Genomic DNA, 60936 nt, shown 5'->3' on the forward strand with positions numbered 1-60936 from the left:
ACACATATGCAATAGGCCACTATATGCAGCACACCAACGTCTCATTAGACTGTTGATCATTTGAGGGTCAGAGGATGACCAATAGCATGACTTCAAAGCATTGGCAATAGCTGAAACCTTTTTGTGATAGGCCACTCCCATTGCCACACCCCCTTTTAATTTAGACAATTGACATGAACACACACACACACACACACACACACACACACACACACACACACACACACACACACACACACACACACACACACTTGACCTCCATGCCAAATTTCAGCCTTTTGGGGGTGAAACCTGTGGCCGCTAGAGTGAACACATTTATGTACACCAACCAACCAACAGAGTGACCTATAGAGCAGCTAAAAAGTGCTGGAATTTTGAAAAGTAATACATTTTCACACATTAGACATACAGTACCGGTAGTTAACCTGGTCCTAGATCTATCTAATACTAAGCTCTTCAAAAACATTCTTAATACTTAAGTTCAAGTTTCAAGTTCAAGTTTCTTTATTAGTTGTCATACAAAAATACAGAATACTTTTATATGAAATGCTTTTTTCCGTTACTACACATTATAACACATAACACATTCCATATATAATTTGTCAACACAAAATGGCAGATATGGCTCATAAAATACGGTTTTGTAGTGTCACCGCCTGATGCCTTGAAAAACGACACGCGGACGCGACCGCCGTCTGATCCGGCAGATTGCAGAGGGGAAGCACAATCTGACATCAAGGTTACCCATCCGTGCCAATTTATCTATTAGCTGCCCCTTTCCTAACTCAGCGCCCCGCCCGGGCCATGTGGCAGGGTCACCAGCGCCGACACTCGTCCGGCCTCGGTGGTGATTGATCGCCGTAACAGCGGCTCAGAAGTCCTCCGCGGGGCGGCCGGTCGTTCCTCTTCTGCTCGTCACATAACAGGAGGAATGAAAAATGAAGCTGTACCGTGAACCTTTTTCACCGGCGTTCAATTCCGTGCCACAGCTTTCCTTCATCTCCACACGACAGCAAGAGAAAAGGCAGATTTCTCAAAGTGAAAGCTGGAAGTTATTCAAATAAGTGTGAAGCCAACTGTGTTGATGTTCAAAGAGATTATATACAGTGGCTTCATTCATATGTAGGCTGTATCAACAGTGACTCCTGATCTGGGTGTGCTGATATTAATAATGGACAGAATTCGGATCATGGAAATTATATTTATTTGGATATCAGACATCATTGCTTTGTTTGTACTGGATCCTCCATGGGGATCTGTCCAACAGATCCTTAGTAGCGAAGCATGGTCTGAGGAGACAAAGTCACATTTTCTTTTTGTTATTGTTACACACTCAACAGTTATATAGCATTACTGGCCTCGCGTCTCGCTCTTCGCCATAATGAGATATCTCTTATCTCCAGCACCTACTGTGCTCATTAACAAAACAATGCACCCATGCACCTGACCAGGCCCCGCCCCAGTGTCCTCCTATAAGACACCGGACATGGTCACACTCCCCCTTCCTCTTTTTTTGTTTCCATCATGGACGCTGCAGTGCACTCCATGAACTAGTTGTTATGAAATGCAGAGAGAAATTCTACAATGTTGGGTTTTCGCCGGAGATTCACCAGCCCCTGGAATCTTCTCGGCACATCCTAACAGCGCATCAGGCCTGTCCTCAAGTTCAAGTTCAAGTTCTTTAATAGTTGTCATACAGAAGTACAGAATACTTTCATACAAAATGCTTCTTACTGTTACGCTCCAGAGACTGTGCTAGACAAGATAGTATCAAATAACATAATAACATAATATAGCATGAATTTAGAAGAAGAAAATGAGGTCACAGTGTTCGGTATAGACATATGTACAATGTTCTGAGTTACCATATAATATACAATACACAATACTATGCAGTGTACTAATGTACAGTACTATCTAGTGCAAAGCAGAAATGGGATGAAGTACAATTTTAGGTACAATTTACAGTAAGGTGTACGAGTTGTAGTGCAATCCTTCATCCATAAATATAAAGTGTGGGGAGTGGGTGCTACAGTGTGTTTGTTTAAAGTGGGTGTGTGCTATAAGTGTGTGGAGTGGGTGCTACAGTGTGTTTGTTTAAAGTGAGTGTGTGCGTGTGGATGTGTGTGCTATGTGCGTTTGGTGGTTGTTGTTGTGTAGTGTTCATTCATTGTTCGTTTAGCAGCCTGATGGCCTGGGGATAGAAGCTTCTTCTGAGTCTTTCTGTGCTCGCCTTGAGACTCCTGTATCGCTTGCCTGACCGCAGCAGTTCAAAGAGGCAGTTGTTCGGGTGACTGGAGTCTTTAATGATTCTCTTAGCCTTGCCCTTGCAACGCTTGTAGTAAATGTTCTGGAGGGTGGGGAGCCCCCCTCCAATTGTGCGTTCGGCTGAACGTGTCACTCTTTGTAGTCTGCTTTGGTCTTGTGCAGTGCTATTCCCAAACCAGGAGGTGATGTTGCCGGTCAAGATGCTCTCTATTGTACATGAGTAGAAGTTCTTAAGGATCTTCTGGCTGACTTGGAACTTCCTTAGGCGCCTGAGGAAGTAGAGGCGTTGTCGTGCCTTCTTCACAACACTGTTAATGTGTGTGGTCCATGTCAAGTCCTCGGATATGTAGGCTCCGAGGTACTTAAAGCTGTTGACTCTCTCAACCGGTGCCCCGTCGATGCTGAGGGGGCTGTAGTCCTTGACCCCCGACCTCCTGAAGTCCACAATCATCTCCTTTGTTTTGCTGACGTTCAGGGAGAGGCTGTTTTCCTGGCACCATCCCGCCAGGACCTTGACCTCTTCCAGGTAGGCCCTCTCGTCGTTGGCAGAGATCAGGCCCACCACCACTGTGTCGTCAGCAAATTTGACGATTGTATTGCTACTCCGCTGAGCCACACAGTCGTGTGTGTACAGGGAGTAGAGGAGGGGACTCAGAACACAGCCCTGGGGGGCCCCTATGTTGAGGGTGATGGATGAGGAGGTGCAGTTGCCTGCTCTCACCACCTGGGGTCTGCCAGTCAGGAAGTCCAAGACCCACTGGCAGAGGTCATAGCCCAAGCCCAGGTCCCTGAGCTTGGCTATGAGTATGGAGGGGACTATGGTATTGAATGCCGAGCTGTAGTCGATGAATAGCATTCTCACATAGTTCCCCTGCCTCTTGTCCAGGTGTGATGCTGCTGTGTGCAGCACATGGGATATGGCGTCCTCCGTGGACCTGTTGGGGCGGTATGCAAATTGCAGGGGGTCCATGTTGATGGGGAGGGAGGAGCAGATGTAGCCCTTTACTAGCTTCTCAAAGCACTTCATGGCTATGGAGGTGAGAGCTACAGGGCGGTAGTCGTTGAGGCAAGCAGGCTTGGATTTTTTGGGTCCTGGGTTTCCTCGTCTCCTGACAGCGGACAGAAGGACGTCGCGCGGCGGCTAGCTGTCGGGCTAGGTCATGCACAGGTAGGGCCTGCGCTGCCAGGCATTAATGCTAGCATTTGTGATACTGCTCGTTGTCCCGTGAGACAGCAGAGTTGTGAGGAAATGGCGCTGCTCCGACCGGCCGCCTTTCTGTTAGCTCCGTCGAGACTGTGCTTACTTTTGTTAATTTTTATAGTTTTAAGAGTTTTATTTGCACCAACTGTTGGTGCATTATATGTGTATGACCGTCAGTCACTCATTGACATTGGATTAAGAAAAACTTACCGACTGGATTGCTCTCTGGATCGGATTGCTGAACAACAACAGTGGCCAGCGGAGATCCTTTGTTGCGGCCGAGGCAAGGAAAAGGCGCGACGGCGAGGAAGAAGAGCTGGGGTCCGAAACAGATTGAGATCCAAGCGACACAGAACCACATTGCCCAGCATATTGTTGGCCAATGTGCAATCGATAGGAAACAAACTGGACGACATCAGAGCACGGATCCAATTGCAGAGGGACATTCGGGACTGCAACGTCCTCTGTTTCACCGAGACTTGGTTGTCTCCGGACGTCACAAACCATGCAATAGAACCGGCAGATCACTTCTTCGTTCTCCGTAAGGACCGAACGGCAGAAGAATCACTAAAGACGAGAGGAGGCGGCATAGCTTTCATGGTAAACAAGGAGTGGTGCGATATAGGCAACGCAAAGGAATTGTCTAACCACTGCTCCCCAGACCTGGAGTTTATCACCATCAAATGCCGACCCTTCTTTCTCTTGAGGGAGTTAACGTCCATCATCATGATCGGAGTGTACATCCCACCACAAGCAAGCACTGGGGCCGCACTCTCGAAGCTACACGACGAGGTAAACAAACAACAGACAGCTAACGTAGACACTGCTATTTTGGTTCTGGGCGATTTCAACAGCGCGCGTCTTAAAAAGGTGTTGCCGAATTTCTATCAGCATATGACCTGTCCCACCAGAGGCGAGAACATATTAGACCATGTATACTCGCAATTTAAGAATGGGTACAAGTCACAGGCTCTTAGTCCATTCGGTAAGTCCGATCACGCCGCCATCTTTTTTTTGCCAAAGTATAAACAGAGTATCAAGCGCACGCCGGTAGTATCGCGAGAGGTTAAGCGTTGGACTGTGACGTCAGAGGAGACACTGCAGGCTGCGCTGGAATGCACAGACTGGAATGTGTTTCGTGATAACACAGACAACCTCAACGAATACACTGAAACAGTGCTTGACTTTGTCTGTACTCTGGTAGAAGAAACAATCCCCTCTACCACAATTAGAATTTACCCAAATCAAAAGCCTTGGGTTGATAAATCCGTCCGTGAGGCTCTGAAAGTGCGCACCTCAAGCTGAACAGTGACATCTCCTTAGCAAATTAACTCAATACCTTCTATGCGAGGTTTGAGGCGGTGAATAACAACACCAGCCTACAAACCACTGCAATGGAGGGGGGGGGCGCTGCTGATGGAGATTCAGTGTTCAGAATAACAGAACATGAGGTGAGGAGGACCTTTAAGAAAGTGAATATCAGGAAGGCAGCAGGACCGGACGGTATCCCCGGCCACGTCCTAAAAGTCTGTGCCGACCAACTGGCCCCGGTATTCACTGACATATTTAACCTGTCCTTAGAACAGGCTGTCATCCCCACCTGTTTGAAGAAGTCCACCATCATCCCTGTACCCAAAAAATCTACGCCCACTTGCCTCAACGACTACCGCCCTGTAGCTCTCACCTCCATAGCCATGAAGTGCTTTGAGAAGCTAGTGAAGGGCTACATCTGTTCCTCCCTCCCCATCAACCTGGACCCCCTGCAATTTGCATACCGCCCCAACAGGTCCACGGAGGACGCCATAGCCCATGTGCTGCACACAGCAGCATCACACCTGGACAAGAGGCAGGGGAACTATGTGAGAATGCTATTCATCAACTACAGCTCAGCATTCAATACCATAGTCCCCTCCAAACTCATAGCCAAGCTCAGGGACCTGGGCTTGAACTATGACCTCTGCCAGTGGGTCTTGGACTTCCTGACGGGCAGACCCCAGGTGGTGAGAGCAGGCAACTGCACCTCCTCATCCATCGCCCTCAACATAGGGGCCCCACACGGCTGTGTTCTGAGTCCCCTCCTCTACTCCCTGTACACACATGACTGTGTGGCTCAGCGGAGCAACAACACAATCATCAAATTTGCTGACGACACAGTAGTGGTGGGCCTGATCTCTGCAAACGATGAGAGGGCCTACCTGGAAGAGGTCAAGGTCCTGGCGGGATGGTGCCAGGAGAACAGACTCTCCCTGAACGTCAGCAAAACAAAGGAGATGATTGTGGACTTTAGGAGGTCGGGGGTCAAGGACTACAGCCCCCTCAGCATTGACGGGGCACCGGTTGAGAGAGTGAACAGTTTTAAGTACCTCGGAGCCCACATATCCGAGGACTTGACATGGACCACACACATTGACAGTGTTGTGAAGAAGGCACGACAACGCCTCTACTTCCTCAGGCGCCTAAGGAAGTTCCAAGTCAGTCAGAAGATCCTTAAGAACTTCTACCCATGTACAATAGAGAGCATCCTGACTGGCAACATCACCTCCTGGTTTGGGAATAGCACTGCACAAGACCGAAGCAGACTACAAAGAGTGACACGTTCAGCGGAACGCACAATTGGAGGGGGGCTTCCCACCCTCCAGAACATTTACAACAAGCGGTGCAGGGGTAAGGCTAAGAGAATCATCAAGGACTCCAGCCACCCGAACAACTGCCTCTTTGAACTGCTGCGGTCAGGCAAGCGATACCGGAGTCTCAAGGCGAGCACAGAAAGACTCAGAAGAAGCTTCTATCCCCAGGCCATCAGGCTGCTCAACGAACAATAAACACTATGCAACAACCATCAAATGCACACAGCACACACATCCACACGCACACACTCACTTTAAACAAACAACACACTGCAGCACCCACTCTCCACACTTTAGATCACCTAAACACACTTTATATTGATTGGTAAAGGATTTGCACTACAACTCGTACACCTTACTGTAAATTGTACCTAAATTGTACCTCATCCCATTTCTGCTTTGCACTATAGTATTGTATATTAGTATATTGCATAGTATATTGTATATTGTATGGTAACTCAGTTACTTCTAGTCTGCATCGAACATTGTACATATGTCTATACTGAACACTGGGACCTCTATTTTTACTTCTTTTTACATGCTACTTTATTTTATTTCATACGATGTACACACTTTTAGCTATTATGTTTGTTTTTTCTACTTTTTTATTTAAAGCAACACTGGCGGGTACGTCATACGACCGTCAGACACTTATGGACCTGAACCCCGGGCTCAAAGAGGAGTTCGGAGTCACTTTTGACCTAGAATGGCCAGCAGAAATCAGACGGGAGAATGGCGGCAAGGAAAATAACAAAGGCCACGGCAGGAAGAGACATAGAGGGAGACGTGGAGGTATCAGACTGAGACTAAAAAGAGCTGCTTACCGCCCAGCAATTCCATCCATCTTTCTGGCGAATGCCCGTTCGTTGGAGGGTAGGATGGATGACCTGAGGGCGAGGGTCCGGTTCCAACGGGAGATGAGAGACATAAACATCTTATGTCTCACGGAGACATGGCTCACGTCGGCGACCCCGGACAAAAGCGTATCTCCCTCGGATGCCTTTACAGTCCTACGTGCAGATCGTACCGCTGCCTCAGGAAAGACCATCGGCGGCGGGGTCTGCCTCATCACGAACAATTCCTGGGTTAATCCCGAGGGGGTGCATGTTCTCTCGAACTCGTGTTCCCCGGACATGGAGCACCTTTCTATTCTGTGCCGTCCGTTTCATCTCCCGAGGGAGTTCTCCGCGGTCGTCATGACCGCCGTATATATTCCCCCACACGCGAATACGGGCAAAGCGCTGGGAGAACTACACGATCATCTCAACAAACACCAGATCAAACATCCAGATGCAGCGATGGTAGTGGCCGGCGATTTCAACCAGGCCAACCTGAAGAAAGTGATGCCGTCCTTTTTTCAGCACATCGCTTGCTCCACCAGAGGGAAAAACACACTCGACCACTGTTATTCCCCGTTCAGAGCTGGATACAAGGCAGTAGCCGCTCCGCCATTAACGGGGTCCACAAGCTCGAGCGATCACGACTCCATCTTGCTATTTCCGGCATATCAACAAAGATCGCGTGACGCCGTCGTGTCATGTGAGACAAAGAAGTGGACCGACGAATCAGAGGCCACGCTCCAGGACGTGCTTGCAGACACGGATTGGGATGTATTCAAAGGAAGCGCCAGTGACGTCAGCGAGCTAGCAGACACAGTGGTGTGCTACATTACAACAATAGCCGATGGTATTGTCCCCAGGAAAACGGTGCGGATTTTCCCAAACCAGAAACCGTGGGTGGATAGCACTATCAGAGCAGCTCTGAACTCTCGTACCACCGCCTACAACCTGGGTAGAGAGTCAGGAAACATGGAGGAGTATAAGGCTTCAGTCTATACTCTACGCAAGGCTGTCAAACTTGCTAAGAGGACATATGCTGATAAACTGGAGACACAAATGGCACAAAACGACACAAGAGGATTATGGCAGGGACTGAAGACAATAACTGACTATAAAGTCAGCGCCCCCTCAATGGGGAGCGACGACGTCTCCCTCGCGGACAAGCTCAACATCTTCTACGCTCGGTTTGGTGTAGACAGTGGCGCTGCTGGCTCTCCGGCTAGTGACGTCACTGGCGCGCCGGCTGTTGTGGAGGGGGGGGGGCAACCGCGGGGGGGGCGGGGACGCTCTCTCGTTGTCGGAACACAGTGTGAGAAGAGCATTTATGCAGGTGAACACCAGGAAGGCTGCTGGCCCAGATGGCATAACAGGACGCATACTCAAGACCTGTGCCAACCAGCTGGCCCCTGTGTTCACCACCATATTTAATCAATCACTGGCGGAGTCAGTGGTCCCTGCCTGCTTCAAGATGTCTACCATCATCCCTGTGCCGAAGAAACCCTCCCCAACATGCCCAAATGACTACAGACCGGTGGCACTCACCTCTGTGGTCATGAAATGTTTCGAGAGGCTGGTCAAGGACCACATTTGTGCCTCCCTCCCCAGTGATATGGACCCTATGCAATTTGCATACAGGACAAACAGGTCCACCGACGACGCGGTCTCCCAGGTACTGCACAGCACCCTCTCGCACCTTGAGCGTCAGAAGGGGGGCTATGTGAGACTGTTGTTCATTGACTACAGCTCAGCGTTCAACACCATAGTCCCCACCAGACTGGTGGACAAGCTGATCGAGCTAGGTCTGAGCTCCGCCCTGAGCGCCTGGGTACTGGACTTTCTGAGCGAAAGACCCCAGGCGGTCAGGGTGGGGGGTCAGACCTCCAACACCATCACCCTGAGCATCGGGTCCCCCCAGGGCTGTGTTCTGAGCCCCCTGCTGTACTCACTCTACACACACGACTGTGTGGCCAAGTTCAGCTCCAACTCCATAGTGAAGTTCGCAGATGACACGGTGGTGGTGGGGCTGATCTCGGACAACGACGAGAAGGCCTACCGGGAGGAGGTTGAGGTACAGGAACGCTGGTGCCAGGACAACAGCCTGCTCCTGAACATTGGTAAAACCAAGGAGCTGATCGTGGATTATAGGAGAGGACAGCAGGAGACGCACACACCACTGATGATTAACGGGGCTACCGTGGACAGGGTGAGCAGCTTCAAGTACCTGGGGGTCCACATCTCAGAGGACCTGACATGGTCAACACACATAGACACAGTAGTAAAGAAGGCGAAACAGCGTCTCTACCACCTGAGACAGTTAAGGAAGTTCAGAGTATCGGGAAAGATACTCCAGTCCTTCTACTCAGGAGCTGTAGAGAGCATCCTGACCGGAAACATCACTGCCTGGTATGGAAACAGCACGGCACAGGACAAGAAGGCCCTACAGAGAGTGGTGCGCTCAGCCGAGCGTACCACGGGTATTGCACTACCCCCCCTGCAGGTTCTATACAACAAGAGGTGCAAATCCAGAGCCTGCAGGATAATGAAAGACCCTCACCACCCCAATAACAGCCTGTTTCAGCTGCTGAGGTCAGGCAGACGCCTGCGAACCCCAGCTACTAGGACAGAGCGGCTTAGGCTCAGCTTCTTCCCCCAGGCCATCAGAGCCATGAACAATGAACATTGAGTGCTCAGAACATTGAACTGTCCACACACAAGCACACATGAACACACACACGACACGCACACTGTGCACGCTCACACACGAGCAGCCACTTAACACTTTAACATGAGCGGGCACACACTCATGTCGCACACACGCACACTTATGGCCAAAGAAAAGGACACTTTAAATTAGAATAACAGGAACAGTGTATTGCACTACCAAAGCTAACTAGCATGCTCTGTAAATAACTATGTACAGATACCGAGATGTCACTCCATGTTACCTGTTACCTGTTACTGCACAATGTTGTTTTCTTCTTTGATTCTATTATATGTACCACTGTATTGCACATCGTTGCGGGCTAGACCACCCGCATTTCATTGTATACCTGTATGCCGTGACAATTAAAACTCTTGACTTGACTTGACTTGACTTGACTTATCTTGTCTAGCACAGTCTCTGGAGCGTAACAGTAAGAAGCATTTTGTATAAAAGTATTCTGTACTTCTGTATGACAACTATTAAAGAAACTTGAAACTTGAAACTTGTATTGGCACGAGGGGCAAGATATTTGGGAAAACATGGTCGTCATGACTCTGTTTTGGGTGTTTTCCCAGCTATCCTAGTGCGCGCGGCTAATGCTACAATGCTGGGTCTCCGTTTCTTGTTCCCCGCTGAGGGCTGTCTTTTTAAAAGGTCTTCCCTCCTCTTAACCATTCATGCTGATGGTCAATCGGTGTCTACTGTTGGGAGTTTGGACGGGGGCTTGTTTACCATTTCATGGGTGGATGGGCTGAGGCCTAGGGCTGGTGTGCTTTTTGTGAATCTATGAATTGTGTGCGGGACTGGTGTTTCTCTGGTCTGCATCCCCTTAACATTGTGTGTATGGGCTAGCCCATTCTGCAGTGTGTTAGTGGAGTTTTCGTTCATTTATTCATTTACCCCTTCATGGGTGCACACCACAGTGGAGGTTGCTGCATTCCTACTAGTGAGGCAGTGCTTTCACTAGTAGTAGTTTTTTGTTGCAGCCACCACTGGTGCTCCGTGCTTGTGAAGCAGGTGGCATCAGTCCTTTGCCTCTGACATGTTGGAACGGTGTCCCGCCCGGCCGACGCCATGAGGTGAGTCGGCCCGGCAGGTGGCTGGTGGGCTGTTAAGCCTATACCGCCACGGTATAGAATTAGCAGTGACTAGTAACATTGTTTGAATTGCTGTTTTTTCTGTCAAAAATGGTGTCGGGTGGCGGGGCCTTAGGGCCAGCCGACGTTGAAACATCGCGAGAGGTTAAGACGTTATTAGCTTTGACCTAGCCGCAACCTATAACCGCAGGGAGGGCTAGGATGCTGTCAACGCTTGTTTACAGATATCTTGGTTGGATCAGTCTCCCCTTGAGGGGGTGAGACGTTTTTTCCCCTCCTCAGGGCTCCCCTCTCTGCAGAGGGACTTTGGTCTTTCCGCAGGAGCGCGGGCGGTATTTGACCTAGGCCCCACACCGCGCAGCCAGAGGTGAGGGCGCGGCCTCGCCAGCGGCTGTGGCGAGGCCCTCAACCAGCGGCCATGTTTCCCCCGCCTGAGGTACCCTGGACGTGTCTATGCTTTTACCAACGCGTTCGTGTTTCCGGGTTCCCGTTTTGCACTCTGATTGGCCACTGACCTACGCTAGTACACCCCCCTCGCTATGAGCGTAGCAGGACGCTGAAATGCAAATACAAATGTGTATCACAGTACTGCCTCCAGGAACAGCTGTTTCCGTGTGACTTTATGTGCGGGCTCGCTCTGAGGGAAGGAGGCCGTTATACATAATATCCCAGCGTTTCAACCAGCTGCACATTATACTCACATTATGTGCTCATTAGAAGAAGAAATAATTACGCATATTGGTCAGCAAATGGCGAAACGCTAACGTTATAAATTTTGCGGGGTTAGGGTGACCTATTGACGGGTCTGGGAGAGAGATGCGGGGGGGGGGGGGGGGGGGGCTGCCTCACGCTGACACTGCCCGCCTCGAGATGCACACAAGCGGCCGAATTGCATTTCGCTGTATTTCGCTGTAGACCGCAGCAGCTGGTGATAGAAATATAGCCTATAGCCTATATTTCTATCACCAGCTGCTGCGGTCTACAGCGAAATGCAATTCATGACACGAAACTGCCTAAAATATATTATATACAATATATCGTTTTCTATATAATTGTATCAACAGATAGTAGGTAGTGCACACATGCACTGCATGGCACAATATAGGGCGAATGTCTCTAGCCGAGAGGGGCTGCCGATTTGGGGGGGATAGATTCGTTCAGGTGTGGCTGGTGATGTGAGACGCGCGGCCGCTTGTGTGCACCTCGAGGTGGGCAGCGTCAGCGCGAGGCAGCCCCCCCCCCCCGCATCTCTCTCCCAGACCCGTCAATAGGTCGGGCCACTTGTCGGGCCACGCGTCTGCTCTGCCCCATATCTCATTATGGTGAAGAGCGAGACGCGAGGCCAGTAATGCTATATAACGAAAAGTTATCCTATAACCTAGTTATATGAATACTGGCTGAACGTCTCGCTCTTAGCGCCCTGAGGTCCCTTGGATGGGTTTTCTATGATGGAAACTTTTTCCCGAAGAAGGGGGAGTGCAACCATGTCCGGTGTCTTATAGGAGGACACTGGGGCGGGGCCTGGTCAGGTGCATGGGTGCATTGTTTTGTTAATGAGCACAGTAGGTGCTGGAGATAAGAGATATCTCATTATGGCGAAGAGCGAGACGCTCAGCCAGTATTCATATAACTAGGTTATAGGATAACCTTTAGTTTTGATTTACATTGAGTGACATCACTGGGATGTAGACTTTGGGGCTACGCATATAGACAATGTGGGGCTCTGACTTTACAAGGCCATAAAGTGATTGTGTTCTTACACCAAAGTGAGGTTTATATTATATATCATTGATAGAAGGTCTGAACCAGAATTAAAACCTAATTTGGGTGTATGAACTGACACAAACATTTACATGGCATCATGAATTCAGAGCCCCATTTGTACGCGCGGCCCCAGATTTCACATCCCAGCGAGATCACCGATTGGAGAGTTCTCTTTTCTGATTCCCCGCAACAGTTTGGAGGATCAAGAAAAGAGGGCGGGGTTTGAGATAGGTCAATTGCCCCTGACCTACTGTACTGATAGACCTGCTGTTCTGAGTTAACTTACATCACTGAGCCACTGGGTGAAGGCAGAGGTGCGAGTGAAGACCGTGGGCTTCTTAACCTCGTTGCAGGTAACCGTGGACACAAAGCTGGTCACACCGTGGAGGTACCATCTACCATCCTCACCCTTACAGTTCAGTGGACCTCCGGAGTCCCCCTGAGAGAGAGAGAGAGAGAGAGAGAGAGAGAGAGAGAGAGAGAGAGAGAGAGAGAGAGAGAGAGAGAGAGAGAGAGAGAGAGAGAGAGAGAGAGAGAGAGAGAGAGAGAGAGAGAGAGAGAGAGAGAGAGAGAGAGGGTAGACAAGACAACCGGAGAAAGAGAGAGTGACCGACAGATAGAGAGAGAGATGTTTAATAATATCACTGTTGTTCTTAGTCATAACAGGTGGTGGTTACAAATTGGCAGTGGTGGAAAGTAACTAAGTATGTTTACTGAAGTACTGTACTACTGTACAAGTACAATTTCGAACTACTTGTACTTTACGTGAGTATTTTCCTTTTTAGGAAACTTTATCCTTTTACAAGGAAATATTGTACTTTTTACTCAATTTATCTGAACCCATCAGTTACTAGATAGTAGATACTGTATGAGAGATATATACTTTCACAAATGAAGCCTGTCAACGTCAAGAGGACGTAATCAGAGCAGCATAACTGGATCACATACCCCTTTAGCATAACCTTTGATCAGAGCAGCATAACTGGACCACATACCACTTTAACACAACCTATAGAGGTCAATGGATCGAAGGTTGAATGCTCCCAAGCACTGGAATACACAAACGTCATGTAGAATGCATACTTTCACTTTAGATACTTAAATACATTCAATAGGAAATACGTCTCTACTTTTACTTAAGTAGAATTTGAATGGAGGACTTTTACTTTTTAGAGTACTCATTTATCTGGATATTTCTACTTTAACTTTTTTAAGGAACTGTGTACTTCTTCCACCACTGCAAGTTGCTTCGTGTGTCCCCCTCCCCGGACTCAAACGTACGTTGCAGCCGGCCACGACGTCCCCTCCAGCACAGACCATATTGGTCTTCACAACGTGGCCCCACCAGTCGCTGCGAGTGCACACGCTGTGTTCCACCACTGGCAACAGGGCCTGCTGCAGCTTATCAGGCATGGGCCCGTGGGCTGGGATAGAGACAGACAGGGGGGAGTCAGTTAGACATAATAGATGTACTATGTACTGTATGTACAAGGCATACACTGAACATTATTATGCTGTTAAAGAGCAGTGTACCACCGGGGGCTCACATATCCACAGTGTTGCGTTGCTGATTGGTTGGCTGGTTGCACGCACGCTAATGACGCCACGTGCACGCGCGCTCCCGCGCATGCGCATAAATGTTCCCTCTAAAGACAGTGCCTAATTGCCTCTACGAATGGGATGTAACACATTTCATTCACAAGTTTTGTGTGAATGTATCTGAGAACGTATTTGAACACACCTGACGGCCGGCGCTATTGATATGCAAAGTAGCCAGGTGGGTACTTAGTGAGTTGGCGCATCAGTCGAGTGCAGCGCATTCCTGTGTGCATGCACGTCAGTGGAGGTTTCTTTATGACAACACGTGAAACACAAATTCACTCATAATTCATAATTATTATTAATTTACATATATATATATACATTTATTTTATTTATATATATAAAAAAATTATTTTTTTAATTATTATTATTTTATATTTTTTTATTAGAAAAGTTTTCCTCTGTAAAAAAAATGTCAGTGAATTTTTTCTTTTTAAAAAATGGCCAAAATTGACAGCTCTGAGCAGGCCTGCACTGCAGTAATGACTGCAGTAATTATTCGTGAAGAAAACTTCACAGGTGTGACCCAATGTTATATAAATAATAAATAACAGCCAATCGAAATAGGCTATTAACTTCGTCTAAGCACAGTCTGTGCAGTTAAACTCTCGCCATTGAATGGAGGATTGAATGATTGACAGCCCTTGCCATCCAATACATGGAGGTTGAATATGATTGGCAGCCTTGCAAATCCAATCAGAGATTGCTGCATTGCAAAGTCAAAACGGGTCCATCTGCAGGGTAGGTTTAGCTCTGGCCAATCTCAAGTTTCTCAAGTTTCTTTATTAGTTGTCATACAGAAGTACAGAATACTTTTATACAAAATGTAACTGAAATAAGCATTTTGTATAAAAGTATTCTGTACTTCTGTATGACAACTAATAAAGAAACTTGAGAAACTTGAGATTGGCCAGAGCTAAACCTAACCTCCGACCCTGCAGATGGACCCATTTTGACTGTTTGAAAGAGCAAGGAAGTAGTTTAGTTGTTGTTTAGTAGAAGTAAGCTGTACAGCTATAACAAGTAAAGTCAGGCTAAATTAAACTTTGCGCCAACATTAGGACCGAAGTATAAACCAGCAACTGAGCAACATGAAGAAGTGGATCAGAAAAAACGTTGTGGATGAAAAAGTAAGTAGGCTAGTGTTTGTAAAAGCTTGTATGCTAACAGTAGCTAGCCATCTTAGCCTACATCACAATGATAATCACCAAGCTAACTTACTGTACACACTGTAGGGCTGGGCAATTAATCAAAACAGAATCGCGATATCGATTCATAGACCTATGCAATCTCATTTCTAAGTTATGACTATTTTTTTTTTATTAAACTTTTTTTTTTTTTTTTTTTTACTTTTTAAATTATTTTATCTGGGTTGAACATGATTTGTGTAACTCCCTCTGGTGTTGTGGTCGTGGTATTCACTGACCTTTGGGAAGTATTCCGACATGCACATGGGTATCTTAGTGGTGTAGTGTATCCTGTAGACCAGGCCCATTGCAAGTTGCTGTACTCTGTCGTCTACTCTCTAAGCCATCCTAGGTTGTCAAAGTGGGCAGGGGTGAGGTGGGTTTTAGGAGTAAGGTCAAGCAGTAGTCTGACCAGTTTGTTTTGTGATGTTTGTAATCTTGTTTTTAGTGCCTTTGAGGTGCTTTGGTACCATGAGGTGCAAGCATAGTCGTAGTACCCTTGAATGAGTGCTCCTGTTAGAGTCTTCAAGGTATTCTTGTTTACCAGAGAGGAGATCCGGTACAGGAATCTAGTTTGTTGGTTGACTTAGTTTTATTACATTGGATCCCATTTTGTCACAGGAATGATTTGCCTCTATAGGATGGAACCCAGGTAGGGAATTTCATCTTTCCTTTTAAGATAAGATAAGATATTCCTTTATTGATCCCCTTGGGGAAATTCAGGCATCATAGCAGCATGGGGGAAGGGGGGGGGGGGGGTACAGGTAGTGAAAACAACACAAGCAGTGTAAACAAATAGGTCAATATAATTTACTATCTAACTAACTGAAATATATTTTCACAGTGTCACATAAGGTGCAGTATGCATAAGGTAGTGTTATAATTTACTATCTAACTAACTGAAATATACATTATTCATTATTCACAGTATCACAGTATCCACATAAGGTGCAGTATGCCTAAGGTAGTGTAAGTTGTCCTCCTTGGGTTCCTATAAGTCCCAGGTCGATGTCTGGCAGCAGTTGCTGCCCACTGTTGTGGAGCCTGATGGCCACTGGTATGAAGGACTGTCCGAGGCGGTTAGTTGAGTGTCGGGGGGGTATGAGTCTGTGGCTTCCTTGTCACCTTCACCTAATATGTTTTGATCTGGTCAGGTGCGCTGTCACCTAAAATGTTTTGATCTGATCAGGTGCGCTGTCACCTAAAATGTTTTGATCTGATCAGGTGCGCTGTCACTTAATATGTTTTGATCTGGTCAGGTGGGCTGTCACCTAATATGATTTCATCTGGTCAGGTGCGCTGTCGCCTAATATGATTTCATCTGGTCAGGTGCGCTGTCACCTAATGTTAATATGTTTTCATCTGTGTCCACTGACCACTGACACACAGTGGGGGATGTTTTAAAAATATAATTTAATATATAATATAATATAATAATTTGTGCTTCACCTAAAAATTTTGTCAGCAGCCTCCACTGATGCACGTGCTTCTGCTCACAAAAGCATGGTTGCACCTTGTGTAACCCCGTCCCATGAGCAACGCATCCCTGCATATCCACCAAGTCTTGTAGTCTCCACACAGTCAACAGCACATAATATGTTCTACAATGTATCGTGTACTGCATATACGGGTAAAATGCCCACATGGAGTACAGCCTGTTCAATTGGGGGCAGTCAGTCAGACAATCTGTTACATATAAATTCACTATGTACTTTATGTAAAAGGCATATTATACATACAAACTGTTAAACTGTTAAACTCAATTGAAGAATTGTAGTAAATATTGGCCTGAACTCTGTGAACATGTCAAAGGGCAGTGTACTAGTGCTCCCTCAATTTCCCAGAGGGGATCAAGACAGTAATATCTTATTTTATCTTATCTTATCTTATCTTATCTTATCTTATCTTATCTTATCTTATCTTATCTTATCTTATCTTATCTTATCTTATCCTATATCCACAACAAGTCTTAGAACTCCCCACAGCAGCACGATACATGACGACACATCCAATTAAAACTCGGTCCGTACTGTAATGATGACACAATGACTCAGAATCAGAACTAGGACATGGGGTGACATTACTGTAGAGGTTTCCCCAGCCGGTGATGTAGCACGGCGCCCCGTGGGGGAGGATCACGTCGGCCTCTGGGAGACAAGCCACGCCCACGTTGTCATTCATGATGGGACTCTTGTCCAGTTTCAGCAGTGTCAGGTCATTCCTGTGAGAAAACCGCTGTTCAGCTTTTAACCTGTCGGGTGACGTTAGCGGCGGCCACTTAGAGGAGTATTAAAGTACCTTTTGACTCTCGATTTCTGTGTACTGATGCTGCTGAATGCTGATTAAAGCCCTCCAAGGTAAATCCCCTGTGTACATTTTTAATTTACTGCGCCCCTACTCCCCCAGTCATGCACTTAGGTCCTCCCGGCCACTGCCACCAAAATCTCCTGGTTGTCCCACGGACCCGGTTAATAACAAAAGGTGACCGGTCCTTCCAATTTCCACCCTCCCCCTTTCTATGCATTCACTTGACTCCCTATCCACTTTTAAGGAACAGTTGAAAACGTTTTTATTCAGACAGGCTTTTAATTAATTCCTGGTTGTATACGTTGTTTATTTATTTATAATTGTTGTTTTGTTTTTAGGACTGACATTTATGTTGCACTCATATTTAGTTATTTAATTGTAATTATGCCTATGCTTACGATGTGTCAGAATTGTTTTATGTGTAGTGCGTTCATCTCTATGTTGCTATGTTTTACTTCTGTGAAGCACTTTGTGATTTTATCTGTGAAAGGTGCTATACAAATAAAGTTTACTTACTTACTTACTTACTTACTTACTTACTTACTTACTTACTTACTTACTTACTTACTTACTTACTTACTTACTTACTTACTTACTTACTTACTTACTTACTTACTTACTTACTGATACAGCCTGTATCAGTATTCAGTATAGTGCTGTCCCGTGCTGTGTCCACCCAAATCAAACAAACAAGGCTTCGCCCGGGAAGCTCTTCATCATCACCTGGATCCCCAGTGGCACATTCACTGATAGATGGGTCTATACTGTATATACGGGTTCCCTGGATCATATCCTGCAGCCTGATGAACCCTCCTGGGCCAAACGTTGTTTGTTTGATTTGAGGGCGAATAAATCACGGGACAGCAGTACTGTGTGAAGACATTACAGTACCTTTACATACAGTATATACAACACAGACTCATCAGAAAACGTAAATAAAGTACTAATTGACCACAGGAAAAAGGTACATAATGTACCTTATGTTATAGCCATGAGTAATATATTTACGTGTTCTATAAGTCATATATTTACGTTTTGTATCGGCAATAATTCAAAAGGTGAGTGCTCTCACCACTAACCCACTTGGCCACCCTGATACATACACAGAAATAGTATCATTATGGTTAGAGTTAAGGTTTGTTTTAACCTTTGCTTAACGGTTATGGTTAAGATAAAAAGTTAGGGTTTGGCGGTTATGTTATAGTTTAAGGTAACAGTGTGGTTAAGGTTAGGGTTAAGGCATGCAGTATCTGTCTCTAATCCTTTCAATCTCACCATTGTTACACTCTATCGCCCTCCAGGTCCCCTTGAGTACTTCACAGATGAGCTGGACATGCTTCTAAGCTCCTTACCGGAAGATGGTACCCCTCTCCTTCTATTGGGCGACTTCAACCTGCCTGACTCATCTCAGTCGGTCCCAGTGGTCTCCCTCCTACAACAATTTGACCTGACTCCCACTGCCATGCCTCCCACCCACAAAGCAGGCAACTCCTTGGATCTCATATTTTCCCATAACTCCAGCATCATTAACACCACGGTAACTCCCCTACATGTATCTGACCATTCCTTCATATCCTTCTCACTAACTCTCATGCTCAACCGAAAGGTCTTCACCCCAACTCAAACCGTCTCACTCAGACGCAACCTGCCCTCCCTATCCCCCTCCACCCTCTCCTCTGACATAATATCCGCTCTACCTTTGAGTGACACCTTCTCTGCTCTCCCCACAGAGATGGCAACCTCCACCCTCCTCTCAGCCCTTGCAACCTCCTTCGACAAGCTCTGTCCCCTCGTTGAGAAACCTGCCCGCCATTCCCCACCCAGTCCATGGCTGACGGATGCAGTGAGAGAACAAAGACAGGTCCTGAGAGCGGCTGAGAGGAAGTATAGAAAGTCACGCCTCACTGCTGACATCGACACATATCACAACCTCTTGTTAACATTCTCCAAAACCATTACTAATGCCAAAGCTTCTTTATTTCACCATAGGATCGAGGCCTCTGCCAAGAATCTTTGCAAACTGCATGCTACCATGTCCTCCCTCCTCACTCCCCCCCACCCCTCCTCCCTCATCTTTTTCTGCCGAAGACTTTGCGATCTTCTTTGAGGAAAAAGTAGAGAACATCCGCAGCTCCTTCTCCCAACCCCCACCCATTCCAAACACTGAATCGAGAACCTCATCCTTCACTCTGTCATCTTTCTCTTCCATTACAGAAGCCGAGACCCTGACACTGGTAACGTCGAACTGTCCGACTACATGCCAGCTGGACCGGCTACCCTCCCCACTCCTCCAGACCATAGCACCGGACATCCTCCCATTCCTAACTGCAACCATCAACTCCTCACTCAACTCAGGGGTGGTCCCCACCTCCCTAAAACAAGCCAGAGTCACGCCCCTCATAAAAAAACCAACCCTGAACCCCACCGTCATAGGCAACTATCGTCCTGTCTCTCTTCTCTCCTTCCTTTCTAAAACACTTGAACGTGCTGTATCCAACCAACTTACTGCTTATCTCTTACAGAATGACCTCCTAGACCCCAATCAGTCTGGCTTCCGGACTGGCCACTCCACAGAAACGGCCCTCATTGCGGTCACAGAGGCACTTCACTTAGCAAAAGCGAAAGGCCTCTCCTCTATCCTGATTCTCCTAGATCTATCTGCAGCCTTCGACACAGTCAACCATCAGATCCTCCTCGCGGCCCTCGCAGGAATGGGAGTGGCTGGATCTGCGCTGACATGGCTGAAATCATACCTCAACGACCGCTCCTACCAAGTGTCATGGAGAGGGACTCTGTCTGCCACCCGCCCCCTGCGGACGGGTGTCCCCCAGGGCTCGGTCCTAGGACCCCTTCTCTTCTCCCTCTACACTAAATCACTGGGTAACATTATCACGTCTCATGGCTTCTCATATCATTGTTATGCCGATGATACTCAACTCTTCCTCTCCTTCCCTCCCTCAGATATCCACGTCTCTGAGCGGATCTCGGCCTGTCTGTCCGACATCTCCGCCTGGATGACGACCAACCACCTCAAACTGAACCTAAGCAAAACAGAATTGCTCCACCTGCCGGCCAAATCCTCCCCCCTGACCGACCTCTCCATCACAGTCGAGAATGCAGCTGTGACCGCGTCCCCGACCGCCAAGAACCTTGGTGTTGTCCTCGACGACCAGTTGAACTTCTCTGCTCACATCGCAGTGACAACCAGAACCTGCAGATTCCTCCTGAGCAACGTCAGAAGGATACGCCCCTTCCTGACAAAAGAAGCCACCCAACTCCTCGTCCAATCAACAGTCATCTCCCGCCTCGACTACTGCAACGCACTGCTACCTGGCCTCCCGGCCACTGCCACCAAGCCTCTTCAACTCATTCAAAACGCAGCGGCCCGCCTGATCTCAAACCTACCGAAGTCGGCCCATGTCACCCCACTTCTTAGGGACCTGCACTGGCTCCCCATTGCTGCACGTATCTGCTTCAAGGCCCTCGACCTAGCATACCGTGCGGCAAAGGGAACCGCTCCCGCCTACCTCCGGTCAATGGTCTCTAACTACACACCCTCAAGACCCCTACGCTCTGCATCTTCTGGCTGCCTCAGACCTACTCCTATCCAAGCTCCCGGAGGGTCATCAAAGAGAAGCCGCCTATTCTCAGTCCTTGCCCCACAATGGTCGAATTAACTACCCATCCCAGTTAGGACAGCCGAATCCCGTCCAATCTTTCGCCGTCGACTAAAGACTCACTTCTTCAACCATTATCTGAAATGATAATAATTTAAAAAAAAAATTAAAAAAAAAACTACACTGTAACACGCAACACTTTGATGAACATTTTTACTCAGCTGATAGAGTTGTACCCTTCTTGCTAACTTGTCGTACAGAACTTGTAAGTCGCTTTGGATAAAAGCGTCAGCTAAATTACTAAATGTAAATGTAAATGTAAGTGCCCTGGGTTTGCTCCCCAGCAGGGGAACAATTATTTTCTGAAGACGTAAACATTTAAAAAAAAATTGAATATGTAATATATGTACTTATTTATAATATGCACACATTGTACATTACATACAATATGTAAATATGGCTATAACATAATCTACAATATGTACCTTTTCCCCTGTGGTTGATTAGTACTTTATTTACATATTTTAAGCAAGATGGCCTGCAACACTTACCCGTGATCCACATGTTCAATGTCCCACTCGGGGTGGGCAATAATGCGAAGCACGTCTCTGATCTGTTCAGTCCCCTCTGGTAGAGCCATGCTGTGTTCTCCCAGCAACACGCGGTAGATATCTCCAGGCCTGGAAACCAAATGGTTGTCATTCTCTATCCATCCAATATGTATTACATACTAATTTTGCCTTACATCCCCTGATGTGAGCTCCTGTGGACCATAGCTCAATGATGAGTAGAGCATGGCGCCAACACTGCCAGGGTTAGGAGTTTGATTCCCACTGGGGCCACCCTTGCTAGACAATGAATGCACTCAATATTACTTTAACACTTTCAGTGCCCACCACGTGATAACACGTGTTATCAGCCCAATGCCTGAATGCCCACCACGACAATTATCGGTTTATTTTTTTATTAGCAATCTGAATTCATATTTCATCAACCGAGTCTCCCGTTGGTAAACCAGCCCCATCAGGAGCTCAGATGTGAAAAAGCGCCCCCTATCGTCTCCCAGATGGTAATGCACCCTTTTGGAATGGACTCAATGAAAATGGATGAGAAAAGAAAAATCCGGAATCCACATTTTACTTCTCAGGCATGTAACCCGAGCCGATCGGATTCATTGTGGACCCTCAGAACAGCGTGGAATACATAATACAGTATGTAGCGTTGGATCAATAAAAGCGATTGATTTTTGGAATGGCGATCAGGAATTGGAATGATCTTTTTGGTGAACATCTGATCTGAGGTAAGGAATATATTTTACAAGTCTTGGGATAATCAGAGTTGTATTCGCTGAGATCTCAGCGTTTGCCCTATGTGTGATCTGTCTGTGTGTGCGCGATCGCTTTGAGGAAATCAGAGAATCGATTTTTCAGATCGCCTATATAGCGTGCATACGTACACATATACTATCGATAATCTAGCGTTTATTTGAAAACGATTCATAAATAGGCCGAAACATGACAACGTTTTTGTGTATTCTAGAATATTCCAGAAAAGGGAGATTATCATGGAATATTTATATTTTCCTTGAAAACGAGGGCTTTTCAAAATATTATAAAACGGAAATGAACCGATAAAAAAACAATCCGCTTCGACAATGTTGATTGGAAAACGAGTCATTGATAAGTGACGGGCAGATTAGACACATAATTTAAAACATAGATTAGGCGTTATTAACGCTAACATTGAAGTGGATGGTGGGCATTCAAGCACTAAATCGTGCGCCCCCTGCTGGCACTGAAAGTGTTAAGGAGCTTTGGATAAAAGCATCAACCAAATGGCTCATGTATCTCTACCTACATATTGGGTGAGGTTATATTTAACCGACCCATATCACTTGCTCCAGGGGTGGAAGGTAACTTAGTAGTATTTACTCAAGACCTGTACTTGTGTATTTTGACTTGAAAACTCCAGTTTGTGAGCATGCACCACTCACAGGTTTGTACTTCTGTTCCACCACTGAATATTTCAAGCCTGCCAAATGTTAATGGGGGTAATCAGACCCAGCGTAAGTAGACCACTAATGTCTCTTACATAACCCTGAGAGGTAAATGCATCAAACTGTGAACACTCTCACTCATACAAGAGTGCCATATAGAATGTGGACTTTTGATACTTACAACATTTAAATGTCTTATTATATCTCAACAGTAATTGATAGTTCTCCAAAAAATAAGACGTTTTACCCCAATATTTTGCCTGCTGCTAACAGGCTAATAGCTACTTAGCGGGTGTGACTTTGGAGGCATCCTGATGCGTTCTGCCCAAAATCAACGGCCACCTATTGCTCCTTTAACTGTATTCTGTAATCTGACTACTCTCTCTCTCTTTGTCTTCAGTCTGATCAGTGCTATAACAACAACCAACCCTGAACCTTCAGTAAACCACTGTGCTGACTGTACAGTGACATTGTCAGTATCTGTGAATGTCAGTCACCAGATGCAGTGGCCAGCGGTCAGGACCCAGCGGGCGGCGATGAGAGTTCCGCCGCAGGTGTGATGCCAGCGGCTGCCATGCTTCACTTGCAGAGAAATCTTGAGAGTGAAAAATAATCAAATTCAATGATTATTTCAATCAATAATCAATTTGTTATTAATTATTGAGAAAAGAAAAGGGTTTGACATTGAAAGAGACCTTTTACCTGCCAAGGCCAGCTGTGGGGGCTAGCGTCTTCTCCATTCACCACCCTATTGGTGTTGGGCTCAACGGTGGGGCTACCACATCCCCAAGCTGAAGAACACATAGAAAAACAACTTAGCACGATTCTGTCCGTGACACAATAAACTAGATCCTGTTGTCTACCACTCAGGGCCGGACTTAGTACATTTGATGCCCTAGGCAAGCTTCACCCCTAGCGCCCCGGATGGCTTTTGCATCTTCATAGTTCTCTATAGTCTTTCCTCGATGCTCGCCTCGACACATACTCCACCGTTCCCATCAATGAGCCGGCATGTTCTCACAACTTTACCTCTTCCAGACCGACCGTCAGCATTAAAAAATGTTGGCACAATTTTCCCTTATGTTAGATTCTTCTTTTTAAATGTCAAAATATTGGTTGCAGAATGCAGATATAGAAAGGGGCGCAAAAAATGAATATTATTAAAAAAAAATACATATTAATATATATATATATACTGTGGAATATACAGGGGGTATGTATGGTTGTAACTGACTGTAATTGCTCTCTACTGCCCTCATGACTGCATGTATATCTGTGTCCACTGGAGGGCGCTGTAGGCGAAGCGTCTACTGTCTACACCAGGTTGGGACTATATAAACCTTGGTTCCCTCCTACTGTTCCTTCTTCTCACTTCTACCCGTCCCGGAGAGGAGATCATATGTGCTGCTGACAAAGACAAAGAGTGCCGAAAGAAACGAGACCAGAGCGCCCGATAAGCACATGGGCAAGATGTCGGCCAGAGACGAGGCGGCGCACATGGATAAGATGGCGGCGACGGACGAGACCGCGACTACAAACAAGATGGCGGCGATGGACGAGATTGCGGCCGCGGCCAAGATGGCGACTGTGGACGAGATGGCGACTACAGACAAGATGGCGGCAACAGAGATTATGTGCCAGAATGCACAAATTCGGATCAGTGTGCTATACTTACCAGCAGGACAGAGGCAAGCTTGAGTCCAGAATGAAAAGGGTTCTTTGTAGGACACGACAGAGGGAGCCCAGCACTCCTAGTCTACTATCCCGGTAAAGGGAAAGTGCAAAAGCACAGACTAGTGAAATTTGTCACCAAGACAACGTGCGAAATCGAGACACAGACAGAGGAGCCATGGCTGGACTCCGGGGTAAGGTATGGGGGAACAGAGACACCCCGCCTAGCGTACTGAGCACAGGCGTGCAAGCAGACAGCCAGCCACCCCCAGAGGGCAATGACGAGGAGCACCCGAGGGTGACGTCAAGTGCCCCAAGCAGTGGGAGGTATCCCTCAAGGGAACACAAACCCCCAAAATATCTGATAGATTATGCCCGGAGAGGGAGTGACGAGGATGACAGTACAATCGCCGATATTGACTACTGCTACAGAGTGGTGTGTGGCGTGCCTCAGTCCTTTAAGGAAGCCATAGTGTCCCCAGAGTCGAGTAAGTGGGAGAGAGCGATGGACGAGGAGATGAGGTCCTTAGAGGACAACCACACTTTTACTCTCACACGATTGCCAGAGGGCAGACAGACAGTGGGAGGAAAATGGGTGTACTCAATCAAGGAAGGGATCGAAGGCCACGAAAAGTACAAAGCGAGAGTTTCAGCCAGAGGGAGGGGATAGACTATGGTGAAACATTTTCCCCCACCGCCAACCTGACCAGTGTAAGGGTAGTGGTTCAGAAAGCAGCTGAGGACAATCTGATTCTACATCAGATGGATGTGAAGACAGCCTATCTGCACGCACCCATAGATAGGGAGATATATATGGAACAACCTGAAGGTTATGAAAAGAAAGGGGAAAAGCTAGTGTGCAGGCTAGAAAAATCCATTTACGGCCTGAAACAGTCTGGGCGAAATTGGAACGAGATGCTCCACACATGCCTCATCAAGGATCACTTCCTACAGAATCCAGTAGACCCCTGTGTTTACTCAAGGGAGTCAAAAGAGTCAGGGATAGTGTGCGGGAGCTTAGAGGACTGTATATAATTTTCACCTTAGGGGGTGTGGTATGATGCCTTAACTCTTAAACTAATTGTACCAAATACACAACTGAGTGAATAAGAGCGAGGAAACTGTTTGAACCATAATGCCATTTATATAAGCAAAAAAGGGGAAAAAAGATACATTCACTTTACACAATGCCTAATTAAATACTATTACTAAATTTAGATGGGCGCCCAAATAGTTCTATTAAAGTGTTCTGGCCAAACGTTGCCGCGGTTACCACTGTGTCAGAGGAACAATTCCCTCTGCAGTATGAGAGAGGTGAAGAGAGTTAATAATCCTGGGGGGTGAGAAAGAACCCGGATGGGTTCTGTAACGAGGAGTAGTAGACCGCTGCGTGGTGATGAGGGCGGGAAGACGCTGCCCGGTCCGATAGGCGCCACCAGTCTGCTCCTGCAGACCAGATGCTCCGCTGTGGTGGATCCGAGTGTGTCGCTCCGCTCCGTGGTGCTGCACGGCGCATGCCGACAGCTGCTGCAGACACGCTGGTCCCCTCTGTACCACAGGCTACTGCTAGTGGCTACTACATAGGACTAGTTGTGTCCTTTTACAGCGTCCCTTCGACACAGACCCTATCTAAATGTCCTCTGGTCTGTGCTATATATCGACTGATATGTCCAGTATAGAGCAGCTATCAAAGCATGAGCTGAAGCTACTTTAGGTATTAGCACCGAGCTAGCTAGCTTCGGCTAACTGTTAACGATAAATGGGGAATACTATAGTCCGCTGTAATGTGCTAATCCCAGACGTTTACTAAACATCGAATTAGCTGGTTACTAAAAACTCACTCTCTCTTGGTGGTATGATGTCCGCTTGGTAAGCAACTTTACATCCTTGGTCACCGTCAAACTATAACTTTACGAGAGCAACGCTGGAAGCACGTCTGTTCTCTGGCATGTCCTGGCAAGTTCAAAGTCAATACCGCAGGCTAGAGGAAGTGACGCACTTACGAGGGAACACTACCACCTCTGGCCCACTAGATGGCAGCACCGTCATATAACCTGAGATGCCAGCAGTAGGCAGACAGTGTAACATTATGTGGTAAATAAATAACTTAACTCACACATATTAAACAGGTTGGTGAACTTAAAAGGGGATTATCTTAGGTCTAATTTTACCTAATTGCAGACCCTTCAGCACAGATAGTGATAATCGTCATTTGGTGGATGATTTGATCATCGCAGCAGACAACACCAGGAACCTAGATCAGGTGAAAGGTATGCTCTCCACCAGATTCAAAATGAAAGACATTGGCAGGTTAAAGCATTTCCTAGGTATGGACTTTGAGCAGTCAGAAAATTGTGTAACAGTATCCCAGAAGAGATATGTGGAAAAGATCCTGAAACGTTTTGACATGCAGGAATGTAGAACAAGGGAAACAATGTAAAAATGTACAGGGAAGCCGTGGGTAGCCTCATCTACTTAACAACATGTACCCGCCCTGACCTGTGTTTTGTAGTGAGTAAGCTGTCACAGCATTTCGCTGATCCCACAGAGGAACACTGGATCACAGTAAAACATGTTTTTCGTTATCTAAAAGGTACAGTAGATAAACTACTTTGTTTCAGAAAGAGCAGCGAAGGCCTAGGGCTTAAAGCCTACAGTGATGCAGATTGGGCTGCTGACACCACAGATAGAAGGAGTACAACTGGATACTGTGTTAGTTTACACACAAACAGCTCACTGGTTTCATGGAAAACAAAGAAGCAGCCCACAGTAGCACTGTCAACTTGTGAAGCTGAGTACATGGCTCTGGCCATGACGATACAGGAGTGTATTTACCTAGAACAACTGCTTGGAGGGATGGATAACGATAGGTTATGTATATAACCTAGTTATATTAGTATTGGCTCAGCGTCCCGCTCTAGCCTTATGAGATACCCCTTATCTCCTAGTACCTACTGTACACCAATACGAACAACTTAATGCACCCATACCTGATCGGGCCCCGCCCCTATGGAGGCGTAGCCTATATAACCATGACTATGGTCACCAAACACTCTTTCTCGCCAAATCTCGTTCCAGCAAAAGATCCCTCAAAAGGGACCTCAGGGCCGCGTAGAGCGGGACGCTCAGCCAATACTAATATAAATAGGTCATATACATAACCTATCGTTATATCTCGTATAACGATATCTCGTTATATCTCGCGTCCCGCTCTAGCCTTATGAGATATGGGTTAGAGCGGACGCGAGACCCGACAGATGTACCCCCTGAGGACCCGTAAGCCCACATCAAGGGGTGCGGGGAGCCCTGTCACCCCATCCTTCCTAATGAAGGGGGGGCGCAGTCAACTCCACCTGAATGCGAACAAGAGGGAACTAGAACCCCTTAAACACACCGCACAGGTGGAACCACGTGTGACTCAACACACTGTGGCCCATACCCACACACTCCTGCTACCCTACCAAAGGACGGGAAGCAGGAAAGGCCACAGACCCCAGAACCGCCTGGGAGACAGAACCCCCGGTCATGTCCATGAGGTAAAACCTTACAAATGTCCTCCACCGAGGCCCCACCCAGGAGAGCGGCAGAGGCAGCCACCCCACGAGTGGAGTGCGCCCTGACGCCCCCAGGGGGATCCTGCCCAGCCAACGTGTAGCAGAGGGCAATGCCCTCGCACAACCAATGGGACAGGCGTTGTTCGATAGTGCCTTACCGGCATGAGAACCACCGTGACAGACAAAAAGCCGAACGGTGACCCCGAGGTCCTGAGTACGGCTGAGGCAATTCCCAAAGCATGGACCGGACATGACAGGTGAAGGCCCGCATCTAACTCACCACGTGAGGAGGCGGATGAAACGCCTGAACCACAATATCCCTGGAGCGGAAGAACTCCGGATATTTACAGGCACGAAGGCAGGATTAGGCCGCAGAGTGGCACCGCAATCGGAACGAAAGACAGGCACTCTGGTCGTACCGAGAGAGCACAAGCACACCCACGCGTCAGGGGAGGTGACGGCCAGCAAGAACGCGGTCTTGAACGACAGCTGTTCCAACAGCGCCTGCTCGAGCGGCTCAAACGGGGCCAAGGACAACCGACGAGGACCAGTTGAAGATCCCAAGTCGGAGCCCAGGAGCGTTGCACCGGCTTAACGCGTCGAGCGCCAAGCAGGAAACGCTTCACAAGAGGGTGGCTGAACAAGACATCCCCTCAAACCCCTCATGATAGGAGGATATAGCTGCTGCATATACCCTCACCGTCGAAGCCGACAGTCTATCAAGGAGAGACTGGAGGTAACTAAGGACAGCATCCAGGGGACAGGAGACTGAGTCCCGGCCCCCCGCCTTACACCACACTTGGAACATACGTCATCTGCCCGCGTAAGCGCGACAGTGGAGGGAGCATGCGCATTCCGGATGGTAACACCATCAGGATCAAGAACCTGCGCCCCTCAACGTACCCGTCCCAACAACTGACCTAACAGATGTATGGGGAAGAATCCCAGGCGGCACGGCATCGGTCCCAGACCTGCCTGGCTATGTCCGGACGTAATCCCCACCCGTCAGGATGAGGACCGCCCCGCGACAGTACACCTGTACCCACATTCTCCCTGCCGGGGATGTGGGGAGCCCTCAGGCCGCGCAGATGGAGGACGCCCATAGCCAGCCGGCCGCCGCCTGGTGCAGAAGGGGGGGAGCGTACCCCTCCCTGTCTGTCGATACACGACACTGACGTCGTATCGTCCGTCCTGATCAACACCATTTGTGGACCAGAAGGACCGCTTTCAACACCAACACATTGAACGTAGCGCAGACCGGGCAGCATGGTTTGCCAGCTGTCCCCTACTGCGTTGGCCCGACGCGTCACCAGCGAGGGAGGCGTCGGTGAAAACACGCTCTGAGAGGGATGCCCATAGCCCTCCAACCGTTGACTGGGAAGAGGAGTACTCTACTTCCAGTCTACAGCAACCCCAGGCTGGTAGAGACCTGCCTGGTACGAGACCTGACGATCCACCTTGACCGCGAAGGACCAGAACGTCGTCAGTGCAGAACACTCCGTAACCCCTGACGACGCAGAGGCCCCAGTGCGGCCTCCACGCACTTGGTGAAGATGCGGGGAGCCAGAGAAAACCGAACGGCAGCCTCTGGTACTCATACGCTAACCCTGCAAAGGAAGCGTAGGTAAGCCCTAGGATGGAAGATCGGAGATGCGCTTACGCATCCTACAGGTCTATGGAGGAGAACCAGACCCCCACCTGACAGTGTTCAACAGGTAGGAGACGATCCAAAAAATGCTGAACCTTCCCATGGAACAGGTCCAGCCTGGGTCTGACACCCCCCCCTCCCGATTTCTCAGGCAGAGAACACCGGGAGGAGAACGCCACGACGATGGCTTGCTTCGTCCACAGAGATTGGATTTTGTTGACCAGAGCTGTCACTGCTGGAGACCCTGACAATAGGGTCTGTACCAAACCTGAAAATGGGTGGGGTTGTGTAAACACAAGTCCCCGCCTCAGCGTTCTCTCCATCCACCTCGACATATGGTACTGCCGTAGTCATATGTGATGACACTCCCAACGCACCCGCCGCCATGTGGCGCAGGTCCGCCAGGAACTGTAGATAGTTGGCCCGGTCCCCCCGCTGTGCGTAGCCAACCCTGGAACCGTGCGAGCAGAGCGTTCCGTGTCGGGACATCTGACCCTGACACCACCCACGAGGCAATCGCACCCAAGGGGGGACCCCGACAGAAAGGGCTGGTTTGATACGGGGGGCTTCCTAGGTGAAAAAAGCCCCCCCACTGAACACCCCTCCAGAACATGCTGAGGAGTTGTTCTGCAGCCGGACATGCAAGGTGTAAGGACCCCATGGGTTCCTACACACCGTAGCCCTGCAGTGATATTACTACCACCCCAAATCACGCGTGCCTGCGAGACCACTGCCAATGTTTCAGGAGTGGGAGGCACCAACATGATACCTGGCCTGGCGAAGGCGAGGCCGGGGAAGCCCGCACTGTGTGCCTCAAAAGGTTTCGAGCCCCCCTGCTGACAACACTTAAGTTGACAGACGTAACACCAGGCTCAACCAACACAGCTTATGGTGTGGGAGCCGCTTGACAGCACAACATTCTCACGGACAGTCCCAGGCTCAGCCATCAACTGGGTGTCAGCCCCTGTCCCCATGAGAAGCGAAAAGTGGGGCCGCCCGCGCTTCAACGAAGGCACGCGGCCCGCAGCCAAAGGAAACAATCAGAGCCCACTTTTTCCGCTGGTGTTGGGGAAGGGAGTGATCGGAGAGCGGGCTGCTCGCGGCAGGACGGTGACGGCTTGTTTGTTCAAGCCGAACCCATCCAACATGGCCAATCCCTCGGCCGCCAAGGCTGTCGGCCTTGTGGACACCTGTCGAATCAACGCCCAGGATACCTCCGGCGGGGGAAAACATGGCCGCCTGTCGAGGGCCTTGCAAACAGCAACCTCCACAGTGGTGTGCACCATGAAAGGGTTAATGAATAAAAGAACTAAACCACAAAATACTGTAGAATGAGAAAACCCATATACACAACGTTAAGGGGAGGCGGACCAGAGCGAACTAGTCCCGCCTTCATTCAAAATATTCACAACAGCACACCAGCCCTAGCTTAGCCCATTTACCAAAAAAGGTAAACAAAGCCCCCCCCGCACTACTCCCCCAGTATACCGATTGACCGTCAGTATGAAATGGTTGAGAGGAGAGAAAGCTTTAGCAAAGACAGACCTTCTCATAGCAGAGTGACAGAACGAAACAGTAGCCCACTACACTACTACAGCCTAGCGTGAGGCGATGTGGGACCCAGATCAACAACCGCCTGCGCACAGACACGCAACATGTTTACCATGTCGGCTGGACCCATAGCCCCACTACCCGACACCAATGTGGATAGGAACTAGCCAGCTGAGCCATAACCCGCCGTTAAGTCCCATCCTGCAGTAATATAGCTCTACTGCTACACCGCCGAGCTCACGCATCGGCCCCAGATGGGGACACCGTTCCACAGACCCCGCCGGAACACAAAGGCAACGTAACTGGCTAGGCTACCTAGCCACGGCCTACCCTGTTGTCAACCCATTTACCCGTAAAAAAGGTAAATAGGACTCAGCCAAACCCCCACAACAGCTACCGACTGACCTTCATTGATGAACCGGGCAAGAGGAGGGAGAAGTGACAACATCTCACGGCGGAGACATTAGAACAGCGTAGCAGTTAGCATGTCGCAGTAGTGTTAGCATGTAGCATTAGCGTTAGCATTAGCATAGCATTAGATGTTTAACAGCACGCCCAAGACCGTTTGGAAACCGTTCACTGCAGTGAAACGTTCACCAAACCATCCTGCCCCCGGCGCCAACACACAACATGGTTGTGTAACAAAACAAACCAGCATTACTAACACTAATACCCATGCCTGAAGACACAGGGCCTACCTGGGTACAAGCTGGCCCGACAGCCAATCTTGCACAGCTGAACCTTGGTCTGCTGCCATCAGACGAGGAAACATCAACATAGGCCCGTCGTGTCGCTGAAAACATGCTTCGAAGATGCCAGGGGCCAGCAACCTCCGGTAAGCTTTCAACATTACACAATTCCTCCAATATTTTTCATACTACTAGTTACATACGGTGCACGCAGCCGATACGATGGAACGAAAATAGAGGAAGAGTGTTTGGTGACCATAGTCATGGTTATATAGGCTACGCCTCCATAGGGGCGGGGCCCGATCAGGTATGGGTGCATTAAGTTGTTCGTATTGGTGTACAGTAGGTACTAGGAGATAAGGGGTATCTCATAAGGCTAGAGCGGGACGCGATAGCCATATACGAGATATAACTATGTATATAAGAAAACTGTTGTTTATGAGGACAACCAAGGTACTATTGCCATTGCGAGAAACCCTGTGTGCCGACAGAGGTATAAGCATATGGACATAAAGTACCATTTCATCAGATCTGTCATCAAAGAAGAAAGAATGACACTTTATTGTCCAACAGATGACATGGTAGCAGACGCTATGACGAAACCTGATTCCAAACTGAAATTGAAAAGATTAGCAGAGGTTATGTTTGGTGTGTAAATATTGAATGCCATACTCTTTTTGATGTTCTAAGACTGTGTTATTTCCTTTGTAAATCGTTTTGAAGAGTCCATACAGAATGTTAAGCAACCATAAGTGGGAGTGTTGAATATAGAGGGTGTATGTATGGTTATAACTGACTGTAATTGCTCTCTACTGCCCTCATGACTGCATGTATATCTGTGTCCACTGGAGGGCGCTGTAGGCGGAGCATCTACTGTCTACACCAGGTTGGGACTATATAAACCTTGGTTCCCTCCTACTGTTCCTTCTTGTCACTTCTACCCCTCCCGGAGAGGAGATCATATGTGCTGCTGTATTATGAGCAGGGCCGCCTCAGGGGGTGTGCGAGCAGTGCGGTCGCACAGGGCCTCGCGGGAAGGGGGGCCTCGCACAAATATATATATATTTTTTTTTCTTTTTTTGCAAGGCCCCCCTTCCCGCGAGGCCCTTTTTCATCACAGACCTAAAATCTAGTTTTGCTTATATGCTTATATATTTCACATTAGACACGTTTGTAGAATGTGTCTGACTTGTTCCTGGCTCTGCGGCTCTGCAGATACACTATTGGAGGCAGCTCTGAGGCTCTGCAGCAGAATTGGTTTCAATGAGGGGAGGGGTTACAGGTAAGGTAGCGTCTGACTATTTCGCGCGTGCAGCATTGGAGGTTATGCCAGCCAAGATGAAGAGGACATCGTTCGGCAGATGGACTGAAGATGAAAGTTGTTGCATGTTAGACAGTTCAGTCAGGCTAGCCATCCCGGCTAAAGGCAGGGACAGCTAGTTAGCTTTAGCTACGTTATAATATTGAGTGCTAACGTGTGGTTCAGTCGGGATAGCCATGATGATGTCGGCTAGTAGCTAGCTTAGCTAAAGGCTAACTAGCGTTAGCTAACCTAGAGAGAGCGCGTGCAGCATTGTTATGCCAAGATGAAGAGGACGGTCGTTCGGCAGATGAACTTCGTCAACTCCACGCGGTTGTCTCCATCCTCTTGGACGTTTGGTGAGTTTTTAATGCACTCTATTCTATTCCCGCCGTGGATATCTCTCTCTCTCTCTCTCTCGGGAGCCAAACGGGCCGGCTAGCTGTTGTAGTAGCTAACGGTGTGTGGCCTGGTGTCAGCACCTGGTGCGAGGGAGGTGAGCTTGGTGTTTCATTATGAGAATATCTCCATGCTCAAGTCGGCTATAGTCCGCGAGCGACTTGTTGCCGGCACCGCTATGGTAAACACCACTCTGTAGTGGGACGTGTATTGCCTTCTTTTTCCCTTCTCTCTTCGTATGAGAAGAGGAAAACACAGCGGCTGTCTGAAGTGTTGGCCTGTATTGCTTTTCTCACGTTGTACAGTTTTTCAGTGGTAGCCGCATAGCTTGCTTCTGCGTTAGCTAGTGGTTAGCGATAGCCGGGTTGAGCTAACTGTTAGCCAGTTAGCTGTTTAGCTACGACGTTAGCTGCTCGTTTTCGCTCTGCTGGGAACGTTAGCTTGATGCTATCAGTTAGCCTAGAGTTAGCTGTTAGCTTGTGCTACGACCATTGACATTAGCCGTGAGAATAGCAGGCCCTGGCACTCTGACTACGACATCATCTTTGACAGAAGATGTAGTCAGGCCTGCACCATGACAAGGCGCCGGCCATAGCTTCTTTTTGTCCCGCCAGCGAGAGGCCTTTCGTCAACGTGGAGACCTGTGTTGCAGCCTTTCGCCCTGCGTTCCTTGGTGCAGGTAAGATGTCCATTGGACATTATTACCCCACTCTTCCTTCCTTCCCCTCCCGAATGTTTTGTTAATAACAATGTTTTTTTCCAGGCAAAACACATGTTACTTCACAACATTTGGAGATACGACATGTGCTGTGTGTGAATTGTCTTGGTCGTTTGTGTAGCTTGGGTAGCGTTGGCCAAAGCTGTGTGTGGCCTGGTGTCAGTACCTGGCTACTCTATTTGCAGTTAGCCTATTTAGCTGATGTCGGCCATTGGCTCCTTGCTACTTTGTTTTCTCTGGTATAGACCCTCTTCTCTTTGGATTTAAGTGTTGATCTTTGTCCTTTTGGATCTATGTATATTCATGTTGCCTTTGTGAAGTTATCTTTTCCTTCTGTTTTGTTCTTCCATTAAAAGTTGAATATCCTTTAGGGGCTCATCTTTGCTTATCTCTCTCATACATGCTCTCTCTCTAACACACACACACACACAGACATGCTCTCTCTCTCTAACACACAAACGCACATGCTCTCTCTCTCTCTCTCTCTCTCTCTCTCTCTCTCTCTCTCTCTCTCTAACACACACAGACATGCTCTATATCTCTCTCTAACACACAAAATGACATGCTCTCTCTCTATATATTTCTCTCTCTTTCTAACACACATATACATGCTCTCTCTCTAACACACACACACAAACAGACATGCTCTCTCTCTATCTCTCTCTTTCTAACACACACAACTGTGCAGCGATAACACTGTATATTGACTTTTAAATCTCGCACAGGGCCTCGCATTTCTCCCAGGCGGCCCTGATTATGAGACTACATGATAAATAAACCGCTGCCAGCAGAGCAAGGCCAAAGAGAGAATACCATGCCTCTTGTATACATTATTGTCGCCCCATTGCCAAATCTGTTAACATATACACATATATTATTATTATATTTTTTTTAGCTGGGCTCAGTTTATGGCGCCCCCCTTTGGGAGGCGCTGTAGGCAACCGCCTATGTCGCCTATAGGAAGCTCCGCCCCTGCTACCACTGTATTAATAATCACAATGCCTGAAATCCATGTTATATTTGAGTGTTCAGACCCAGGCTTACCGTATGCTACCAGGAGCAGCAGTAGGACCAGTTGTTGCAGCATGATGCTCTTCCAGTCAGTCAGTACAGAACTACAATATACCGAAGCATTCTACTCTCTTATACCCCTTCGGTCTGTCTATCTGTTAACTCAAACACTGATTACCTCACTGGGAACCCGTTATCAGCAGCACCCACTGCCGAGATAAACTGGGAAGATCTTCTTGTTCCACAGATGCTCCCCTAACATGACCTGTGATCTCTACAATTTCTACCTTTAGGAGAGAGTGGTGCATGGCCACAAATACTGACTGAACTGTCCGGGGGGCACTGGAAGAACACATGTGTATGCAGCTGGGGTATGTCTGGGAGTGTTGCATTTATTTATTTTACATTTATTTTGGATTTCATGGTGGGTTTTTTGTTCTTGATTTATTGGGATGTTTCTTCTTGACTTGTTTAAATTGGACTTGTCCGGCCCATGGGGACATTAACTTGTGATTGTGGGCTTTACAAATACATTTGATTTGATTTGAATTTTTTATGGGAATTCTTATTGTTTACAAGGGTGGTATTCCTCTTCACAGTAATGTCAAACATTTGCATGGTCCTGAACCGCTGCTACATTACCACATTATCTTCAGATCACAGCACATCTGGAGGAGGATGTGATTGGCCATGAGCACCAACACAAGCCAATGATCTCCGCAAGCACTTTGATGTTCGCTTTGCTGTACCCTATCTATTGAAGCAAGCACTGGAGATAGATAGAGATAGATGGCCCACACCTCATTTAGTTACTGTGGAGCTGCCACAGCTAATTCATTGAGAGTTGTTCATTTACATGTGAAATAGGATTTTTCAGCTGATACATCTCCATGATTCAAATTCATTGTATAGATGAAGGTTTCTCAATGGGGGTGGTACCACCTCCCAGGGGGTGTTTAGAGTGTTGGGGGTGCTGGGTGCAGAATTGTTGAAAGGGGGACGTTGAGATGCTCTTTTATTTTATTTATTTATCATTGTTTTAATATCAGGACAACAACTTGACTGGAACCAGGGAGGAGCCTACATGCAGTGAGCACAATCAAAATCCCAAATCCCACTTCAGAAATAGGGAAAGTGTAACTTTTTAGCAAATAACTATAACTGCATTTTCTTATGTGCAATCTTCACTATTCTCAATCTCAGGGCATTCATGCTGCAGACTACACTACAGTACCATGTTAGGTTACTTGGGTTATGTTACATATACTGTAGGTAGACTATAAGCTACAAGGCAAGTGCAATCCTTATTATTGTATTATTATTGCATCTTTCACCATGGTTCTTTCCTGTATAGTCTACATAGCATGCTGTAGTCATATACTTCTTAATTGACTAACTCTGCCTGGCAGCTCCACAATTACGTCGTATTACAGTATACGGTATGTCCATGTTTTGTGGAGTAATGAAGTTAATTAGCTAATAACCACACTAACCTTGTGTAATGCTAACTAACGATGAATAAGCTAATCATGCGATCTTACTAGTGTATCTATATAACTGATAACCATGTCAACTTCTGCTGTAGGCCTACTAGTGTATCTATAACTCACCAGAAGTTGACATGGTTATAGACTATAGCCTTGCATCACGTGTCCCCTCCGGTACACGAGGAGGCAGCCATGTTGCATCTTTTCACCGCAGCAGCTCGAACTCTCAGTGGCAAGGAGTAACGCGTGGGAGGCTCACGCTGCCCCCGCTACTTCCTGTTTCCGCCGCACCGGCGTCACCCAACCGACCTGTAGGAGTCGCTGTCCACAACGTCCAATCCCCACCCACCGGCTTTCCCACCCTCTAACACTGCCAATAGACCTGTCTCAAACCCTGCCCCTTTTCTTGATCCTCCAATCACAGCTGTCGCTTACCTCTGACTTCCTCGTACAAACTTTGTTTGTACGAGGAAGTCAGAGGTAAGCGACAGCTGTGATTGGAGGATCAAGAAAAGAGGGCAGGGTTTTGAGACAGGTCCATTGTGTTAGTATGACGGCCGGCCAAGCCGGTAGCAACGCCGAGAGCTGGGCTCGATACCAGCGACTCCTGCGTTAGTGGCGAGCGCCTTGCCCACTGCGCCACTCAGCCGCCCCGGTATCTATCTTCTTGTCTGACTCTGGAGAAGATGTTAAGTGCATTTCCCATGATGTTGGCGTGTTCCTTAAGGTCTCATCTGAAGGACATTTGCGACTGTAACCAATGGTTACTGCCAAGTCCAGAGAACAACAACACCAACTTTCCAACAGTCTTGGCCCGGAGCTTGAATCTGCAGGCATCCAATCGTGAACCTGGAGCCAAATATCCATATAACCAATGTGAATATTTTGCTTTGAATTGTCATAGTGTTAGCAAGGAGCAGCAGGCCTGCCTGCGGTGCGTCTGTTTGCTAATGTGCACGTTCCTACACACCTCGGGTTGTTTTGATGGTCTGGTCTCAGCCCACCTCGCTCTGTTCTGTTTAAATGCGCTTGCTGTGAAGGACTGAAAATGGCCACTGCAAAGTGCCTGCTGTCAGGAGCTGGGAAATCAAGCAAAGGAAAGGATGCTATTACTGTGTTCTATTCAAGCTGTAATGATGGCCCTCACCATACAGCTGTCATACAGATCCCTCTTCTTTAATACTGAAAACACATTTGTGGAATGGATGGCCTTTCTCCAGCTGCAAAGTAGTGTTTTCCTGGCCAGACTGTATACCCCCAGCCTCCTTATGCTACTTCACAAGGATGTGATTTTCCAGCAGTTTTTATTTAGACAAGGGATTATTATAATTACTATGCAGAAAGAGGCAAGGCGGCATCATTATAACCTGAATGGAGCGTAACAACATAGAGTCAAGTCAACTTTATTTATCCAGCACTTAAAACAAAACAAAAGTTTGTTGCAAAAATATACTGCATGCATACAAAACAGGAGAACGAGAGACAGAGGACATACTGTACACAGTCTTACAAAAAAAGGAACAGAGAAACAAATAAACATGTTAGACATATTAGAAAGTTAAAGGTGCTATAGAAAGATATTTGTTATGTGTAATTATAAAAATAAAATAAATTTTTAGAAAGGTGTGGAATAAAAGTGTTGCTTTTCTCCCGCCAAAATTATATATAAAAAAAAGAAATGGCATGTATGAGAATGTACAGTATGTTGTTGTATGTTGTTGCAGGTGTATCCCCTCCCGACTTCCCATTTCCCCATGTGTAATGCATCTGATTGGATAAATGACAGCATGATAAATGATGCTGGTGCTCTAGTGCGACATCTAGCGGCTAAATGTTATCTATAGCACCTTTAATGAGTACAAATATGGTTTTAGCTGACTTTTATTTAAATTAGTTGATCAAGTTCTGGAGTGTACAGAGCAAATTGAGACCACCAGCGATTCAAAGTGGCACTCACCTTCACTGCTCTAGCCTCAAATGGTCTGGTGAGACACAACACTTGCTTAGTGAGGGAAAAAACACACATTGTCGCTTTAAAAATATCAATGGATTCTAATGATCTGATGCTCTGGGGAAGCTTGACCTATCCCAAGCTTCACCACTCTTTTCTTGACTCTCCAATCACAACTATTGCTTTCCTAGGTTAAACAAATGTTTTTTCTGCCTTTTTTTTTTACTCTCCTATCGCTTCCCAAGTGTTGCTTTCCTCCGTCAGTTCCCTGGTTTCAGCGCCACTACAGAAAAAGTATGATACCCCTTTAAATCTTTTATTTACAACAACCCCCATGGGACAGCTAAAAGCCCCTGGAGGTCAGAGGACCAATAGGACACCTGGCAGTAATGTACTGTACAGGCACAAAAGTTAATTTTAAACAAACAGTGTAATTTCAGAGTCAATTCTGTAGCCTCAGAGCCAGCGAAGAGATGCCAAAACAGGACCAATGTGGAAAACAGGACCTCTTTTTGGATCTAGCCAGGAGCTGTAGAGGCTGCATTCTGCACACGCTGGAGGCAAGAGAGAGGTGTGATGTGATATCAGTGTCAGGGTTTGTACAAGGTCCTTGAAGTGCTTAAAGTGCTTGATTTTTTAGGGCTGTCAGTTTATCGCGTTAATTAGATTAATTAATTACACCGAAAATTATCGCGTTATGAAAATGTACTCAAAATAAAAAATAATAATAATAATAACAATAAAAGAAATATATATATATATATAGTTTTTTTTAAATCTTATTCATTCCATAAGAACGTAGAATAAACATGTTCAGACTTTTTTTTTTAAATGGCCATTTGCATGTTCTTGCATATCTCAGGGAACATATTCCCAGTGTCAGAAATACTGTCTGTTACTATAGGCTTGAGTAAATTGTAATGAACCAAATGAGAATATCAATTCAATTCTTTTTATAATTTTTTTTTATCTTTGACTGTGAATAACACCATGCTAAAATTGACCAGACCTGAAAAATCTAAGCAAATGAATAAAGGGAAGATGATTAAACAGAAGGTTTTGTAGATACAGTACTGAATTCTGCCACATGCTTATAGAATATAGAATATCAGGCCTAAAATGGTTATGCGATTAATTAGATTAATTAATTACAAATCCTGACAGCCCTAAGAAAAAGTCAAGGCCTGGAATTCCTTGAAAACAGCCAATTTTTTTAACAAGGTGCTTAGAAAGTCATTGAAATTCAAATCAACCATTTGCATTGAAAGTTTTGTTCATCCATGATAAAAAAAATTTGAATCAAGAAATAATTTGTTTTATCTAAAGTATAACTAATTGTCGGAAATTGGTTTTAAGCAATACATATTGGATTTTAACTTATTAAACAGCTTTTAAATGCCCTTTCAAAATGAAAAATGGTGCTTGGGAAAGTACTTGAAAGTCCTTGAATTTTATTTTGTAATGTCTGTGGGAACCCTGCAGTGTACAGCGAGTTACAAACATGGAGACGAAAGCCTATTAAAGTATGAATGACTTTCTATTCTCAATCCTATTCTTAGAGGTAATGGTAAATGAAGAGAAAGGTGATGTTTATGAAACCAGATACCAGAGAGGAGGGGTGAATAAGACCATGCACAATAGCTACCTCTAGCAGTCCAGCATGTACTAGCAATCTAGGCAAAGAGCTGACTGCTTTCTGACCAGGAGCTCAAAGAAGAATTTAGCATGCTGTAAAACAATGTACATAAAATAAATGTATACTATGACCAACTAAATAGATATCACTGTGTGTTGCAGGGCTGACCCAAGGCATACACAAACTAAGTGCCTACTTAGGGCCCCTGCCCCCCTTAAATCCTTTTTGTAATAAAACAAAAATCAATAAAATTATACAGCTTTATAAAGACAATGTGATACCAGAAAAACAATGCTGCTTCCAATATGCATTGTGTTTGAAAATACAGTTATTACCATGTTGACAAATTCCTTCCATCTGTGGCTTTATTGTCTATGGTCTCTAAATTAATTTCCATTGTGGATATAGCCTGTTTGTGTGAATTTATGCAAAGGAATGTATGCAAAGTTGCAAAGGAGAGTAAGGGAGTAGAGTGCCAAACAGCACAGCAAAACGCACCCAAAAGAAAATTGTAGGCTTAGGTGCTTGTTACACTAGTGTTTTTGTCGTCGTTTTTTTAATACGTTTGATGTCCCTTTTACACAGAAATGCGTTTTTTGGCGGATACGTTGTGGCCCTAGCTGAAACGCTAAATTGTGTTTGCGTTTTGGAGTAGCGCCAAAAACTCGCCGACAACAGTCGTGTAGTCTGCACGGAGCCGTTGTTGCGAAAACGCCCATGCGCAGTAGATACCATCTGCGTGCCCTTCCGGTGACAGCAGAGCTGTCCCAAATAGCTGCAGCTACTATGTGTTGTCAAGTTATTGTTATAAGGACCCCAGTCCAAGCTACATCAGTCTGCATTCCCTTAACAATTGTTTGTATTGAGGCGTATTGTATTGTACCCATATGCAATATGTTAAATAAAGTTTACATCCATTCATTCTGCTAGCATTACCGATTGGCACTGCCACTGGCTAACATGAGCTAGTGTTAGCTATCAGCTATCAGCTATCAGGTCCTCTTTCAACTTAACAAGCATTAAACAAAATGGCCCAGTCATCTATTCACCTTTGTTTAATAAACACAGCGTTGTCTCTAATGTTATCTAACTACTGATAGCTCCCGATATCATCAGTTTGGTGCTGGCTAACTAGCGTGAGCTAACGTTAGCTTCTAGCCACAATGCTATACTGTTATAATGGCAAATTCCATTGACGTTAGCATGCAGCTAACAATGTAGCTACCGATCTTTTTTTAGACTAAACTATCCGCTCCTGGTGGTCACTTGTGTTGATGTTAGTTTTGTTTCATCAACAAATGACAGGCAGAACACACAGTGAATGTATCCGTTTTGTTTATTGCACTTTTATTAGACTTTGCTGAAAAAGAATTGCTGCATTGGGTAAATAGGCAAAAGATGGTGGCGCCCATAGGCGCCCGCCTTGTTGACATTTTCTTTTGCAGGTTTTGCAGGAAGTGTATTGGCACATTCAAGTTCTGATTGGTTGAAATTGCCTTCATGTTCGCCACCTACTGCCACCTACTGCTTTGGCAGTGTACTACATCACTGTGCTCAGGTGACAAAAACGAAAGTGTGACTCGAGGCTGCTACGTTGCGGCGAAACTCATCTGACAATGAAACGAAAATGAAACGAAAGGTGTAACCCCTGCCTTAGGTCCAGTGTGCGAATTATGTGGGGGGCCAATGGTTGGAGTCTGAGCCCCCATAGTCAACAACCCCTGTGGGGGTCTCTCAAAAAATGTATATAATATTTTTTTTCAATGTACGAATTAGTATTATTTATGTTACATAAATAAATTGTTAATAGATCATATTTTTCTTTTTAGTTTTTAAAATAACCGAATGTTAATTATTGGAATAGGCTGCGTTTCACATCCAAGCCACTATGCGTCGCCCATGAGCGTGTCTAATGCTACTCCAACCCATTTGGTGAAGAAGAAGCAGCAAGCTTAACATCATGTTCCTGGTCCTCATGTCCTGCAACTGCGACTCAAGTAAAAAGTAAACAGTACACCACATCAGGGGCGGATTTAGGATTGTAGGAGATCCGGGGCTTAGCCCAGATGGGCCAATTTTTTTATTTATTTTTTTATTTGTTATTATCAATTATTTTTTTCCTTTTTTTTTTCCTTTTTTTTTTTAGATTTTTTTTGAATTTAATGAACCTGTACGTGCAATTTCCTGCAATATAGAGCCTTCAATCTTGACCAATAAAGCTGCTCTTTTCACTATAAAACTCAGTTAACCATAACGTAGTTATGGTTAGATTTATATATTGGGGGGGGATATATCATATTTTTCATATAATCAAAAAGTGGTGGAGCAAGATCATACCTTTGCTCCCCCAAGTTCAATAGTGGGAGCGCAGAGATGCTCCGAATGCTCTTATGGCCAGGCGTCTATGATTCACTGATACAAAGTAAAATAGTGCAGTGCAATAAAATAGTTAGTAAAATAGAATAAAATAATGCAATAGTGCATTGCAATAAAATAGTTATCATCGTATTTTTTCGGGAGGCCGGTAAGGAGTGCATTACAGTAGTCGAGTTGGCTTGAGATAAAGGCATGGATCTGGTTTTCAGCGTCCTTTTGATTTATAAATGGCCGTACTTTAGCTATGTTTCTAAGGTGGAAGAATTAAGTTTTTGTCAACTTGTTGATTGTGATTTAAAGCTTAGGTCTGAGTCTACCATAACACCAAGACTTAACTCACTCAAATACAGTTAGCAGCTGGATAGACCACAGATGGAAATTAGCTTCTGCTAAATCTGGTGCAAACATATTGTCGTGGAAATATATTATCATACCATTGTGGTATTGTATGAGAGGGCGCTGTCATCAGATATCAACGTAGTATGTGCGTTTCTCTTTAAGAGAAGCACACATTAGCCAGTCAAAACAATTTGGTTATGATCTATGTTGATCCTTGCTATAAGGCCATAAGTGACATTGTTATGGGATCCGCTCTGTTTTCCTTGTAAAGCAGCCATAATAGTCATTTCAGCCAATCCTCAGGGTGATGTTCCAGTTCCTTCCACGTCATATGTATATATTAATTTTGTATTAACGGTCTTGCGGAACGAGAGTTCGTCCTCACTTGGTGATCGGACATTTGTTTACATGGTCTGATCTTCAACTGTGCATTCCTTAACAATTGATCTATGTGAGGAATTAAATCTATTTTCTATTTCCTTATTTCAACTTTTGGACTCAGAACAAGTTATTGCTCATTATTATATTATTAATCTCCCATAACAATATTTTCATGTAACAATGATGAATTGTATAAAAAAAAAAAAAAAAAAAAAAATTTTTAATTTTTTTGATTTTTTTTTAAAAATAGGCTTTTCAGAATACATCCGGGGCTTGAGCCCAGGTAGCCACCCCCTAGCTCCGCCCCTGCACCACATGCCGCCGAAAAAAAGGCTTAACCCGCCACAAGGCTGGACAGCTTCATCTTTATAAAAAGGCCAAAGACTAATGCTGTTAGCGCAGCAGCTAGCAGCACTACTGAAGTTGACACTGCTAGTAGTGTTAGCCAGTGGTGCAGTGGTGGTGCCACGCGGTACCACGCCGTCCCAGCACTTTTCTGAGCAGAAGTATGCGCACGCACGCGCGCGCACACACAAAAGCGTTCACAACTTTCACTCGACTCGTCGTCCGTGCGTGGCGCGCCAAGTACCGCCACTTATCTATCACCAGTCTTTGCATAACAACAATAGCATAGCAATAGCATAACAAAGAACGAGAAGTGCAAAACCAAAATACAAGCCCTGTGGGGGTTTGCTTGAGCTGTGGAGCTATCACTATGTGACAAATGGTCCCGACTGGAAGGATGAGACATTTCTTATAAGTTGTGCTTCAGAAGGAAACTTAATTAGTTTGTATTTACTTTTCTAGTTTAAGTTAATTCAATTGAAGAAATTGTAACTACATTATTGTATCTACAATTACATTTAAAACATTGTTTGTTTTTCAACCATATCTGTTGACAATATAATTTCTTTATATAATAATAATAATAATAATAATAATAAATAATAATAAATAATAATAATAATAATAATAATAATAATAATAATAATAATAATAATAATAATAATAATAATAATAATAATAATAATAATAATAATAATAGATCAAATGTATATAGCGCCTTTCATAGAACCCAAGGTCGCTTCACAATCAGGACAAAAAATAGGGCTAGGGAAATAGGGGAAAGGGGATGAGGGAAGGTAAGGGATAATGGATAATGGACCTAATCTAATCTAAACTAACTGATGGGGAAAAGCCTTGGTGAAGAGGTGTGTTTTTAGAGCAGTTTTGAAGGTGTCCAGGGTTGGGGCGTTGTGGATTTCGGGGGGGAGAGAGTTCCAGAAGGCTACATCCTGCTACCTTTTTCAGCTTCTCTATTTCAAGGCAATATTTACAAAAACTAAACTAAAACTAGTAATTTCCTATACAAACATGTTTCCTACTATTTATGCATAATAATCATCTGTTCTGTGCGCACGTGAGGGAACATGTATCCCGCGCGTGCACGTGGCGTCATTTAAACAGAGTACAGGCACTTCTGATATTACGACTGCACCCCTGGTGTTAGCCACTGCCAGACCCGAGTCTCCACTAGACCTGGCTGCTGCTCAACCACCACAATGCTGGGGACAGAGTCAGTGGACCTTATGGAAAACTAAATACAGCTGGTTATTTGCCACGGTGGAGGTAAATGGAGGTAAATGCTGATGTTAAGTGCCATACAACTATTTATTTTCCATTCGATTTTTTTGTTAGTTTTTGATTTATAAGTGCAGAGACAAATAAATGTTCATTCAAGTTCATAAATTTGGTCAAATCTTTCAAATTAAATTGTTGTATTTTATCAGATGCTAAATGCAAATAAGTAAATATGGCATTATATATCAGAGGTGAGTAAGAAAATTAACAAATATTGATGGTTAAGAATGAGACTGAATAATGACATCACACAATACAGTAGTCTAATGATTAGACTGTTGTGTGATGTGATTGATTGATTGATTGATTGATTGATTGATTGATTGATTGATTGATTGATTGATTGATTGATTGATTGATTGAAAACTGTAACAGATTGCAGAATGGGCACAATACAGTACGGCTCAATACACACAATTGTTAAGGGGATGCAGACCAGAGAAAGACTTTCGTCTTGTTTATATCAGGCTCCCCCATTTTCAATTCATAATGACATTTATGACATACACAACATACAGATATACAGATATATATCATGACATTTATGACATACATGACATACAGATATACAGTACTGTTACAGTTGTGACATACAAGATATGCAAATATACAGTACTGTTAAACAGATCCTAACAGAAAATATATACATACGAGGGGGAGGAAACTGTACATTAGGAGGGGGTGGGTGGGTGTGTGGGAGGGGGGGTTTGGACATTTACGGGGGCCAGTTTCATTAGTTTTCATTAGTATTAGACTTTAAAATTCAGGGGCCCCCATAGCTCTCAGGTGATAACTCGAACCCTGCTTAGGTCCCTATAAAGGTTTTGGCCGGCCCTGTGTGTGTGTGTGTGTGTGTGTGTGTGTGTGTGTGTGTGTGTGTGTGTGTGTGTGTGTGTGTGTGTGTGTGTGTGTGTGTGTGTGTGTGTGTGTGTGTGTGTGTGTGTCGGTGTGTGTGTGTGTGTGTGTGTGTGTGTGTGTCTGTCTGTCTGTCTGTCTGTCTGTCTGTCTGTCTGTCTGTCTGTCTGTCTGTCTGTCTGTCTGTGTGTGTCTGTGTATATGTCGTATACTGTATGTATGTATATGAAATTGTGGATGTGTGTGTGTGTATGCGTGCACGTGTGCATGCACAAGAAAGAAAGAGAGAGAGGATCGCCAAGGCAGACATTCTTGCGAGGGAGAGACACAGAGTGTATGTGACAGACTGAAGGCAGCAAAGCAGTGAAAAGAAGAGAAGAGAGGAGAGGAAGTTAGAGAAACTGAGAGAGGGGGGCTTAGCACCGTCAGCTGAGTGCAGTGTCTACTCTGAGAAATCCCTCTTTTCTTTTCTTTCTGTGACCACAGAACTGGATAGGTTTGGGTGGTATTCAAGAGAAACAGTCCTGTAACAACCCTCACTTTTAATAACATCCCGTACATCTAAAGCTGTAGACGAACACCCCTGGTCAATCTGGACCTAATTCTTCACGGCTCTCCCCAGCAGTATCTTTCCCTCCTCTTGGGAAATTAGTATCATTCTCAGGAGGAGACAGAACGTATATCCATAAATCCCCCCTTTTAGGAAGCAAGGCGAATCAATATATATTCTCCTCAATAGCTAAAAAGGGGTCTTTTTCGTTTTCTCACCGTGTTATGATAATTATCCGCGTCCCGATCTTTTTTTTGCGTGTGCAGATTTATGAAGCAGACATGTGCAGGGTGTTTGCATAACACAGCAATGCGAGAACCAGGACTAATTCCCATTCTCGTTGCAACTGTTATGTCTGACTATGAATCAACCGTCCAGTTTTAAGACGCTGTAGACCTGTGATTTATTGTGAGTGTGAGAAAGATACTGAAGAGAGCGATATATAGAGAGAGGAAACCAACTATATTGGTTTGAAAATATTGTAATATTGTGGTTTTGCTGGAAACACAGAAATGAAAAGTGAAATACATTTTAAACCTGGGTGGCTACCAAATGCAGATACTACAGTCTATTAAAACTAGTTTGAGTATGAAAACAAAATAACAAAATGCATATCCTAAATCATCAATATTATGATCATTATATAAAACAATATGCAAGATGGCAGACATTTTGTGTTTGTAGCATATAGTATATGCAGAAATACATACAAATTTAAAGAGCCGCATATCTATGGCCAGTTTGATATGTGTTCATGGCTATTTACAAACATTTGTATTTTTTATGGTCAAAAAGCACGCAGTTACAGCTGTGCATTTATAAACACGAAAAAACCCTACACAAAAACAAAAATAATCTATATATAGACATCGCAGAGTAAAACAAAACAAACACAAAACAGTTGACAGAAGAAAAAGAAAATGCACATAAGCATGTTAAACTGTACAATGACTGAAATGTCCACAAGTGGATTGAAGGTCATAAACAGAGTCCAAATGAGGTGGAGGAAGACGAAGACTTTGGCCCAAGACTGGACAACTGACATCTTGGTGGATCAAAGCACAATACCATTAAATACAGTACAGCATGATACAGTCTACAGGTATAATTAGTTCCCATGTTGACACCTCTCCCTCCTAACATGTTCAGGAAAGGGTAGCCAGTTCTTAAGAAACTTGGAGTGGACAGAGTACCGAATGTCTTCAAGGATATAGGCAACAAACCATGTCATTCTGCCATTTTTTAAAGCAAGGAGGTGAAGCTGATTTCACTCTCTCAGGATAACCCTGTTAGCTACATGACCACACCAAACATCTGGGCTGGTTCTAATACTGGGGGAAGAGTCAAGGAGTCGTTGGAAGAGCGTAATATCACAGAGAGACTGTCAGGGATTAGTTGTCTGCTGTATATGTCGCTGTACAAATGAAACATGATGTCTCAGAAACTCTTGAGCAGGCAAGACCAGAAAAGATGACCTAGTGTCTCGTCAGTTGACTTACACTCATCACAGGCAGCGGAGACAGAGGGAAAGGATTGTGTTCAGTTTGGTCTGGGAAAGGGCAGGCGATGGTTGGCTTTAAAATGGATGAGCTGAGGTCTAGCGATGATAGAACATGCTTTGATCCCGTCTAACCCTGTCTAGAACATAGTTCATCTGAAATCTCCCCAGTATCCATAATCTGTGCCTCTTTAGCATGGAGAGAAGGGGTTGCCAAAGAAACGGCTCCTGCCTCTTAAATGAAAATGAGCTATTTCTCCCCTGTGTGGCTGTACTTCATGGTTCACAAAATTCAGATCAAACTGTAGAACTAGATCAGATCCAGCAATTGTGTATCTTATTTCTTGTCTAAAGAAACATATTTTAGTGAACCATTTAGGTGGAAAAAGAGCCGTCATCTTCACAAACGGAGACAAACTGTTTTTAAAAAATGTATTATTATTATTGCAAGAGTGAACAATAATAAACATCAATAGAAATATATGCTAAGAGTAAACTATTGTGTTACATAGTGAATAGATATGAAAAGGCTGGACAAAAAATTACTGTAGGCATTCTAGCAAGAAAGGCTGGACTACAAAAAAGGCATTTTAAGCAGTTCAAGGAAAAGTGAATCTAACTCCCTTTGGCGTGGATTTTGGATTTTGTAACTGCAGACGTTCTACAAGCACCTCCAGCTATATAACATACTACAGGTAAGGGGAAAATATAAAAAGCTTAATATGGCCTCTTTAAAGCATAGACTACGCGTAGAAAAACATTTACAATATTTAACTGTTGAAATTGATAACAGGACTTAATGGTGTGGTGCAAACTGATACAACGTCCTCTGTGTAACATCTACAATTTAATACAAGAGTTCTGTTGTTTCTCAGAGAAGTTGCGAGTGCATCCATGTCCTTGAACGTTGATTTCTTTCCCATTAAGGTGGTGGTGTCGAAGAATACTCCGTAAATCAAGATTTCCAAGGAGACACACAGTTAGACACAGTAGCATGTCTGCTTTCTGTTCACTCTCTGGGTTTAAGACAGAGATAAATTACCTGCGACTAGCCTTCACAGTTTAAGGCCAAGTATATCTGCTAAGGTTTTCACATAATGTCAGGAATCTGCCTCGTGGAGCCTGGAGAGGGAAAACGCTGCAAAAGGGGAGCTTTGAACCATCAATCACGTTTAACTGGCCTGTCTCGTCGACTATACAATATTCTGTTTCCTGTCATTTAAATGAGGAATATCAGTCATTAATGTGAGGCATCAAAATGGCAGCGGTGGTATAAATGTACAGCCTACACTGTCTCTCGTGAATTACTTGCGAGAAGGACAGCGGTCGTCACAGCGGGGGACAGGCGGTGGTACATCAATGTCACATGAGACTGTGACTGAATTCTAGTGGGCAACATGGACAAATACCATTGAGGGTATGTGCAGAGACAGCATGTGTGAATCTTAATTCTTATCTTGATCACGAGGAGAGCGTCTTTATTATTTCATGCTATGTAGTGTACATAGATTTACCTGGTCTAAAATGGGTGGATAGTGTAGGGGATTCCGACCGTGTGTAACCCAGGTTTCAGATTCATAACTATTTAGTCATAGGGACATAAATAGTTAATGCCATTGAATAAGAACATAAATAGTTAATGCTATTATGTAAGAACATAAGTAGTTCATATTATTGGGTCATATGTATATTCGTATGAGATTAGCAACTTTGACCAAATCCTTTGAATTGTTGCACTGCCCTTTAAATTACTTCATGACGTAGATAGATGTCGCAACAGCCACGCCTTGCAGGTGAGTCTTGCACTACGCCAGATGAGATTCCAGATTGACGGAGATAGCCGCAGCTAAATGTTGCTGGATAACGAGACGAAATTGTTATGGTTCGTATAGCGACTCCAATAGCACAACACAAGACAGGTATGAGAGTTAGCCAAAAACAGGGCATTATTTATTTCACAGGGAAAAAAGGGAGCACTGACCCTTTAAGGGTGAAATACACTAGAGTCCATAAACAACAAAAAATGCAGCGCTGGCCCTTTAAAGGGTGACCGAAAAAACATCCAGGACATCACGGAAATGTTCAGGTAGTCAAGAGACTCACCAGGCAAAGGACGAGGACCGCACGGAAGCGGTGATCACACAGGGAATATCCACAGGAGCATGGCAGTGCTCACACAGGGAAATCCACAGGAGCATGAAAACGTCCCAGCAGGAAAACGGCGCCGACGTCTCACACTGGGGACGTGGCAGTAGGTGGTGTAGATGGCACGACGTCTCACGCCGGAGACGCGGCAGTAGATGGTGGCAACAAGATGACCTGGCAATGAGTGGAAGGCAGTCGGCAGTCTTTGTAGTCTCCCGAGGAGCTAATTACCAACCACTCACAGGTGCGTGAAGTAGAAAAGCGGCACGCCCCCTCGTTGGGCAGCATGCAGTCCTCTACAGCCCTCACAGAAATAGCATGGTAAAAACAGTTATCAAACAGTTATAAAAGATTCCTCCAGTTGCAAAACCGAAGAAGCGTTGCAGTTAGAGTAGCCTGCGGTTTTGGTGAGTTTCATCAATATCGTGCTGTTCATTTGTCGAATGTGCAAAATGGTTAGCTCCATGCTACAAGCTAATAACGTTAAGCTAATTAACGTAGCCTCATTCTGAGTCATGCTAGCGAAGCTCCAAGCCCAATTTGGTTAAATGAAAACTAGAAAGAAACCATTTCAGAAGTACTTATAATTGTATTGATATGCTGTACGATAAGAACATGGTCTATATACATTTTGACTGTTTTTGAGAGTTTAATATGGAACGTGAGGAATGTCCCATATGCTAGCGTAGGCAGTGGCGGTTGGAATGCCCCACGGGCCCTGAGGCGAGATTGACAGCTCAGGCCCCCCGCCCCCCCACACACCGATATTTATTGTATTATTAATTTTTTTTTTTATCAAAATCTTTTTTTTTTTTTTTTAGCATGAAACAAAACATATCACAATACAATAATAATACGTCAAATGTATATACTCTCTTTTCTGGACTCTTTTCGTATCACAAACAGTACTGTATTTGCAAATCTGGTATAGATGTAGGCACTACTGTCTATCTGTATGTCATTATGTTATGATGAATTGAAAATGGGGGACCCTGATGTAAACAAGACGAAAGTCTTTCTCTGGTCTGCATCCCCTTAACAATTGTATGTATTGAGCTGTACTGTATTGTACCCATTCTGCAATCTGTTAAATAAAGTTTTCATTCATTCATTAATTTGCTGTCTCGTTATAACACAAACAGCTCACTTGAACCATTACATTACGTTAGTTAGCATCCAAGCTAGCGTGATAACGTTAGTAGTTAGAAACGGCTAGGCTGCCTGCTTACCTGCAATAATGTTGTCATCGTCCTGGACAGATAGACTTGTTAAATCATAATATCCACACTTTGTGCTGGTCCTCAGTAAATGTCCCGCCGGCAGCTGGTTTTGGATTAGCTTAGCCTTTAGCTGCTCGGCGTCGTCGGATTTTAATACACCATCGTAGCGGTGGTGATGTTTCAGGTGACTTATTATGTTGGATGTGTTATAGCTTGTTGCCCCTTTCCCTCCTCATGGAACTTCTGCATTGCATTTATTACAAATAGCAAGCAATCTTTTTCCTCTGAGTATCTTCCTAGTACCGACGCCATCTTTGTTGTTTACGTCCGCGCTGCTTGTGCCGCGTTCACGTTACGTGGGAAGAAGCGGAAGAACCAGAGGACATCTCGTTGCTACAACTAGGAAGCCTTCACGCATTGACTCGATGAAACGCCCACATCCATACTTCCGCAATTCGTGACGCGAAGTGGGAGATATCGTCTATAAAAAAATCCCATATGTCCTAGTAGGAATTACCACTAGGAGGCTGACGTGAATGGTTTTTCCCAGTCGGAAGCTGGTTCGTCCGCTTCTTCCCACGTAACGTGAACGCGGCACAAGAAACTTATGTGGCTACGTCACAGCCAAGAAAGGGAGCGCTGGATTTGTGTAAAACGCCCTCTTCCTAAACCACACGCTATCAGTCGTACCACAGTACTGGCAAAACGGGAGGAGCCTACAGTCAAAACAAACGCACAGTCAGTCTGTCGATCCAGTCCCACGAACGGGAACTCCATTCAGTCCCGGGCCCGGGCCCCCCCCCCCCGCGGGCCCTGAGGCGACTGCCTCGCCTGCCTCGCCTATATCGCCGCGTGTGAGCGTAGGGTGATGCATATTTTGATTTCCAAAAAAGAGGACATGCTGGCCCCAGCCTCGAGATACTTAATGATACTTTGCACAATCGAAGCGGGCATGGCCACCAGGGGCGGATTTAGGATTGTAGGAGATCCGGGGCTTAACCCAGATGGGCCCCCCCCCTTTTTTTATTTTTATTTTTTTATTTTTTATTTATTTTTATTTATTTTTTTAGTTTTTGGCCAGGCAAGGGGTGGTTTGGAGGGGGTCCGGCACAACCCCCTCCACGACAGATTTTTTTTTAATTTAATGAACCTGTACGTGCAATTTCCTGCAATATAGAGCCTTCAATCTTGACCAATAAAGCTGCTCTTTTCACTATAAAACTCAGTTAACCATAACGTAGTTATGGTTAGATTTATATATTGGGGGGGGATATATCATATTTTTCATATAATCAAAAAGTGGTGGAGCAAGATCATACCTTTGCTCCCCCAAGTTCAATAGTGGGAGAGCAGAGATGCTCCGAATGCTCTTATGGCCAGGCGTCTATGATTCACTGATACAAAGTAAAATAGTGCAGTGCAATAAAATAGTTAGTCAAATAGAATAAAATAATGCAATAGTGCATTGCAATAAAATAGTTATCATCGTATTTTTTCGGGAGGCCGGTAAGGAGTGCATTACAGTAGTCGAGTTGGCTTGAGATAAAGGCATGGATCTGGTTTTCAGCGTCCTTTTGATTTATAAATGGCCGTACTTTAGCTATGTTTCTAAGGTGGAAGAATTAAGTTTTTGTCAACTTGTTGATTGTGATTTAAAGCTTAGGTCTGAGTCTACCATAACACCAAGACTTAACTCACTCAAATACAGTTAGCAGCTGGATAGACCACAGATGGAAATTAGCTTCTGCTAAATCTGGTGCAAACATATTTTCATGTAACAATGATGAATTGTACAAAAAAAAAAAAAAAAAAAAAAAAAAAATTTATTTTTTTTAAAATAGATTCGGGGCTTTTCAGAATACATCCGGGGCTTGAGCCCAGGTAGCCACCCCCTAGCTCCGCCCTGGCCACCTTCATTTCACTATGTCTTGTGTACTGTACTGTATGTGATGAATAAACCTCTTGAATCTTGAATCTCTACTCAAAGTTTACTCAAAGATGCCTTTATTGTTTTAACATATGCTTGGAAACATGCACCCAGAAAAGCGGCAATCTTTTTTTAATACTTGAACTTGAGGACTGCATACTTTTTTTGCAAAGCTTATCTTTATACATTATGCGTATAGCACATGCATAAGCCTGGTCTCTTTTGAAAGATAACATTCTGAAGTTACTAATGCAAAAAAGGAAAATCACTTTTAGTGCTAATGAAATAGAGTAGCATATAGGTCTGAACTTGAGTTGAACGTGAACTTGTGTACTCACATTTTTCTGCAGTAGTTGCAATATCCCAAATTTAACCACATAACATGCGCCCAGAAAAGTGGCAATTTTTTTTTACTTGAACTTGAGGACTGCATACTTTTTTTGCAAAGCTTATCTTTATACTTTATGCTTATAGCACATGCATAAGCCTGGTCTCTTTTGAAAGATAACATTCTGAAGTTTCGTACGCAATAAAGAAAAATCACTTTTAGTGCTAATGAGTAACATAGGGCTGAACATGAGTTGAACTTGTGTACTCACGTTTTTGTGTAGTATAGTTGCAATATTCCAAAATAATATATATATTTTTTGTATAAGCTGGAAAACACCGCAAATCCATAGCCTGAAGGGACATGGGCCTGAAGGGACATTAACGTGTGTTGTCGGGCTTTACAAATACATTTGATTTTGATTTGATTATCAATAAGATAGGATATCTGGAACACACAAACACACAATCTTTTAAATCACATGCCATGAAACTCTGGGACCTGGCTGAATTTAAGACTGCACAAATCATGTTTAAAGCACGAAACAATTCACTCCCGGGTAACATCCAAAAATTCTGTTATAGAGAGGGGGGTTACAATTTAGAGGAGAGTCTAACTTCAAGAAACAGGCTGTTCATTCAACAATGTATGTATATTTCAGTTTGTGGAGTGAATATGAGTTGCATAAGATAATAGAGTGTGAAGGTATACTGAATACTGTCTATCTGTATGTCATGTATGTCATATGTTATGATGAATTGAAAATGGGGGACCCTGATGTAAACCAGACAAAAGTCTTTCTCTGGTCTGCATCCCCTTAACAATTGTGTGTATTGAGCCATACTGTATTGTACCCATTCTGCAATCTGTTAATAAAGTTTTCAATCAATCAAGGGGGTAGGAATATGTTTACACTTCATTCTATACTCCTGCTTGTTTGTTTTTTAATCTGTTTATTACTTGTTTTTTATTATTATTTATTTTCAATTTATGTTCGAAATAAATAAACGCATTCATTCAAGATATTGTGTGAGTCTGGCCCCTCGCGGATCTCGCAGCTGTGCCCGCACAGTGCAATACTCCAATTCAGCCATTGGCAATTCAGCCATTTGGTGGGTGGCGCTGCTGAGCGGCCCTCACAGCGCGGCCGTCAGCGCGCGGCCCTGAGAGCGCCGCTGGCTCTGCGGCTCTGCAGCTGCATGCTTCTCCGGGAGTAATCTGGCGCGCCATGTAAAAAGTCGCACGCCTGACATATCGGCATGTAACTCGAGAACCGAGTCACGGATTTTAGCGATTCAGATTCAGGCATTCGAACGACAACGAATAGCGCTTTCATTCGGTAATCTATATGTTCTGCGAAAAATGCAGTCCCGAGCCTTCAGATGCTCGCAAAGGGCTGTGAAACTGAAACTGAAAAACAATGAAACCCCGGACATTTCCATGAATTTATAAACCCCCCCCGGACGCCCCGACAGGGCGTGAAAAGAGGACATGTCCGGGCAAAAGAGGACGTTTGGTCACCCTATGCTAGTGCACTTTAGCCTAACTTAGCATGGGACAGACGGACATTCCCACGTGCTGTGATAAGGTAGCCTACTTTAGCTTAGCATAGCTAAAAGTAGCCTGATTGATTATTCATTCTGAAAGCAATGAAAGGATGATGAAGCGATACAAGATGGTAAATAGCTTTTATTTTCTGAATGCCTGCTTGACGCAGGCCAGGTTTTTCTAGCACCCCATTCCACCCTGGGAGCAGTTCCAGGAGTCCCGGCCGCGTGAACACTTTAGGCAACCAACTTGCGCTTCCACGTTTCTCTGATTGGCCGAGCGCCTTCCGCGTTTCTCTGATTGGCCGATTGGTTTGTCATGACAATGCATGTAGTCACTGTGTGTTGTTGTAGCCACCAGGTAAATCGCGATTTTTTTATTAGTTTGTCATGACAAACCAATTACATAATCCAACATATGTGTAAAGGCACAACATATTCCAGTTAACGGTATCTTTTTTTAATGGTTCGTTACGGTGCAATCAATACTTCCATGCGTTCGGGACCTCCATGTTTTGGGGGTATTCATCAGAAAAATCGGATCCGGGATTCGGCTCCCATCAGTCGGGCAAGAACTGCGGGTTTTCAGCCTCTCTCCTCTCTCCTGGAGCTTAAGGGGGAGCTTAGTAATCAGAGCAATTCAGAGCAACGCGGAAGCGCAAGTTGGTTGCCTAAAGTGTTCACGCGTCCCGGCCGCGTCTATACTTTCTACAACGGAGCTCGGTTTCCGGGTTCCTCCGATTGGCCACGACGCCCACGTGACCTCCGCTAGCACGCCCCCTTCCTGCCGCGCGCCGCGCTCGCCAGCTTCCTCAAGCGCCAAGCTCCTGCCGCGCCGAGCTCTGTCATTGAAGTGGGTGGTGGCAGCATAACAGCGTTCAGCCTGATGTAATGCGCCAAGCTCTGTCATTGAAGTGGCAGCATAACAGCGTTCAGCCTGATGTAATGCGCCGAGCTCTGTCATTGAAGTGGGTGGTGGCAGCATAACAGCATTCAGCCTGATGTAATGCGCCGAGCTCTGTCATTGAAGTGGGTGGTGGCAGCATAACAGCGTTCAGCCTGATGTAATAGATAGATAGATAGATAGATAGATAGATAGATAGATAGATAGATAGATAGATAGATAGATAGATAGATAGATAGATAGATAGATAGATAGATAGATAGATAGATAGATAGATAGATAGATGGATTGATAGATAGATAGAAATTTGTTATATACAATCAAGCAATAATATGATAGAGTGTGAATTATTGTCCGCTCCCTGTTCCTTTGATGCACTTATTTATAGACATTATTCTGGCGCTATAGCCACTTCTCACCCTCCTGTCTGCGTGTGCAGTGGCTGGAAGGGGGAAAGCCAGGTGAAATGAAGCCGTCCTTAAGGCTCCAGTCAGAGTTGATTATGTCTGCGAGAGGCGCTCCATGAATTAAAGCCCTCAGGTTGGCCAGCAGTTTTGGATCACATTTTTCTTGACATGCAATTCCCATGCAATCTCCCTTCCACTTGCCGTTTAATGAGACCCTGCCTTGAGGAAAGTCTCGAGTTGATCCCCGGAGTCTTGTGTGCATCCTGAATCCTACTGCAGAGCTCCTCTCCCCGGTAAGGCCCAGACGCCGAGGAGATGGGATATAAAAACCTGTAATTACTGGAACAGATGTCAGGCGTGGAGTTTATCAATGAGAGCATCTGAGATACTTTGGGGAAATATATGCAAGACTGACCTTACAAATGAGGCTTTTAGGGAAAGCTAAATACCTTCTCGTCGCATCAAGATGTCATTTCACAGGTTAACTGACTTGGCTGCCTGTATCGGGGTTCGGGCGGTTTCGATCACGAACCTTTCCACCGGTGTTAATCAAATGAGGAGTGGTCTACTGTGCTGTAGCTAGTCCTGGTAATGTTTTAGTTCAAGTTGAAATCAAAATGAGGAGTGGTCTACTGTGCTTTATACAATGGCATGCAAATGTCTTGATTCTGATTGGCTGAAACAGTGAAGTTGCCGGTTGTTATTTAGTATAACACACTCCACGTGACCCCAGATCCCTCCCACAACCGAATTACTTAATTTTTTCTGTCTGAATCAATCCGCCATAGATAGAAAAATTGAAGTATGAATAGCTTTTGAACGAATCCTCGAAAAAAGATACACTCAACTGGAATATGTTAGTTCGTTACATACACATGGATTATGTAATTAATTTGTCATGACTCATTGTGAAACAAAAGAAAAAAGCGCTGAGATTTTTTTTGTAAGATTTGATTGATTGATTGATTTAAAATTGTATTACCAGATTGCAGAATGGGTACAATACAGAACGGCTCAATACACACAATTGTTAAGGGGATGCAGACCAGAGAAAGACTTTCCTCTTGTTTACATCAGGGTCCCCCATTTTCAATTCATCATAACATATATGACATACATGACATACAGATAGACAGTACTGCTACATCTTGTTTAAAAAGCACAGTGAAGTTACCGGTTGTTATTTGATTGATTGATTGATCGATTGAACATTTTATTACCAGATTGCAGAATGGGTACAGTACAGTACAGGCACAGCTCAATACACACAATTGTTAAGGGGATGCAGACCAGAGAAATACATTAGTTTTGTTTACATCAGGGTCCCCCATTTCCAATGCATCATAACATATATGACATACATGCAGGGCTTGACATTAACTTTTTAGCTCACTAGCCACTGTGGCTAGTGGTTTTCCAAAGTCACTAGCCACTCAGCATTTTCAGCCAAAAATCCCCACACACGCCGATCATAACCCAACAATGGTAATAATGTGATTATTAAAATGGTCATGTGAAAATGGGCTCCAGACTAACTTTTTTCACCACCGTGATGAATGAGAGACCTCCTCCAATATACAGTTTCTACGTCAAATGTATATACACTTTTTTATGGACACTTTTTGTATCACAAACAGTACTGTATTTGCAAATCTGGTATGTCATAAATGTATAGATGTAGCAGTACTGTCTATCTGTATGTAGAAGGGTGGATTATCCCTGCTTGTGGAAGTAGTAGTACACAGACACTGGGTAGTAGGATACTATAGTATTGGACCTATAAGTACCCCCGTCTTTGGCCCGGAACGTCGTACTGGAGGGCTTGCAGCTGGAGTGGATGAGGCCCAGGAATTACTAACCTGGGGACTGGTACTCTGGTCTCCCTCGCCTTCCAAGGCGGTCAGCAGTAGCTCCCCACACACCCTCACTCCCTCAGTACCTCCGACAGCCCTCCCACACCCAGTGACTGTCAGTTCAATAGTATTATTGGGCTTCCCTTTAAGCAGTACCCTTCCTTGACCACCTGTATAGACCCTTCAAATGCTATTCTGTAAATGGGGTGTAAGGGTTAAATAATTATGCCGTCACAATATTTACCCAGAGAATAAAATAGCAAATGGAACTCAAAGAAAGAGACACACACAATGATCCCAATTAAAACTATGTTTAGTGAAGCCTGAGCAGATTATACATTACAAAGTGAATGTCTACTCATATGGCACCGGGTGCTCTTGTAACCAATGTAGGGGAAGCTCTTCTGAGAATGTCTACTCATAGGCACAGAGTGCTCAATACATTAAACCACCCTGCTTGTACTGGGGGAACCCAGGCATAGAACGTAAACACTTTGGGAGTCTCAGAATCAAACAGTCAATAAATCAATAACAAAAATAACCAATAAATGTGGGCCCACGTTATCAAAGAAAACATAACCTAAGCCGGCTTAAATTGTTTGGGGTACCCTTTAGACACTGGTGATTAGCGTTCACTTCAATGGACGTTGCTGTTGATACACACGTGGTACTGTTAGTACTTAGCCAAGATGGCGGACCCACTCTTGTCACCGCTAGTCCGGATGACAAGATGGCGTCGGCAATCCGCGAGCACAGCCAGCAGGTTGGGCGAACAGCAGGCAGTGGTTAGCGGGCAGAGCGTGCTGTATGGCGTCCTCTGCTGGTGGGAAGAGGCGTCCTCTGTACCGTCTGGGAACCGTCCACCGCTGCTGTTGCTGACTTGCTTCCGTCGCGCGAGCTAATAATTGGTGCTACCTTAAACACAGCTAAGCTTTGGGTCTCGGCGCACCCTCCTGCTATTCGGTTATACTGTTAACGCAACGTGGCTGGCTACACCACCGGTCTCTTCAGCACCTCGCGCCCGGTAGTCTACTCAAGTCAGACGGAGCCGTTAGCGGCATGCTAATATACCGCACACAGTAACTACTATAACCCGATAACGTTAGACGTTAGTCTCGTTAGCTTAGACGTTAGTCCTTGGGTTCGGTTTCTCTTACTCACACACTATCACGGATACCTCTAGGATAACCCGTCACTAGAAAGTATGTCTCATCACCCGTCGCTCGCTCCGGCGGGGCTCTCTGGCTTCACTTCTTTAACGGGGCTATTCCAAAGCACCTCCCGTTGTAGCTGCGACCGTTCACGGCTACATCCAACGCCGAAGAGAACTTCCTGTTTCCCTCACCTCCAGGTGATTCACCTCTTCCTCGTCGCTTGCTTCTCTCCACTGCTCCACCTGCCACCACTGCACTCCGCCCCCTGCTGGCAACCTCCACCGGTCCCACGCAAAGACCGCTCCAGAAAGGGAAACAAAGGCTCAATGTTATTGCTAGTAATCCACTGGGGGGGGAGAGCGCACGCATAGGTTCTAGGTTGAATCAATTGATGAACAATGTCGCCGTTGGAACGCTTCATTATAAGCGTCTTGCAAGTTGCAACGCTGGTTAAGATATGAAAATACTTGCCAGTAGTGTAAGGATGCATTAGCCATTAGCTAGCTTACTTACAGAGACTTGTGGAGGTTGTTTGGCAGAAAACGGGCCCATAAATGAACGTTTTAACCATCCACAACAGAATACTGCAGTCCAAATGTATTTCCGATGCTTGATTCTTCTCTCAGACCGACGCAATGTCTTGAAACTATTATGTGTATTGGCGACGGCGCGACTCAGTGTGGAAATAACTTTGAAGAGAGGTTTCAGGTTTCACCTGGCTTTTTTGTTTATTCCGTAATTCAGTATCAGGGGTGATGATCAGAGCCAATCAGAGGCAGATCAGGGCTGGTCTTTGCTTTGTGTGTGTTATAGCCAATCAAAGGCAGAGATTTTTTTAATTTTTAGAACGCATATGGCCACGGGGAAAAAGACGCTAAACACACACACATAAACACACACACATACACACACACACATAGACACAGACAGACAGACCTTTAAGCCACTAGCCACTGGGGCGGGTAGAATGACAGAGGTACACGCCAC

At 45.3% G+C, this 60936-nt stretch overlaps 1 protein-coding gene across 1 annotated transcript; it reads right to left on the minus strand.

Moving 5' to 3' along the window:
• Positions 1-815: 815 nt before the first annotated feature.
• On the minus strand, positions 816-35826 carry LOC311223631 (chymotrypsin-like elastase family member 3B; the record flags this gene model as incomplete). The annotated part of the gene is made up of 8 exons (XM_084308406.1): positions 816-908; positions 12787-12939; positions 13782-13924; positions 17374-17510; positions 21765-21893; positions 23707-23804; positions 23912-24000; positions 35784-35826. 8 exons carry the CDS (start codon positions 35824-35826, stop codon positions 816-818), a joined length of 885 nt encoding a protein of 294 aa, XP_084164532.1.
• Positions 35827-60936: the final 25110 nt, after the last annotated feature.

The sequence above is a fragment of the Notolepis coatsorum genome (assembly GCF_963971535.1).
Source record: "Notolepis coatsorum genome assembly, chromosome: 2".
Classification (NCBI taxonomy): domain Eukaryota; kingdom Metazoa; phylum Chordata; class Actinopteri; order Aulopiformes; family Paralepididae; genus Notolepis; species Notolepis coatsorum.